General features: G+C 39.5%; 1 protein-coding gene across 14 annotated transcripts; it reads left to right on the top strand.

Moving 5' to 3' along the window:
- The first annotated feature begins 12,849 nt into the window (after nucleotides 1-12,849).
- Nucleotides 12,850-56,932, top strand: ppip5k1a (diphosphoinositol pentakisphosphate kinase 1a). 14 transcript variants are annotated; one of them, XM_084725781.1, is made up of 32 exons: nucleotides 12,850-12,925; nucleotides 19,569-20,108; nucleotides 21,665-21,860; nucleotides 23,059-23,149; nucleotides 23,257-23,342; nucleotides 23,877-24,031; nucleotides 24,577-24,678; nucleotides 25,480-25,641; nucleotides 25,771-25,892; nucleotides 26,009-26,110; nucleotides 27,439-27,525; nucleotides 27,614-27,689; nucleotides 28,814-28,923; nucleotides 29,531-29,616; nucleotides 29,738-29,863; nucleotides 30,905-31,026; nucleotides 31,702-31,884; nucleotides 32,845-32,986; nucleotides 33,230-33,453; nucleotides 34,699-34,826; nucleotides 34,945-35,059; nucleotides 35,173-35,280; nucleotides 37,108-37,236; nucleotides 37,324-37,464; nucleotides 37,819-37,912; nucleotides 39,302-39,427; nucleotides 42,424-42,486; nucleotides 47,605-47,664; nucleotides 48,322-48,501; nucleotides 52,495-52,632; nucleotides 52,720-52,833; nucleotides 54,401-56,932. In XM_084725781.1, exons 2-32 carry the CDS (start codon nucleotides 19,965-19,967, stop codon nucleotides 55,036-55,038), a joined length of 4,350 nt encoding a protein of 1,449 aa, XP_084581907.1. In that variant the 5' UTR covers nucleotides 12,850-12,925; nucleotides 19,569-19,964; the 3' UTR covers nucleotides 55,039-56,932. The 14 variants fall into 14 exon arrangements, with proteins under 14 accessions (XP_084581907.1, XP_084581114.1, XP_084581034.1 ...); XM_084724988.1 differs by lacking the exon at nucleotides 47,605-47,664 and having other exon boundaries at nucleotides 37,108-37,224; XM_084724908.1 differs by lacking the exon at nucleotides 42,424-42,486.
- Nucleotides 56,933-67,033: the final 10,101 nt, after the last annotated feature.

The raw sequence follows: 67,033 nt of genomic DNA, 5'->3' as shown, positions 1-67,033 counted from the left end.
TTTTGCAGCAACACAAATAATTAAGACTTTATCATATGCAGTGTTCCACAGAATTTATAAAGTTTCTCCTCACTCAACAACTATTAAAATTTGTTAGGTGAGTCTGAGGAGATCACCCCAGATGCATGTTAATTCCAGGTGTGAACAGGGCCTCTGTCCTGTCAGTGCAGAAGCAAAGATTTTCTTCAGCAGTAGCTCAGGGGCTGTCTAGTTACCTAGACAGAAATAAGCTAATCAATACCTCAGTACAGAATATGGAGTTTTTCTGCAGGCTTGAAGCTCATATGCATGATTTAGAAGGAAAATTCAGTCAGCTAAGAAGGAAAGAAGAGACTTGCTTGGGGTATTCTTAGATTTAGCAAATGCATTTGGTTCTTTTGCACACATTCTGCTGTGGGAAGCACTTCAAAGTTTCACACACAGTCAAAGGACTAGTGAGGGGAATATTTTCAGGACTTTGAGCTGCAGCTACAGAGTTGGAGATAGGCATTATGGCAGGGTGCACAACGTGTGGGTCCTGACAGTGTATGATGTACGTATTTCAAAGGCAGAGTAGCTGGAGAGAATGATTAGCTCTCAGAAAATGGCTGGGAGTCCCACACTGCCAAGCAAAGAGTATCTACTCTGGGACAGTACAGAACTCAAGGACGCTGGAGCACAAGGTCAGAAAGTGGTGTGAAAAGTTTTCTGATATAACTATACATAACTATTTGTAAGTCTAGTGGAGCTGATAAGTAGAGATGACAGGTACACTAGTGGATGGGTTGTGGCATTAAGGATCCAGTGTCTAAGATTTACTGTAATGTATTGGTAGAATATGGCAGAAATTAAATATAATATTAAAACTGGCTTCACATGATTAGAAATTTGCTCTTGGCTCACTGTGAGTTAGAGTGCAGAGGTGGAAAGTGCAGCGCTATATGTCATGTCCTGGTATACAAACAGCTAAGCTAACTTTAACACTGGATTTAGTCAAGATCATAAATGATATGAGTCACAGATCTCGTAGCACCATCTGACTATTGACAACTGATGTCGAAAAAACTAGAACTTTTGGTGGTGACTTAAGCGGTGCACCAAGTCAAGGGTAGCAGCTCCGTCTATTGAGCATATATGTGTATAATCACCTGAAAATAAATTTGTTGTGTTTTCATTATCTTAGAGTGAGCAAGATATTTACAAAGAGTCTACTTTAGGTTCTCTTATGTCCTTGGAAGGGGAGGGTGAAGTGAGTAGTATTTAGTTGTTTGCAGTCTCCAAGCTCACTGCTAGATACTTCTACATCACTGGTTCTTTAAAATGATACTGCCTGTCAAGCGAGTAGTTTAACCTGGACCGATATACAATAAGGCAGCAGCTAGGTAACACTGACTCACTCACGCTGTACAAAAACAATCCCAGAATATTCTGGATACGAGCAGTGCCACCTTGTGCTGGTGACTTTATTTGCAGCCAGAGTCTGCGTAGTAGTGATCAGGGTCGGAGCTGCGGCATCGAGGACCTGCCCACGCAGCCGGTCAACTCACTCGTGAGCAGAACTCGGCCATCAGTCATGAGGTAAAACCAGGGGCACGTTCAATCTGAAAACCATTTTGCTATGGTTTCTGGACTGAACAGCACACTTCCTCAAAGTGGTGCACAACGGTGTGCGGCGAGTTTTCTTTTGTTTAGTGGGTGTGCCACACGTATTACCAAATTAGCAGCAAAGTGTATCATTGCAGTGCAGTGTGCATACATACACAACAGCAAATGCAGCAGAAATTTCTGTCTAAATATACCTTTTGCGACATTTTGTCGGGGCTGAATGCTGTGCTGTTTTATAGCATCAAATAACCAATTAAAACTGAACTGATCATAAAAAATTACACTTGAACATCAAGAGTTTAACACCTAAAATGACAGAGACCATCTTTGGGAAAAATAGTTTTGTAGTGTACTTTACTTTATGCAACCAGCCACCAGGGGGCGATTGATGTTCTGGCTTCACTTTTGGGGAGCTGTCATGTCGTCCATCTTTATATATGTCAGTGTATCTGCTCTTTGCTTGTGTGAGAATAGGTGTTAAAGGCAGGTTAGAGGTGCATCAGGTCAGAGTTAGAGAACAGTGTCACCTGTCAGAGGTATGAGTAGATTTATAACAGAACAGCCTGATACTGTGCCCCTCTGCAGGGTCTAGTGATAAATCTAAACATAATTTAACATGAATACTGGCCTTCCATAGGAACGTTCACCCAACCTTTCTCTCTGTGTTGTCGCTCCATCACTATGTAAACAATCTAATGAGAGGCTGAAGTGATGCAGGAATGAGGAGAATGCTAAATTTGAGAAGCTGAGGGCTGACTTGTTCTCTGTGGGCCGGCCTCGCTGGATTTAAATCTGAATAGTGTACAGAAACTGAACCACCTGGACCAGACTTCAGAGAGGTGGGGGTGGGGCTGTGGCTGTGCTCAGTGTTCCCATATGGTGAGATTGTGTAAGCAATTGTTGCATTTTCTTCTGACATGTTTAGATTTTTCCACTTTTGGGATATTTGTCCAGAGATTTGGGAACGGGGTGCGTCTACAAACTGGACTATTTATACTGGATGCAGGGTCGGGTGGAGTCTAATGACTAAACTGCACCCAAACCCCACCTCAGCAACCCGTCAGCAAAGCAAAGCACACAATTACCGTCAAGTGTAAGTTATTTGTGTGTGAGACAGTTTGTATTTGTACCTTCATCATGTACAGCGTTGATCCACACAGGTGCAAATGTAGTGACCCACAGTGATGGATCAATGACAGAGTTTCAGTTAAATCCCCGGGGATCGGCAGTCATACCTTATTCATAAGCTCCTTTCACGGTAAAGGCCACTTTCTGAAGAGGACTGCTGTCTGAGAGCTGAGAGACGAGGAGGTAGCTGCGGTAATGAACACTGAAGGTTGTTATCTTCTCTCGCTGTCTCGAGTGAGGAGTCTTTGTTACCACAGTTTCCTTTTGGACACCTGCAGTGTGTGATTTTCTTGATTGTATGAGGAGTTTTCAGAACATCAGTGAAATGTTTGCTGTTTTCCAAACAGGGAAACAGATTTGGTGTTTGTGTTATCCTCACATCTGAGCCTGTTGTTTGTCACAATATATTCATTATAACAGGAAAAGGTCAAAAGTCAGACTACGGGAACACATTTTACAACATGGTGCACAAGAGTGTGGTTGGATAGTAAGGACAAAGTGAGAACCAATCAGGGACAACCTGATAATTAATGAATTGTTACCAAGTAGGATAAATCAAGGATTTTATGGTAGATAATGATGAGTTACTAGATTTTTTCTTAATGATTATTCAGTAATTATTAGTACATAAATATCTGTGAATTGACTGGATGTGTAGTTTTGCAGAGGCAGTAGTGCACGCCTCTGCAAGCTCAGTGTCAAAGTATAGGTTAGTTTTATCTCTAACACTTGGAAAATTAGGTCAACTAGAGTAAACACTGTTATCGGAATACAGATCCCACATCGATGTTTGTTGCTGGACCTGATTTAGTCCTCTTCGTCAATATTTTTGGCACTAGTTAGTTTTATTTTTCAGTTTAACATTATGAGGGTCGATGTGAGAACTGATCGACTGTCAGGTAAAAGTTGTCTGAAAATCCTCAGGCAAGTTTAATTGTGGTTGCAGTCATGCCAGTAGAACAAAGAGTAAAAATCAAAGTGTATCTTCATAAATTTGTGATAAGAAAAAAAGTTTTTTTTTTTTAAAAAGTAACATCTGTTTGAAGTTAGTTAAGCCTCCTGTGGGTTTAATCTTGGAGTCAAGGCAAAGATTAGCTTCATAAACAACTTTTTAGGGTATGATTTTGCTAGCTTATCCAGAGAGTGACGAGACAACCCAAAGTTAACCAACAAAAATGCTCATCAGGTACACAACATTCGTAAAGCGCAGCCCCCAGCTAAAAAAAACATGTTTTTAGGGAGTCCTGCAAATACTGAGCACTTTCTTCATGAGTTATGCAAAACTAGTGACCAGTCATTCATTACTTAATCAATAGTTACTCTTTTTGTGCACCAGGTACAGTGATACATCATACTGAGTAGTTACTAAGTAATCTCTCACTTGCTGTGATTATCTGATTATTTTATATCATTTAATGTGCCCCTGAAAGTAAAGTATCCTCATACAAATATAGTGTTTTTACCAGGTAATTCACAACTAATAGCAAACCAGAGATAGCAGGATATTACCCGATACCTCGGTCATGTTTGTTTAAGGCAGAGCTGGAAGGTGGTTAGCTTAGCATAGCATCGACCCAGTGTCACGCCAAAGTGTTTACAAGAACCGCCAGTTCAACGAGACATTGTCAAATAGTCAATGCTCAAATGTTCTCATCCTGCAGTCAAGTTAGAAATATCACATATGCAATGTCAGGTTAAACTTTTAAAATAAAGCATGCTGAGAAAGGTTTCAGGTAATGGTAGCAGTTTGGTTGGGTCTAGGCACAGTTTGGTTAGGTTTAGTAAAACATTATGGTTTGAGTTAAATTCACAACTTCCTTAAAACAATCAATGTGGACTGTTGGTCTCACACATGAGCCAAACCCCAGACTCCTGTATGAAAGTGCTGTGTTTCAGCCAACCTCTGCCTCCTTCCAACATGCACTTTCCTGCTCTTTATTCTGCTTTTATTCTTTGCTTCCATCATTATTGTCCCCTTCTGCTACACTTTTCAGGCCTGAATGAGGCAAAACGCTTAGATTGAGGACTGAGGTCTGCTACACACTGTGGTGTGAGACAGGGCTGAAAGATCTCCCTCTAAAACCTTATTTTTAAATTTGCCAACTGTCATGCCAACTGTTTCCCACTTCTTCAAGTCCTTTGCTAAGCTCACCATGTTGCGGCTCCACTTCCTTGTTTATCATTCATTCAGAGTGGCATCAATCTTCTCTTTGCTCCCAGCAAACATATTTCACATTTTTAATAAACAGGCAAAACATTCAAAGGCAAAAATACAGTATGAATTCTCATTTTTGTCAGTTCAAAAATGTAAATAAGAGACACGTTTCCAATATTCTATGCAACAGTTAAAGGTTTTCTTTGCTGAAATTCTATGAATAAAAAATATGAACCACTGAGCTTTGGTTGTGTTTTTGAATAAACAGTATCTGACCTGCTTCTCAATAACAGCAGAGTATGAAGAAGCTCACCTGTTGTACTCATTAAATCATTCGACCTGGAAGTGTGTGTGTTTACTGTTCTGTCTGGTGTGTACCTACAGGGATTTTCCAAGCTGATGGATTTCAGGTAACTTCCAGTAAAACTTTTCGGACCTGAGAAGCTTCCTTGCAGTCAGGAAGTCTGTTCTCCGCTGCAGAGAGGATTTTGTTAGAAACCTCTTAGGAGAACATTTGTTGAGAGCAGAGTGTGTTTATTTTTTTCTTCTTGCCACATGAATGGCTGCTGTGTGCAGAACAGAACAGAGTCTGCAGCTTCACCTTGTACAGGAGACCTGAAACAAGCTGCCGACTCCTGCTGCACATGAAACCTTAACAATATAAGACGTCTCCTGTCTGAGTCCAAAAATGATCAGGACAAATCAACAGTTTTCTACAGCTACACAGGTTGTTTATTTTCTAGAGGAGGAGACAAACAAATACTCACATATTTACTTTAACTGAGTAGATCTCAGCCCACAGACACACAAACTTCAAGTGGTAATTAAGAAATTTCCGTTAAAAAAAATGCAAGTAGCCCAACAAAAAGATGAGGAAACTAACCTACAGTTCATAAAGGCCATGCAGGAAATAAAAAATTCAGTTGCATAATACAGAGCATCCTCTCTGCATTCCTGGAATCTAAGAAAAGCATTATTTTTTTTAGCAACATTTGCAACAGCAAAGTTTGACAGTCAATCAACTGATTATTAGGTACAGAGATTCATGACAGGATGAATTGTAATAACTTTGGTGATGAAGTCACTAAAAGTCATATTTATTTTTCTGCTTGCACCATATTGACAAAACATTACATTTATATACAGCTAAATAATGTTGCAAAAGAGAAACTTAAAGGTCTAGTGCAGACCTGGGCCCAGATCTTAGTGTTACTGAGTACAAGATGAGGGTTGAGCAAAGTAAAGGTTAACAAGTAAAGTCAATGTTTTTCTAGCTTTCATGTAAAAAAAGACGAATGAATATGAATAGTGGAAATGTCTTTTTTGCGCAAGTAAATGCAAGTTTTCCCTTAAATCACACTTTGCTCTTTGAGTGAATGCTTGTTTTTTCTTAAATTAAAAAGACAGAGTAAAAAGAAAAGCCACCCTGTTTTTAACTTGACGACCTAGCATTTCTTGTTTTTTCCCTCGTTGCTTCTCTGCCTCATTGGTCTCTAACTGTTGGCTCATGTAATCTATCAGGTGAAAAGCTGAAAGCCCCTGAAAGTACAGTTAGTGTTTCCCTGACCACGCTATGCTTCAGTACATGTCCGTGTGTGTTCATGCATGTCGACTCCTCTCCGTCAGGATGAGAATGAACACTTAAAGACAGCGTGTTCAGTGTGTTTCTGACAGAACACTATTTCCTCTCTGCAGAGAACAGAACGGACTCTCTTCTCACTGAGCAGGGCTGGAAACAGCTGATAACAGACGACGTCCACCGTCAAACAGACCGCTGCCGGCCTGCGTTTACTCGACACCCTGAGTCATTAACCGCCATGTTACTCCCGTAACTGCCTGGGTGTTGTGACACGTGCCTTCACCTCTGAAAGAAGTCTTGTACATGTTTTATATGGCGTTCTGACAGCGCACACACTGAGCTGGGTCGAACAGGACATGTTCACATGTAGTGTTAAAATAACTTCAAGTCACTGTAGCTCCTTGATAAACAGGTTTCTCAGGTAGCTGTTATATTTTACACCCTCTGTAGGCCGTTTTGTTGGTAAAAGCAAAGATTAAACTAAAATAAATACTTTGGTTTTGGTATAACACATGACGTCTAAGGTTGTAAAAATTACAGCAGTCTTTTGCTGTTATAACAGGATATTTTTAAGTTATTACAACATGCAAACTTAATGTGTTATATCAAGCTATTTACTTGTTATAACCAGGGTTGGGAGAGTTACTTTAAAAATGAATTCCATTACAATTACTAATTACTTGTTAAAAATATGTGGTCAGTAACCTAATCCAAGTATCACAATATTAAAGTAATGCAACTTGATTACTTTCTGTTACTTTTGGGTTAGCTCAATAGCAAATATGGTAAAACTGTTTAGCCTAATATAATATTTGAGATTTGTCTGTAGGTTTATTAATTGTTTGTCTGTGTAGCTAACATTAGTGGTTAATCTGTGTAGCCAATGTTAGCGGTTGGCCTGCATAGCTGACAATAGTGGTTGGTCTGTGTAGCCAATGTTAGCGCATCTCAGACAACTTGTGACAACGATGTGTGGGATAAGACATAAGATAAAGCAAATATTTTTTTCAATGTGTCTGACTGTGTCTCTATGAAAGATCAGGAAAACGAATTAATTCTATCAGTCTATCTTTCTTCCAATCCTTGTGCAAGTATTGTCACATATCTGTTGTTAGAAAACTGCACAGCTATGAAACTAATTCAGATGCAATGCAAGATTTATCCTGCTAGGATTAAGTGGACCTTCTTTTTTCATTTAAAAAAAATTGAATTTTCTGTTGCCATTTCCACACTGAGGTGAATAAATCTGAAAACATAATTACTGAGAAGCTCTCTGTCCACAAAAGGAAAACAACAATATTTCTTGTTCTTTCCCTTCTGGTTTGCCAAACAGTGAAAAAGTTATTTTCATCATCTGATAAACAAACAATGATTTCAATGAGACTCAGTGATTTCCAAAAACAGCTGGCCACCGATTTTAGCAAACATTATTTATAAAAGTGTAAATACAGCATTTGTTGAGGACTATTTTCAGCTATAGATTTGTATGAAGGATATGTATGCTCACATTCATCATAATTCATGCTGCTGCAGAGGACTTATAGCCTCAGTACGTGGGGTGCACGCTCTACCAACTGAGCTACCGGGGTGTCCCTAATACGATTAATATGTCTACCAAGGTTGTGGGTCAACAACACCTTCATGATTTTATGATCATGATTTTCACAGACAGGATCTCAAGGTGCAGCCGGGGTGAGGAGAGTGTGGTTCTACTGGCCCTCAGACCGTGACCTTCAGCACACACTGGGGCAGTTTGCAGCCAAGTGTGAAGCAGCCAGAATAAGAGTCAGCACCTCCATGTCTGAGGCCACGGTTCTCTGCCGGAAAACGGTGGATTTCTCCCTCTGGGTGGGGAGCGAGTTGCTGCCCCAAATGAAGAAGTTTAAGTATCTCAGGGTCTTTTTCATGACTGATAGAGCGTAAGATTGACAGGTGGATTAGTGCGGCATCAGCAGTAATGTGGGTATTATACTGCACTGCCGTGGTGATGAGGGAGCTGAGCCAGAGGGCAGAGCTCTCAATTTACCAGTCGATCTACCGTCTGATTCTCAACTGTGCTCATGAGCTCTGGGTAATGATGGAGAGAGTGAGATCACAGATACAAGCTGCAGAAATTAATTTCCTCCATGGGGTGGCTGTGCTCAGTTTTAGAGATAGGGTTAGGAGCTTGGACATCCGGGGGGGGGGCTCGGTGTATGCCTGCTGCTCCTTTGTTGAAGTGGCATGTGATCAGGATGCCTCCTAGACAACTTCCTTTGGAGGTTTTCCCACTGGGAGGAGACCCCAGGGTGGAGGGATTACACACCTCATCTGGCCTGGAAATGCCTCGGGATTCTCCAGGATGAGCTGTAAAGTGTGGTTGGGGAGAGGGACGTCTGGAGTGCCCTGCTTGGATTGCGACTACAACGACCTGACCCCAGATAAGCAGAAGAAAAATGGATGGAATCACCAGACTTATACTTTAATATAAAAAATCCCTGTATTGTTAAACACTGCTGCACATGATAAAGAGAATGATATGAAGCTCTTAGCTGGCCCTTTTGCGGAAATTTCCGCATGCCACACCTTGACCTATGATCTGAGGGTTTTCTCATCCGCATGGTTGCTGTCCACATTAACAGTTGGTCAGTTTAAAGAACAACTCAGTTAACAGCCAGACAGAAGCTGGATAAGTGTATAATACCATTTTACAAACACTGCAGGGGCCGGGAGACCAGAATTACCAGCTTTAGCCGAGCCTGGAACTGCATTCATAATGAGCCTCCTTGTCCTGGTCTGACCTGTTGCTCTAAGTTACAGAGAGTGTAACACCCCCAATTTTGGCAAATGGAAGCCATATGAGGGTGGAGGGCAGCAGAAGGCCTCCTCACAGAGGCTCTTTGTGACCGGAGCTGCAGGTAGCGAAGGAGAAGACAAGGATCATTTAGATAAATCTGACAACCTACACTCTGTTTCAAATGCATAAAAACACCATGTTTGAGTTTTAGTATAAACTAGAAGAGGTCACTCAGTAGTGTGCAGATCCCCACCAGGCAACAGATGGTGAAGCACCTACTGCAATGTCTGCACAATTGCCAGATGCAACCGGTGGAGATTTGCAAAGTTCCTCCAATGTTAACATAATCTCCACACACGTTGTCCTGAGCTGAAACAAGATTTCAAACTGAGGCAGTTGATCACTTATGGCCCATAGTGGCCAGTTACGAAGAGTGAGAGGTCAGCAGTCAATGGTGGTATAAAACAGAGCAGTCAAAATATAGAATTACTGCCTCGCAGTTTTATGTATCAACCAACCAGTTAAGTTACAGTTTACATCCATGTCTGTCCAGACTCATACAATGTATGCTGTGAAGACTTTGAGGGAATTTAATACAGGAGTTGCCACTAAATTGGCCTGTAACTCTGAATTTAAAGTCTGTGTAAAGAAAAAGAGCTATGTAATTCTGAATTCTGGAGTTAGACTATTAAACTGTTGTTCACAATTTCTTTGGGTGGACCTGAAACATTTCTCAATGATGTGCTGGAGCCATGGCCCCCAAACACTACAATAACCCCCACAAACAACTCACAAACGACACTGCCTCCCCCTCCCCTCACCCTCCATGACAGTCGGTTACGAATGTATGTTCAGAGACTCTCTCTGTCCAAATCAACCCAGCAGTTCACTTTAGCTCACCTCAGTTCCAACAAGTCGACACAGAAGAAAAAAAAACTCACCCTGTCACTGTCCTCTGGCTCTGGTGGCTCAAACGAACGCAGACATGTTCAATAAAACTACTGGAAGTACTGGTGTGTGAAGTTAACCTTTGACATTTTGGATCTAAAATGTCATCACCTCATCATTTTATCCTGCTCTAGACATTTGTGTGTGTAATGCCTCTGGCCATAAAACATAAAGGCACAAACATCTTTTTAAAAGGGTTTTCAAGACTTTTTCAATAATTCTAAATCACAGAGGTTCTTTAGCACTCAGTCATGAATGTATGTGAAAGAAATTATGCTGATCGGTCTACAAGCTGTAGATCCAGTGATCAAACACACACTCACACATAGAAGCAAGATCTCCTCAGGGATTATGAGATAATAAGCTTTATATTAAATATATATATATATATATAAATATGCCAAAAAGGGAAAATATATTTTTATTTCCACACTGTCAATATTTGGGGCTTCTCTCCATGTTCTGTTTGATTATAGAGGAACCTTGTTTGCACGCTGTTCACCCTGCTCTTTATAAAACCCTCTTTTCATAGCGGCCCGCTATGACCTCACAAAGTTCACAGTGGCAGCAGCACCATCTGGCCTGGCCTGCACGCAGGTATGTAACGACCAGGGTGGTGCCGTGGTCAGTCAGACTCTGGTCTGCACAGGGAAGCTCAGAGACAAGCTGACGTCAATGTTGGCTCTTACATCAGCAGCAACAGCAGCAGCAGTAGGAGGTCAGTTTGCTCTCTCTATTGAAAGAGGGCAACTTTTGAAAAAATGCTGAGTTTGAGTGGGAGAGCCCACCACAACACTTCCTGTTTTTCAATTTACGCAACACACACAATCACTGAAGTGTTCTAGTGGTTGTAGTTACTATAGTGGCTTTATAGATATAGTAATGTTTGCCCCCAGGGGTTGTGTGGGTGGTACTGTGCCTGATTGTATAAAAGCACTTAGGCTAAGGTTTCCCTGAAATCTTCATCTTTACTTAGGATGCCTTTGGAAGAAAATAGTTGCATAAAATCACCTGAATTTCCTGGGTGATTTCAGGGAAAACCCTTTCATTTATAAGCATTTGCCCATAGCTACTTAAATATTCCCTTGTGTGTTATTATCAGGTTTTTAGCGAACATTGTAAGGGACCCAGAGTCCCTTAAAAGTGAAATAATTTGTGGAACATCACAAAATGACTGAATTTATGGTGTTTGAAGAGGAGGAGGAGATACCAAGACACATTTTTGGACAGAGAAAACACACTGGACACTATGAAACAAGAGAAACTTGTTAGAGAATGTAGATTAAACATTAGTGCAAGCAACTAAAAAGCTTAAAAACAGTTCATTGTTGAGTCTCATCTCCAGGACATGAGTTGGGCTTTGTTTTCTATCAGACATGCAGCCACGCTTTATTCATGCATGCAACAGTTTACCGAGACAATTGTGAGCGAGCACAGACCGACAGACATCAACTGTGTGTAATAAAGCAGATATCTGAAAGTACAAACAGCAAAAGGGGAGAGAAACTACATTTCAAACCACCGAGATTCAGTTAGAAACTACAGAAGTACAGAGAGCTGAACATAAAGAGACTTTTAGAAACGTCTTTCAGTCTGCTCTCCTGGACACACATGAGCTCAATATCACAACACACTCTTGTTTGAGTGGGAGAATAGATGGTCGTCACAGGTTGGCTGTGGTTGGCGAGATGTGACCGCAGCCCACTTGGAGGCGGGACAGGCTCACTCTGGCATCACTCCAGAGTAGGTCCATCTCGGGTCTGGCTCGGTGCAGTTCAGCCCAGTAAAAGTGGTAATGGAGATGCAAATCAGCACAGCATGGTTTGACTCAGCGCAGCCCCATGTCTGTTTGTGTGTCAGTACTGACAGTACTCACCAATGAAGTCAGTTCCCTTTACCGGGTTAGAGTGGCTTACCATAAATAATCAGAATTAAATAAGTTCTCACTCTGCAGCATATTTTGCCCTCTTCAACTTTAGTGATCAAAGTCAAATTCAAATAACAAATGTAAGGAATAAAAAGAGGAAACAGTACCAGGGAATTCTGTTCTCAAGACATGAAAAATGAGATGAAATAAAATGAAAAAACATTAAGTACAGAAACTGTGCAGGGAGATTTGGACATTCAGTAAAAGTAAATTAATATATAGGAAGATAGTAAATAAATAGGCTCAAATTCATCATTATGCAGCATACTTGCTCCTATCTGTGCCACTATGATGAATATGATGACGCCATTTCTGTAAAATAACTGTTCTAACTTTGACCACTAGAGGCCGCTAACGCTCTTCTCCTCATTCCGATGGTTTGTCCAGAAAAGGGAACCCTTGATTTGAGAAACTTTCGCGAGATTTGAAGGATTTGTTTACTGTATGCACGGAATACAGCCATGTTATGTTACATAATGTGACAATACTTTTATTCAAGAGTGGGTTTTGGGACAGAAAAGACGTGGCTTCGGTTAGAAAAAGATCATAGTTTGGGTTAAAATGATCATTCTCGCGAGACCTTCCGCGGGTGTGGGGTTCCTTTCTAGACCGAACCTGTGGTTCCCCCTCCCTGACTTTGGTCGTTTCTTATTGGCTCATACGTTTTTGTTTCACGCCTTTCTCGAAAGCGTTCTCCTTTCCTATTGGTTGTTTTATACTGTGACCATCCGTGCGTCAAACTGAAAAAATAAGATTGGTTTCACATGCAAACTGTCAAGAGTAAAGGAAGCGAGCCGATGGCAGCGATGCAAACCGTCCAGACACACTGTGAGTTCATTATTTAGTCGCTCGCTGGTTATTTAAGTATTAAATACACCTTTCCATTCTCAAGCGTTAACGTTAATAACCGCACAGTCATTAGCTATTTGATTCAGATAACGACAAAATGGCACTGGAAGACTTGTTTACATTGTCAGCCGGGGTATTAGCTGGATGCTAACCTTGGCTAACATTAGCCAAATGTGTTTTGCACTGCTAAAATTAACGAGTACAAACGGCCGTTTCGTCGCCAAACGACATTATTCTCGATGTCAGACTATTGTACCAGGGAATATATATTCGGTTTTCATATTAAAATCACCATTAAATTGTCGTATTATTTTAGTTAACGTTTCAAAATATCTACGTTTTCGTATTCTAACATCCATTTTCTATAGGCTGCAGTTGCACTCAAGGTTAATGAACTTGTTGACGTAAAGTAACGATGTGACGGCAGCATCAGCCATCGATCTGTGCTATTGGTTAACGTTAACCACGCCTGGTTACTGTATGATTATTTTTAGTTCAGTTTAATATCGTGCCTTGTTAAATTCATACAGCTAAATCTGTCAGGCTCCATTCCAGCTGGAACATCAGGTGCAGCTTTAACGTTAATCTTTTTCTGCAGGTTTATTGTTAACTGACGTGTGTTTCTTACAGCCCATTCAGAATATTGTTTGTTTGTCTGTTTATCTCCTTGTTTAATTATTTTCATCAGAAGTCGTGGCGGGAAATGCACTCAGTCACTGTGCTATATTGCTGGCATGGTCACCAGGCTCAAAGCCTGGATTTAAAACATACTGAGGTCATTGGTCCAGGGCAGGCCTGCTATTTAAAATCTTGACTCCTCCTTCTCTTTCCTACAAAATATTTTTACTGGACACCAGATACAATCTTATAATTTGGGTTCATACTTCATTTAATTCAATTAGAGCTGGATCAATTAGATGATTAGTTAATTAGTTGATGACTTAAAATGTGTCATTATTTTTAATCAATATGTGCACAACACTATAGATGAAACAGTATCCAATTTTCTAGGTGTGTATGTACAATATTGAGTTTTTGCCAGTTTTTTCCAACTAATTTTGGCAGATTATTGATGCTGATATATGCATATATTTGTCCCCCTCCTACTTGCAGAGAACATTAAATCTCTTTGGTAGAGGAATTAAGATATTATTATGCCTACCTTTATCTGCTTCGCTATGACCTGCACAAATTCATTATAATCACTGGTATGGATCTTAAGATGGGCATTTAAATTTTGCAAATAGAAACTTTGCTATTTCAGACAATTAAAAAAACACTCCTGAAATAAAAATACTCCTGTTACTTGTGCATAATCAAAACAGCATCTTATTAGCCTATGATAGCAGCAGAAAAGTTAATTTTTGGCTGATACTATATTTGATTTTAAAGCCTTGATTGGCCAGTAACAATTTTCATGTGTCCCTGTACATTAAAATGTTTTGAAAATGTTCAGAAAGTACTGATACACTGAAATAATTTCATTAATTATATTGAAAACAACAAATAGTATTAGCAGCACTATGCACTTTTTGTTTGCATAAACATGTTTTCAGTGATGCAAAACAAACACATGATGCATGCTGCACATACACGACTGCATCTGGCAGACTGTTGCTAACTTTAGTTAATGCTTGACAGTATTTACAGAGAGTTTTTTAGAGTACTGTAACCAAAAAGGGTTTTGATTTTGATTAATTAAAATCTGAACTAGAAATACCAATAGCTGGGAATTTTACCATGATTTATTGTGAAACTGTTAACCTTTTAATTCTCTACCCCTCACTAAAGGAACACTGTAAATTGAAATAAAGAATTGGTAATATGTCACTGTCCACACACCCACTTCACCCTGCAAGTCTGGTTAGGTGCAACCTGGCAATCCAACGGTAACTATTAGGTAGAAAATATTTGAAAGCGTGTCTCTGTAATAAAATTCAAGTAATCAAGGCTGTGACAACCATGACTGAGATGAAAAATAGTTTTATTGAAACAAGCTCTGGCACTGTCTCAGGCTCCACTGCCCAGGCCGGAACAGGTCCTGGCATAATGCTCTGCAGGAGACGTCTGAGCCTGCCCAGCAAGGAGTCCTGAGTCATCCGGTTCAAGGTTGGGTAGAGGTGGGAGTTTGTGAGGCGAGAAAATCAGAAACTGAGGAACAGGGCACGTTTATGAATGGAACGGAAGTGGTGCAATGGGGATTCAGAGGCTCAGGCTCTGATTATATGTTCAAGATGAAGTGAGAGGTCAAAGGGAAGAGAAGAAGCTGGACCCACATGGTGCAAACGTTGCCTTGGCTCTGTCGCATTGTTAAACTTAAGTGAATTTTAGAGCTCAGTTGGTTGTCAACTATTGAATTAATCGCTGACTGTCTTGGCAATTGAATCATCATTTTGATATATTTTTAAGAAAAGAATATTCAAATTCTATGATTTCAGCTTCTCCAGTGTGAATGTTTTCCGGTTGCTGTACTCCTCTATGACAGTAAACTGAATTTCTTTGGGTTGTGGACAAAACAAACATTTCAGGATGTCATCTTGGGCTTTGGGAAACAGTGATCAACATTTTACATCATTGTCTGACATTTTATGGACCAAACAACTACTCATTTAATCAACAGATTAATTAATGGGCCAACCAGTACAGGACTTATCGTTAGTTGCAGTTGTAGTAAACTTATACTTGTGCTTTGGGGTTAGTAGTCATGTATTTTACTACATTGTCATATCAGCTTTTAGAAAAAACAGAATTGTTATACTGTCCAGTTGCATCTCCAACTTTTTTGGGTCTACATCTGCAACTATTAGTCGATTTAATTGATAAATCTGTTGACAGAGAAGGAATTTGCAATTTTTTTGATAGCTGATTAACTGTTAGTCTTTCCTTAAGCAAAAACTTGAGACATTGTCTGGTTACAGCCTCTCAGATTTAAAGATTTTCTGTGTTTTGGACTGTTTGTTGGAAACAAAAACAAGATATTTAGAGGCATCACTTTAGACTCTGGTAAATAGAGGTGGACATTCTCTGCTATTTTTTGACATTTTACTGACTAAACCATTTATCTATTTATCCAGGAAATGGTTAGAAGCTCAGTTATTAATGAAAATCTAATTTAGCTGAAAAGTGAATTTTGATCAAGGTTAAAGGATGTATGATTTTTGAAGATCCCCCATATTTAACATCATGGGTATACAAGGCTTTCAGTCTGATACAGCTGTGTGCAGCATGAAATTGTAGAATGCAAACTGCACCCCGTGTTGCCTAACCCGCCCCCCCCCAAAGCCCCAATAAAAAGTAAAGGGGACATGATGACCTCAGTGTCCCCAGTGGGAGCTGTGGCCTTGCTCGTAGCCTGAGTAAGCAGGTGTAATAGAAGAGATTAACTGTTATGCTCAAGCACTGAAACACTAATCCACTTAGGCATGGAAAGAGTTTATTTTAAATCAATTCGGTGCGAAAGTGGGAGTTAGAATGGATTTCTGTATGTGTGTACCAGGCAGCAGTTAAACATTTATAATGAAGGTTTGTTTAACAGGCACAGACTTGAGTGGAATGAACTTTTTCTGAACTGTTTTCTCATTTATGTTGCTTTAAATGCTTGTGGACTCATCAAGGCATGATTCTTTAGTAATAATTATGTTTCAATGGAAAGATAACAACCTCACAAATAGATTTATAAAATGCAGCTGTTACCATCTAATGCATATCTTTTTCCCTCTTTTAATTGTGTGACATGGTGTTAAAATTTCAATATTATATTGAAAATTAGTCAAAGTGAGCAAAATTGAATCAAAATCAAAGGCAGAATCAATTTATTAAACTGATCACCAACTATTTTGATAACTGATTAATCAATTAGCATAATTCTTTTTAAAGAACAAAAGTCCAAATTCTTTGATTCCAGCTTCTTAAATGTGAATATTTTGAGGTTTCCTCACTGCTTTATGGCAGTAAACTGAATATCTGTGTTAAGGACAAAACAAGACATTTGAGGACATCATCTTGCATTTTTGGAAACACTGATTTTCATTTTTCACAGTTGTCTGACATTTTATAAACCAAACAACTAATCAATCAATCAAGTAAAATAATTGACAGATTAATCATCGGTGAAAATAATCATTAATTGCAGCCCTACTTAAAAGACAACATAGTGTATGTTACTGGCCATACAGAAGAAGAATTTGATCATGTAAATGACAGTTGTCAGGTCATAAAACCAATGATCTGTTGATCTCTACAAATCAGGACTCAACAGTTTAAGAACAGCTTAAGCATCAGTGCTAAAAAAAAAAAAAACCTGACACCCCTATTAGAGATTAATCTGTGTATTATTTTCATCATTAGTCATCAATAAAATATCCAAAAACAAATCATGCCCATTGGAATATCCCAAGGTTTCCAAGTTCACATATTTAATTGCTTGTTTTTTTTCTTACCAACAGTCCCAAAATCCATTTTACAATGACAGAGGACCAAGAAAACCAGAAAGTAGTGAATGTAGCATACACGCTTAACCGTTATTAATGAATCCCAGGAGAATTAGCCGAGTACTGCGTCTTTCAGGTCCCGGGGACCTCACATAAACAAGCAAATCCTGTAGAGAGAACTTGGCCTTTTTGCAGTCTTATTTGTGTTCCCTCAGTTTGAGATCCCCAAGGCTTTGGACAGTAATGTGTTTATTTATTATCTCATTTGGACCCCTTCAAGGCTGCTTATTCTAATAACAGTATTTTCCACTGCAAATAGCCAGTCTTGACCCTTGAGTGACTGTGCCCGATGGTGAAGAGGCTTGTTGTTCAGATGAATGTCTTACAGCGTGCCAGGCAGAGAGTAATAAGTAGTTGTGGTTTGTCTGCAGTATGACATGTGCTCCGCTGCCTGTCCTGTCTCTGTGGCCGGCTAATGTTTAGTGGTGATGGAAATGCAGATCAGAGCTGATGCCCCTGCTGTTTTGCTGCACCAGACTGCAGCGTCAGGGGTAAATGTGTAACAGTAGAGTAAGTGTTAGAGGTAATTATTGCTCAAGCACACGGCCATTTCTGCTTAGAGTGATGGTACGTTGGCTGAGATTTGCAGTGCCACACATGATGTTCTTTTTTTACTCCGCAGTTGAAAGTAAATTACTCCCACAGCTGGCCATAATGAGACTGTCGGACAGAAACAATCAGACATCTTTGAAAAATGAGAAGTGAAATAGATCCTGTTAGTCATTCTTCCTCTTGATTTAATTCAGTCTGGATTTTATGTGTTGAGCCTTTTTGTTAAAATATTCAGTACAAAGGATTTTTACAATTTAAATTATTTTTACACACAAAGCAACATAAACTGGAAACTGCTAAATTTAAAAATGATAGTAGTTACTAAGGATGTAACAATATATTGAATATCACAATATCACAGTAAAAAAGTCTAAATCACAGTATCAGACTGTGACAATATTTACTGTGATATTACAGGGTTATTATTTCCTTATTTGTGTTTTATTATGTTTATTTTAATTTATTATATAAAAGGAGTGATACTCACTGCTGCATTGTTTTTGTTTTGGCAATTTTTTGGACATGAAGAAAACAGCTGCTAAGATTAAGATTTCTTTTAAGATAAAAGAAAAAACAAATGTCATAATTTGTCTTTGTTTTTTAATATTGCAATAAATATTGTATCATTGAATTATTATCATGGTATTATTGTACCTTGAGTTTTTGGTATCATTACATCCTGGGTATTTACAATATTTCACCATACATCTGGTCTTACAAGTTGCACGCTAAATCTGATTAACATTATCCAAAATAGAAACAGTAAAAAAATGATAAGTAGTGTTTGCAAGACACTGCTTTCTTCCTGTTTACCAAAAAAATGCCTGTATGGCTTCAAGGATTTTGATATTAGACGCTTGAAATATTTTTTTCAACAAGGTTGCATTTTGCCCTTCTCGACCAGTTTGATAAAATGCAGGAAAATGTGTGAACAAACATGGATGAGGAATGTTTTGTCATATGGCTCTTGCAGAACTCAGTGAGACTGTGACCTGTGACCAGGGCACAGAATTAGCATCGGCCAAATGCTGGTAAAATATACACATGGCTGGTAGCTTCATTCACCAGCCAAAACTAGCCATTTGGCCATGGACAAAAAAGTTAATTTTGCACCCTGACTGTAGCTTTAAGGCAATGCAAATTAATATTAATCATTACTGTGAAGTAAAATTATATAAATAATAGGGGAATAGGAAAACAATGCACTTGAGTATCTCAATATTATGTTTTGTGATACTGCTTTGATTCTGAAATACATCCAAAGATTCACTGAAGTTGTTTATTTTGTGTTATTTTGTGTTTAAACCGCTGACCACCAGATAGCAGTGTTGTAATCTTTCTTCACTCTTTTTATTGCATAAAAAAGTAAACTTTAATGTTTATATTTTTATGCATATGGTGGTTTGTTCTTTATATTAGGACTGATTGGTATTTTTTAATCTAATTTTAGGACAGCTATCACCTTGTTTTCAGTATCTCAGTGCTGAATCGTAGTCCATGTATCATGTTTGTCATATCTCCAGATTCTTGCCAATACACAGCCCTAATAAACAATGTCTGATGTTTTGTTTCTCTTGTAGGACTGTCAGTTTTGCACACAAATGGAGAAAAGGACTGTCATAAGATAATTGGAGCTGCAGCCTCCAAGTTGCCAAAGACTCTTTGAGAAATCCAACTCAGTCACATGAGATGTGAATTTTCTGAATGAAGAATGAGAAGATTGAGTAACAGCATCATTGCAGAGGACTGAGAAGCACCATCATTTCTCACATAACCTGAGCGCTGCTCATTAAGTCTCATTCTGCTCCTCTTCCTCGCACGTCGTCATCTGCCAGCTCTGCGGTCCAGCCCAGCCCAGGCAGAGTGGACCCGCCCCTCTCCCCAGGCCTCGCGCCCTCCCATCGGCGGCCCGCTCTGGCGGTGTGTTGGTGTACGATGGCGCGGTGGGACGCTGAGGGCTGCCGCGGGGGACTGTGATGTCAGAACCCAACAGCCCGGGCGAGAGCCGGCGTGGCGCTCCCAGATTCTTCGTGGGCTGCGAGGACGATGAGAGCGAGGTCCTGGATGACAGCATGAGGACAGACATGGAGCTATATGAGGACGACGAAGACACAGACTCGGTGGGAGACTTATGTCAAACTATATAACCTCTTTCCTATAATCTGTTCCTTCACTTAGCTGTCACCTCTAGCTGAAGGTAAATTTGGTAGAATACTGTGTCAGAACCATCAGATTACGATCAGTAGAGGGCTTTTGGTCAAAATTGTTCACCTCTGGCAGAGGTGATCAGACCAACTCATCCAGGTACTTTGCTCCTGCGTCATGCTTCTGCCTCTTTTGGTTGAAAACAACTGCTCTAATTTAACTGGTGGACAAAACAAATTTCAAGGTCTTCCACTAGCTTAAATGCAAAAATAAGAAAACCGCATCATTGGAAACCAAATCTTCTGGGCAGTCCGGTGAACAATCATGCTCTGTCTCTGCTAATCAACAATCTGCTTTTCTTTAAAATGAAAGAAATGGGGCTTTTTCCATCAAAGTGGAAGAACTACAGCTAATGCTAACAAACTAGAGTTTAGGGAAATAAATTATACCCTTAAGTCAGTCATGTAAATTTGGAGATGAGACAAAATGTCTTTTAAAGACTATGGTTAGAGTGTACTTAAAGGTAAACTGGTGCTTTTCACTGAATTTCTTAGAAGACAAGACACATTAGCAGTCAATCTCTAGGATTGGTTTGGTTTCCAGTTTTGCCAGTCCGGTCCGATAAACTAGCTTAACTGGTTTAATTTTATGGAAACCAACTGAACTGGCATTTGTCATTATGAAATGTTTAGACAAATTAAAACCAGACAAGAAGCAGCTCCTCTGTCAGTGATATCAAACCTTTAATGACATTCAGTCAGAGGGACAGGAACTCGAAAACACAACAGCAAAATGCAGCTGTTCTGCACAAATACATTAAAAACACTAAAAATATCAACCAGCAGTCTTAAACTACTTAGTCCAGCACTAGGCATGATGGGACATGTGGGTTGTTGCTACCATGAAGCCTGATCATGGTTGATCATCTGTTGTTTGCCTTTTTAAAGTTACTGCATTACATGGTTAGTACAACTCAACACTTCCTGTGTCTCTTTCAAATTAAAAGGCCTCTAGCTTTTCTGTGGACAGAAACCCTTAATTTTTTAATAAGGCTTTTATTGTGAAACATTTGTAGGAACATATTGTGGAAACTCAGAGATTTTCAAAGTTCTCACTTCATCTGTAGACAACATTTCAATATTTTCTTAAGCTGCATGAGGCTGAAGTCTTATTTATGTTATCATTTTGATGTTAAACATGGTTGTGAGAAATAACAACACCATCTGTCACTCAGTTTTTCTGAATGTGGTGCCGCTGCACTTTGATTCATGAGCTCTCATTATGTTCTGTTTGGTAGCTGTTGCGTCACTCCTAGTTATATTACTGCTCCGGTCTGCTATTTGGCTTAATATTAAACTGGTTTGAAATTTTTCACATTGGCCCAACCCTGTCAATCTCAGCTGTTAATAAGTGTAGCGGTTTTTACGCAGTTCTTTGGTTTGAGGTTTATGGGAGATTCATGGAACAAAGTTGCCATTGTCTTTCCTCAGACTGGTCATTGAAATGTTGTTTTCCTCTCTCTCTCGTTCAGCCCCCGGAGCGACAGATCGTGGTGGGGATCTGCTGCATGATGAAGAAGTCCAAGTCAAAGCCAATGACCCAGATCCTGGAGAGGCTGTGCAGGTTTGAGTACATCACCGTGGTCATCTTCCCAGAGGACGTCATCCTCAACGAGCCTGTGGACAAATGGCCTCTGTGTGACTGCCTCATCTCTTTCCACTCAAAGGGTATATCACACAGACGCACATGCATGCACGCACGCACGCATGCACGCACGCACGCACACACACACACACACACACACACACACACACACACACACACACACACAGGCAAACATATACATGCACACAGACAGGTTTTTAATGCGTTTTATATGGATTATGTTTAATGTTTGATTAAAGTTTAAAGCTTGATTTAAAAGCTGCATCATACAAAATCAAATAAATCTACACACACGTACGATTCTGATTGTATCACAGTTTTTAGCCATGGTTCAGATCATTTTTCTGATCAGCAAACAAAAGGATTTGGATGAAATTAATTGAAAAATGTTCTTGGCTCTGATGCAGCAGCCTCTCACTGTCTGTAGTCACCACCATAAAATAATAATAAATGCCAAATAATACTATTGCTGTGCTGCTGTATTTTAGTAGAATACATAGACCTATAATATTTAATTATACAGTATACAGTATATAGCACTTAATACAGCACTGTGACACTAAAGGCTGTGTCATAGACAGACAGAGACACAGCAAGCTGAGCTATGTGTAGCAGATTATCACTGAAGTTAGAATAAATATCGCAATCTTATAATTTATTTCTGTGATGACAAGTCAGCCCAGTTTCCCAGTTACACCACTGAAAATGTTCAAAGCCATGGTTGAGATACTTGATTTCCTCCAGGATTCATTTCAGCTGTAAAGCACAGTAATATCTCATTATCAGTCCAAATATGACAATATTCGGAATTTCATCCAGGTCGTATAAACAGCATTTTCAGTTTGGTTGTTTGGCCTTATTCTGAATGTAGAATGTTTTGATTAAGACATGTGGAATATGACAGTATTATGCCATGGACATGCAAACAGCGCATACAGCACATTTGGAATATTTATCTTTAGTAGGATGTTCCACATGGCCTCTGGCCTGTTTATGGTCAGCTGTATATTTATAACAAACCAGTTAGTCAACAATTTGCAAAGCTGGTGTTGAGATCCATGCACTATAGAAAAGCGCACTCACCTACTTGTGAACGTTATGAAAAACTAAGTGGTAGTTTTTACATTGTTGCATAATCATAAACTATTAGTTTAGTGGAATATTAATTTTCATTATCTACGTGAACAGCTTGTTTTCCTTCTGTTATTAACATCATGTTTTCTATGATTCCATTGACTCGTCTCTCTGCATGTGAACCAGGATTCCCGCTGGATAAGGCAGTGAGCTATGCCAAACTGAGAAACCCTCTGCTCATCAATGACCTGAACATGCAGTACTATATACAGGACAGGTATTCAGCAAACCCTGACAAGATATATATACAGTATTGGTTGAAGTTATTCATCCACTGTAGTTTATTGTATGTATTTATTTGTTGCTTTAATTATTTTCTAACAGGAGAGAGGTGTACCGCATCCTGCAGGAGGAGGGGATAGATCTACCACGCTATGCTGTGCTGAACCGTGACCCAGATAAACCAGATGGTGAGTCTGCCAGCCCATTAGTAATATTCAGTATAGCCTAGTTATTTAGTCATGTATCCTTTTCTCTGCACTGCAGTTAACATCACATGGAGGAAACACAGTAGAAAGCTGACTATGTTCGACTTTTGATTCAATTCTGAAAGTTTTTTGTTCCTCCAGAAATAGCTTTCAGAAAAACAGCCCTGAAGCCCCTGTCCACGCAGCATCCTTGGTTTTATTTCAGCTTGTGGATAAATATAGTATCAAATGTGAAGCAGTCACAAGTGTACCATACTTACATGCTGCGATATGATGGATCTGTCATTCAAAGCCTGTTTTTACACGGTGACACAGAGACCCTGAACTTCTTTGACAGTAATGACTGTTTTTGTAACGACCCATGACCGTCACGTGGTGCGAGTGCAGAGCTGCTTGACAGAGCTCAAGAATAAACACTCAGGGGGCAAGTGTCATCTGTGTGTATTATGAGGGGTAATGAAAGGGGGCTTGAAGGCCCACAGAAACATTTGCTCTGTGTGTATGTGTGTGTTTCAGAGTGTAACCTGGTGGAAGGAGAAGACCATGTGGAGGTGAACGGAGAGATATTCCAGAAGCCTTTTGTTGAGAAGCCCGTCTGCGCCGAGGACCACAACGTCTATATCTACTACCCCACCTCTGCTGGTGGTGGCAGCCAGCGACTCTTCAGAAAGGTCCTTCATTCAGTTTTTGCACAGACAGTGAATAACAGTGATACACTAGTGCATCTTTTCACTCTAATTTATGGTTTTGACTCCTGAGGCTTTGATCTGAATTTGCTTTTAGGCTCAAGCCCTCCTTTTCCCTGTCAGAGCGCACTTGTGTGTCTGAAATAACAGCACTTGTGTTGTACTTACAAAAAATGTTACAGGCCCATGGCATGTCTTGACTTTTTCAGTATACATCTTCCTTTTATCTGTTTAGTAATAATGTCAACTGTTAATCGACCTAACAGTCTAGAACACACCAGGTATTAACTTGCACCACTTAATAGCCTCTCTTGTAATTGTCCATGAGTCTGTTGCTCTGCCAGGGAAAGAACATTATCATAAATCAGGTGCGCTTTGGCCAAAGATGGAGCTGCAGCCTTTAACTCAGACTGTGATGGATGTTATATAAACTATTCAGAGTTCACAGCTGTATCAGGCGGTCGTGTTTTCAGCGTCACAATGTTTTTCACTGACTGTGCTTTTTTTTTTTTTAAAAAAAAAAAAAAAAGATTGGGAGCCGGAGCAGTGTGTACTCACCCGAGAGCAGTGTGAGGAAGACGGGCTCGTACATTTATGAAGAGTTCATGCCCACAGACGGCACCGATGTCAAGGTAGAGTGTCAGCAGAGTATTTACCTTTTATTAAAGATTCTAGGAGAAATCATTGAGAATGACCGTTGTTCACAACGATGCTGAGATTGCACAGTAAAATACAAATATACAAAATCATTTAAAATCATAGATATTTTGTAACTTTATTCCAAAAGTGTCCAAGGGGTATATGAGTATTCACTTTTAAGTTGGAATGCAAGAGATTCCATGAGTCTGCTGCACTAATACTGAAAGCAGTCAATCAATCATGATTAATGATTGATTCAATCATCTACTTTGAATTAATTTAGCAACTACAGCAACATATTTAGTTCTATGTGGCATCGGAGACGTTTTTTGTATTCGCCACCACTCTGATTGGCCTTGTTTGCGTGGCAGTGGTGCCCAAGGGTCATGAGTGTGGTAGTTTTTAGATTAGTCATTAAATTAATATGTATCACAGCTCTTTTAGAATTTGAAGTTCAGTATTTGTCTCATCATTCATCCGTCCATTAAAGTCCATTAAACACAGAGGAAATTAGACTAACTTTAAAATATGCCAGTATTACAATCACTCTGATTTACTTACTGTCTAATTTTCATGCTCATGACTGAATAAAATTTTGAAATATTATTGAGACAAGTTTTTGATATATATTTTAGGGAAATTAATTGTTATATTAAGTGAACAATGAAAAAAGTAATCGTTAGATTAATCATTTTAAAAATAACCGTTAGTTGCAGCCCTAATAATTTTAGTCAGTGCTATCTGTTGAATCAGCTTAAATGATTGGTGGTTGTGGGTGTCTCATGTGACCTCAGGTGTACACTGTGGGGCCAGACTATGCTCATGCTGAGGCTCGGAAGTCCCCCGCTCTGGATGGGAAGGTGGAGAGAGACAGCGAAGGGAAGGAGGTCCGCTACCCCGTCATGCTGTCAGCCATGGAGAAGCTGGTGGCCCGTAAGGTCTGCCTAGCATTCAAGGTGAGCAGGGGCATCATCTTGGTCAAGTCTGGTTTGTTTACTTGTTCCTTTGTTGTTGAGTAGCGTCGCTGGTACTGTTGCATCCTGACATTGATGAATCATATGTGCACTGCTCTCTTCTCATTGCAGCAAACTGTGTGTGGCTTCGATCTTCTACGAGCCAATGGACACTCTTATGTGTGTGATGTCAACGGTTTCAGTTTTGTGAAGAACTCAATGAAGTATTATGACGACTGTGCCAAGATCCTCGGGTACCATGTTCATTTTTCGTCATTCATTGTCGACTGGACCATTTTCTCCTGACGTTGCTTTGTTTAATTTCTCATTCAGATCTGTTGATTGAATTTGTCTCTTCATGTCTCTTCAGGAACATTGTGATGCGTGAGCTCGCCCCTCAGTTTCAGATTCCTTGGTCCATCCCTACAGAAGCAGAGGACATCCCAATTGTTCCCACTACATCAGGGACCATGTGAGTCTTAACAGTAGTCAAACCAGTTTAACAGTTTGTTTACAGTTGAGGTGTGTTCAGTGTACTTAAAATTAAGTTGGGTGGTTCCTTAATCATGATCATGCATATTATCATAATTAAACTAAATGAGCTCACCAGCTGTACCTGCACATTCACAGTCTAGAAAACTTAGACAATGTCTCATACTGTAAATGAGGATAAGCAGTGTAATTAAGTAGACTTTAAATTACTTTATGTGTATTGGTGCTGCAGACATACACTTAATTAACTTGTGTCCAATTGCTTCATTGTGTCTAAATGTTTTTTTGCTTGTTTATTATTTAAATAAAATTTTTAGTCAGACATACACAGGTACAAAAAGTTCACAAGTTGAACTGCCTGTAACCGGTAAGCTGTTTGTACCTGTTGACTTCTGCTGAAGCTGCATGATAGTCAGGGTAACTGCTGTACACATTACAGTCTCCAGGAGCTTGAGTCTAAAATGAAAAGCATTTAAAATAAATTCTTACAAACGCATCACAGAGCTGGTCTTGCAAAATGCACTCCTATTTGTCTTTTTCTCCATTTATTAAGGTTAATACTTTCCAATTAGTACACTTAACCTTGCACAACCTATTAGTAAATATTGTATACAGGGCTCAAAATGAACTTTTTTCAGTTTAAAACAACTGTCCTGAATTCTACTTTTAAGTGTCCCAGAATTTTCAGCCATAATCTGTTTTATAATTGTGCAATCATTATTTAGACACTTTACACACTGCAGATTAGATTACATATCAGATAACATGGACTGAATGACCAATATATGGTTGATGGGGTCTGAGATTGTGAACATACAGACTCATCTTCCCTCATTTCTATCATTACTGCTGCTAGCTTGATGGACAGGCTACACCTTCTCTGAGCTAAAATAGAGAACGAAGATGCAATGAAGTGTAACACTATGTACTTTTAAGAAAGTTACCAGGAATGTAAACATGTATACCATGTATACACATGCAGCATTAATAAGTAACTAACATTACATATCTACCTCAAATGTTAACTTACCTGGTCCCAACATGTGACATGTTGTGGGGCAAGTGAAACTTCAGAGGTGATTCGTATGTTTAGCTATGCAGGTTCCCTGGTGTATGTCAAAATAATACACCTACGTGAGTGACAGAATTGACAGGATTGTCCCAGGGACCATATTTTTGTGTCCCAGGACAACAGGACATCCTTAATCTAAAGCACTAATTCTGTACAGTTGTGAGATTTTTGTTATCAACACCAGAGAAATAATAATTTTACTGTTAACGTTGTTAACTTACACTCACGTTCTTCAGGATGGAACTGCGCTGTGTCATTGCTGTCATCCGACATGGAGACAGAACGCCCAAACAGAAGATGAAGATGGAAGTTCGCAACCCCATGTATGTTCTCTCTGTTACTGCCTTCCTTTTTACTGCAAAGACCTGTTCAAGACTTTTGATTAATTAGAAGTTTCTTTGATTCATCCAGGTTCTTTGATCTATTTGAAAAATACGGAGGATACAAAACAGGGAAATTAAAGCTGAAGAAGCCAAAACAACTGCAGGTAAGTCAGGTTTTATTCACATATCTCCAAAATCAGCCTTTGTGTGAACTGCGGTCAAGTCAAATTTTATTTGCACAGCCCAAAATCACAAATCACAATTTGCCCCAGGGAGCTTTACAATTTATACAGTGTACAATAGCCTCTGTCCTGTAAATCCTCAAAAGAGTAAGGAAAAACTCCCCCAAAAAACTTTTTAATGGGGAAAAAATGGAAGAAACCTCAGAGAGAGCCAAAGAAGACGGATCCTCCTCCCAGGATGGAGAGATGTGGAATATAGATGTCACGTGTACAGAACAGAGCATCAGAAGAAAAATAATATTTAAGGCAGAGTGTCATACATAGAATTTTATATGACAAGAATGCAAGTCTGTGGTAAACAACATCTGGTGTAACCCGTTGGACCCAAGTCATACGATCTCCTCTCCACCATGGAGACTTTTGGCGTTGCCTGTTGGACCTGAGCCACTTGACCTCCCCTCCACCATGGAGACCTGGAAGACAGCAGGCCACACAGGCAAGGGAAAAGAGAGGGGGGAAGAGAAACAGCTTGGAGGCATGTGGGAGCAGAAAACAAAACAGAAGGTTAGAGAGATGCAGTGATTGTTTGAAAAGTTACACTTATATTCTCATCGGTAGGACAAATAAAGAATAGTTTTTGAGTAAAAAGATTCATTGAGACTAAGACAGATGAGATGCCTGAACTAATCAGAGAATAAGCACTAGTTAAAAGTTAAGGCGTACGGATGAGTTTTAAGTTTGGATTTAAAGGTCTCAACGGAGTCAGCTTGTCTGATATCAGCAGGGAAGTTAATCCAGATCAGTGAGGCATGGTAGGAAAAAGGCCCTGCTGCCGGCTGAGTTTTTGATTATGTGGACACACAGGAGCCCAGTAATTCTGAGAGCAAAGAGCACTGGATGGGACATGTGAATTAATTAGATAAGATGGGATGGAGTGAACCCATTTACAATTTTGTAAGTCATCAGAAGCACCTTAAAGTCTGATCTGACATCAACAGGAAGCCAATGAAGTGAAGCTAAGATTGGTGTAATACAATATATATAATAATTTATAATATATAATTGCTGTAAGATCTCTGACAGCTTGTCACTCTGAACTTCAACAGGAGGTGCTGGACATCACACGGCAGTTGCTTGCAGAACTAGGACAGCACAATGACTGCGAGATAGAAGAGAAGAAGTCCAAACTGGAGCAGCTGAAGACTGTTTTGGAAATGTGAGTCACAAGTAAACTGGGTCACTTTATTAACCACTAGTCCCTGGTCTCATACTCATTTCTAGGTCACTTGAGCAGATTGTGTTGAACCACCTCAGACTGCAGGAAGGATTTACAGAATTTTGATTCGTGCTGGTTGTTGGAAGCATTGCAGTAACTCCAATGTATGCTTTAGTGTACTGTAAAATTCGAGTAACTTGGTATTAGTTCAGTAAGTAAGATAGCCTTAGTTTATGAAGCTAAACCTCCTGTTTAATATCGTAAAAGTGGTTCTAACAGTGTTACCTAAGTTTATCTTTGGCTTCCTTCTGTGTTTATGATAAATTAGTTTTTCAAAGGTCACCATCTGCCAAACACAACTCCAGTATTTATCTTCACAGCTGAGGGATAATGTTTTCATAAGGGATTACTAGGATTGAACTGCATATCCTGTTCTTGTTTTTGCAGTATTCAACACCACGTTGTTAATGTTCATCATTATCATTAGTGATGGCAGTCGCTCTAGTTTGTTATCAGAGGTGGAGGAAGGTATACAGTCACGTTTATCAAACACAAATGACTTTGGCTTTTAATGATTCCAGATTTGTTTTATTTTTTGCAAATCAAGGTATGGCCACTTCTCTGGGATCAACAGGAAAGTGCAACTAACGTACTTGCCCCATGGGCAGCCCAAAACCTCAAGTGAGGAAGAAGGTAGGAACATATTAAGGCACTTTTTCAACCTCCTACTAAAAATAGTATGTTTACAATCTCAAGCTGGCCAAAAACAACCCTGAAGTGACCGCTAACTGCAGTGCTCTGGATTTGGTTTCAGACACACGTAAGGAAGGTCCGTCTCTGCTGCTGGTGCTGAAGTGGGGAGGAGAGCTGACTCCTGCTGGCAGGGTACAGGCAGAGGAGCTGGGGAGGGCCTTCCGCTGTATGTACCCTGGAGGGCAAGGTGAGAAACACAGCAGGGTTTATCTAATGCAAAAAAGCATCATATAGTTTGTAATTCTTTGCTCTTGCTGCCACCTGCGCTTTCAGGATAATATCAGTCTTAATTTTGTCATGGTACCCACCTAGTGATGAAAAAACTTTAAATATATCTTATCGGTGTTGGTTAAGAAGGTGTTAAAAAGTTAAAGCAGTAGCAACAGATATATTCAAACTGCTCTTAAGCACAGAAAGAGCTGCAAACCACCGTCATCATTGCTGTTGTTGCTACAGTCAGAGGCTGTGGACTCATGTTAAAGTGACATTGAATCGATTGTTGTGCCTTCACACTGAGATACCGCTGATCCGTATCTCAGCAGATTGAGAGGCTGGAAGAGCGCCATGAAGAGTGGATCAAAAATACCATTTTACACCATGTGTGTTTCAGCTATGACATACAGTAGAAGATACACATAAACAAATATTGTATTAATAGCTTGTTAGTACATGCAGTCTATACAAACACTCACACTAAAGCATCAATGTAATGCATAAAATCTGTGGTTTTATTTGTTTATTTATGTAATAAAACTATTTTGGTTATTTGGTTCCCTAAAATAGGTTTGTATGTTAAATGCTGTGCTGCTCAGATAACAGATTGTCTCTGTTTTTCTGTCTCACCCTTTTGTCTTTTCTCTGCTCTTCTCATTACTTACTTACATTACATAATGTGTGGTTTAACACTTCCAGGACAGTAGGTGTGCACATATTATACATGTAAGAATTGAGTCTTGGAGAGAAATAAGATACTGCAGTGCAGATTTAAACGTTTTTTAAAAAATTACTGTGCATTTCCTTTCTAAGATATAAAGGTTTTTTTTGACTTTCTAGTAGAGATATTGAGATGCACAAAGATATAAACAAAGAAAACCGTAACAGGTAAAATACCACATTAAAGCTAGGCAAATAATCTCAGGCAGCTGGGGTGCAAAGAGTATCAGTGACATTTCATACCAGCGAGGTCTGTGTAATCGCTAATGTTGTTGTTGGGACTGTGTTTTTGCAGGAGACTATGCTGGCTTTCCAGGCTGTGGGTTACTGCGGCTACACAGCACCTACAGACACGACCTGAAGATATATGCCTCTGATGAAGGCAGGGTGCAGATGACGGCTGCAGCCTTCGCTAAGGTTTGCAGTTTTTTAAGAGCACCATAGAAGACAGAAATGTCTTTTTGATTGGATTAGTGGCGACACAGAAAAATATGCAGTTGAAAACTTTGAACTTTGTGAGATTCATCAATAAGCAGTTAGTTTTTTTCATTTACTGGAGCTAAATCTTTATCTTTACAGAAAAGTCAACAGCTGTGAAATCAGTAGAAAATACTGTGGAAAAACAAACTAGAATCAACGTCTTAGTTGAAAAGAAAGAAAAGAGTGCCACCTACAGAATGTCTAATGACAGAAAAGTGAGGAGAGAAAGAACATAACTGTCCCAAAGCTAGTGCCTTTCAGAGATGAACAGCTTCTTAAATGAGAAAGAACTACTGTGATGTCCAGTACTGTCAGCTGTTTATATGTAATAACTGTGAAACTAAACTGTCACCATATTACTTGGTAAAATGTGTTTGATACAGCATATTTACTGTAGAAATGACTGTCAGTGTCAACAACATCAGTCATGTCACAAACTGTTGAAGATTTTGTGTCCTTAGTCCTGTGAAAACGGCTCAAACAGGCAGTAGTGCTCACAGTGACAAATTATCTAATTATCACTTTGGATCAAAGATGTTGCCAGAACAAGTGACAGATGACCACTTAATTCTGTTTTTGTGTGTGTGTGTGTGTGTCTGTGCGCGTGTACAGGGTTTACTGGCTCTGGAGGGTGAGCTGACACCCATCCTGGTGCAGATGGTGAAGAGTGCCAACATGAACGGACTGCTGGACAATGACAGCGACTCCCTGAGCAGCTGCCAGCACCGAGTCAAGGCCCGACTGCACGAGATCCTGCAGAAGGACAGGGACTTCACTGACGAGGACTTTGACAGGGTGATTAACTATGATGAACACTTATAGCTGAACATTCATCTGTTCTGTGACAGCCTGAGGAGAGACGGCTTTCAGAAACACTGCTGTACATTGATAGACTTGTGTGCACCTGCTGTGCAGCCAGCAGTTTGTACACAGGAAGCACATGTGAAATCTTGAGTCATGTGTCATGACCTTTTAAGCAGCAGGCTTTTCAAGAGTTTGGCTGCAGTAGTTAAGATCAGCTGCAGTGCAAGCACAATTTGTAGGTTAACTTGAACTGTGAGATCAGGTCTGGGAGCCATGGATTGAGATTTGCTTTTGTAAGAGGTGGTTCAAAGTTTACCTACAACAGACCAAGAAACAAAACAGCTGTTTATGCTGCTAGTTCTTGGAATAGCCAGCACTGAACCAGAACACAACCCCAGTAGATGATTACAAATGTGTTTCTTTTGATTAAATTGTGCTGATGGAAACGTGGCCATTGAGGCACTCATACCTTGACTGTTACTTAAGTTTTGTGGTTATACTTGAAGCATGTGTGTTTGTATGCATGTTCAGAATCTTACCATTAGAATCACTCCAGCTTCTCCTCCCATACATACATTTTTTTAAACGTCTATTGTTTCCCACAGTAATTGTATGACTGCGACTTTGATATGTAGAGACAAGGGGTCACCATTTAACCTAAGAAATGACTGGGACCTAATTGTCTTTGACCATATCTCCTTTGATCATTCAGAGGATTACTAACTTGTCATAATGAAAGCAGAAAGGATTGTATTTTCTGAGCTAACTGTTTGCAGATTAATTATATTTCTTCATTTTGCCCTCTTAAATCAAATGACAAAGTTTCGTCACAGTTTAGCAGTCTTGGGCTTTTTATCTCTTTGTAATATGAAAGTAGTCATTATCCATTTGTTCTGTGCAATTAGTTTTATAATGAAAGTGCTTTGTGCTTTTTCTTTGTACGTCTGATAGCTGGCTCCGACCTGTAGTGCCTCCTTGGTGAATTCAATGAAGATAGTCCAGAACCCAGTGGCCACATGTGACCAAGTCTACGCCCTCATTCAGAGCCTCACCTCACAGATCCGCAAAAGGATGGAGGACCCCAAGTCAGCTGGTGAGCAAAGTCCTCTGTCAGCTTTAGAAAAGTTTACAGTTTTTATACTTAATTGTATTTACTGTTTTCCATGGCAAGTAGAAGGTAGGATGACGCCAACCCTATTCATTAGATGAATACAATTTCATGTGTGGCACTCAAAGCATTGAAAAGTGACATTTGAAAAACTCAACAGCATTAAATCAATGTTATCAGTAATCCATGCTGTAAAAATCTTAAATGAATCCTGTCATCCCACACCAGATCTGCAGCTGTACCACAGTGAGACACTGGAGCTGATGCTACAGCGCTGGTCCAAACTCGAGAGAGACTTCCGCATGAAGAATGGCCGCTACGACATCAGTAAAATACCGGACATTTACGACTGCGTGAAGTACGATGTCATCCACAACGCCACTCTGGGCCTGGAGGACACGCTGGAGCTGTTCAGACTGTCTCGAGCGTTGGCTGACATCGTCATCCCACAGGTGAGGAAGAGGAGGAGGGAGCTGGAAGGTGGAGACAACAGCGTTGCTACATTTGTAGTACAACTTTTTCTTGAGCTTTTTGTGTTTAAGCATAGTTCATTTTCTGATTGAAATTCAAGATGAACTTAGAGAACTACAGGAAAAGCTCAGCTGCTCAATTTAGAAATGAGCTCGCATTAATTATAGACGAACTGTGTAGAAGCTTTATTTATCTAATCTAAGGAACAACCATCATAATAAAATGTTCACTTATTTCTCTTCAAAACATTACAAGTTATGGAATTAATATCATCTGAAAAATACAGACTTTTCTTATCATTTTAGGAAAGTTTAAGTAATTTTAAGTAAACATCTGTGTTATAAGTTGAAACCAACCACATTAATTTTGACCCCCATTAAAAAAAATAAATAAATAATCCCATTCACATGTCAGTATATTTAAATAATATTTGTCTTTCAATACAAAGACCCCTGTCAAAATAAAGGTTGAATGAATCTAATTGAAATTTAGATTTGTGAAATGTAATGGTGTTTAATAGAACTATGAATACCACGTGCCACAGGCAGTTATAGCACATGATTTGGCTCATGTTATGCTCAAGGCATTCTGGCATGTGACAGATGGAGCAGAGTGCCTCTGCCCCCCCAATGGTGTGTGATACTATGAATTAGGGCCCATAGCAAACATGAACGCAATCAGTAATAAATAGTTACATCTATTAAAACCGACTAGCTGAAACCGGGTGCTTTTGACACATATGTGACTAATACATCAGCATTTTTTAGAAGCAGTAATAGCATTAAAACAGAAGCAGAAAACAATGCGTCGAAGTCATTAGGAAAAAAAACTGACCGACAGTGTCACAATGTAACTGAGACAAAATGTGTCTCTGAAGACTGTGGTTAACCCAGTCAGTAAGATTTAGGTTAAAGGAAAAAAAACAAGATATGTATGAAAACATAATAATGATGCTGAAATAAAAATAATATTTATTACTGATAAAAGCTTGGAAATTATAAGTGCTGATACATTTGAACGGTTCTCTTATACTCTTTCTCTATACTCTTGTTCTCTTGCTGATTTAACATCATTTTGTATAATGTTTTCTCTAGCATTAACTTGTGATTAAGACTTGACAAATAATTCATTTTATACTGTAAAAAAACCTTAACACACAAAAGTTGTGAGAGGTATTACCCCATCAGAGGATATATTTGTAGCACATTGTTCTGTGTTTTTTGTAGGAGTATGGCATAAATAAAGTGGAGAAATTGGACATAGCATACGCCTACTGCCTCCCACTGGTTAGAAAGATCCAGCTTGACCTGCAGAGGACCCATGAGGACGAGTCGGTCAACAAACTGCACCCTCTGTGAGTCCCACGAGTAAATTTAATTTAATACAAGGCTGCTCAGATGGAAAGACATGATGCCATGTGTTTGTACTGAGAACATATTGGAGCATGTAGAACAGCGCCGTCTTGTTCACAGGTATTCCAGAGGAGTGATGTCTCCTGGGCGCCATGTCAGGACACGTTTATATTTCACCAGTGAGAGTCACGTCCACTCCCTGCTCAGCATTTTCCGCTACGGAGGCTTGCTCGATGTAAGCAACCAAACATCAGTTCTACAGATCGTTGACTGTTTCTCAGCTGGGAGTAAAAGTTGAAACTTGAGGTTTTCTGTTTGTATTCGTGTGTGTCTGTTTGTTTGGGACAGGAGGAGAAGGACCAGCAGTGGAAGCGTGCCATGGATTACCTCAGTGCCGTCTCTGAACTCAACTACATGACTCAGATTGTCATCATGCTGTATGAGGACAACAATAAGGTAGTTCATGTATTTTAGTTGTGTAGTTCCACCTTGGCACATGGCCTCCATGAAGTTGTGTCATCCTGGTAGCGCCTGTCTGTCCTTCTGTTTGTGTTTAAATTAGTTCTGACATGAGTGCTTCAATGCTTCTACCATTGTCATGATAATTGACTTCCACATAAGTATTGTTTGTTTGTTTTACTGTTTATTTATTTTACTTTAATTGAGCCAGGATGTCTCACTGAGATTCAAAACCGCTTTTACATGAGAGACCTGTTCAAGGTAGCAGCCAGTTGCAACATACTAAAATGAAACAAATACAACATATTAAAAACAAAAATCCACAATAAAATACCAACAGCCATTCAAACATAGCAGCTTCTCAAGAACAACAAATACTTGTCTCCGTCACCGCATATTTTATGGCGCCCTTAAATTTATCAGTGGATCCAAGGGTATCTAACTGAAGGTCTTTTTGTAGATTGTGCCCATGGTGCATTGTAGAAAAATGCAGTTTTCACTAGATCAGTTAAAACCTGGGGAAAAATGAAAAAGCAACCACAAGGAAAGGCATTGTTTGAAGAGGAGGAGGAATTTTTTTGTTTGCTGCTCTAAAAAAGGGACAAAATACTGAAGCGTGAGAAAGCAATAAAAGCAATAAAAATAGCATTTGATTAGTCTCAAAATTAATTTAAGTCACATAGACAATATCCCCAAGCAAAAAAAAAAAAAACAGGAGTCATTCCTGCTTCAAAAACCCCCAAAATTATATTCAGGACAGTCCTAGCATAAAAACATTTGGATATGTTACTGTTACTGTAGAAACTACATCACTTAACGTAACCGTCATTCTTACCCAGCAAGTTCCCTCTGTAGAGATTAATAGAGATTTTGAAGCACCTGCTGCATACAAGAGCCTGCTATTAGTATTAAACCCCAAAATATTTATGATAGCAACCTAAATGTGTCCAGATGACCAATAATTAGAAACTGAAAGTACCAGAATTTGTCATGCAATGCTTGTTTTGATTTGTACCTTCTGTATTTATTCTTCTTACCATTTCTGATTTAACCCATAACCCATAATTTTGCCAATTCAATTTGTATTTTATTCAGCTTCTTGTATGGCTGCTTGTGTTGAAGAAATTCAAAATATTTTGTTTTATCATAAAAATTAGCTCAAAGTAATACTCAAACAGAAGAACTTGAGTCTCAAGTCAAATGTCTTTAGGGTGTGATGGGTGTTGATCCAAGAAATTACAGAATAGTACATGATGTCAACACTGACAAATGAGTATTTAACACTTTTAATGTTGCACAGCAGTAGAAAAAAATGACTGGTTCTAGCTTTAGGCTGTAGAGAAATGCTGAGAAAAGCCAAGGGCTGAAGTGAGTCTGTTTCTTCTGCCACTGAATTATTTTCGTCATCATCGGTTATTTTCTCAATTAGTTGATTAGTTGTTTGGTCATAAATTGTCAGGAAATGGTGAAAAATATTGATCAGTGTTTCCCAAAGTCAAAGGGTCATCAAATGTCTTGTTTTGTCCTCAACCCAAAGATATTCAGTTTTCTGTGAAAGAGGAGTAAAGAAACTAGAAAACATTCACCTTTAAGAAGCTGAAATCCAAGGATTAAAAAAAAAAATTCTTAAGAAAAACACTCTTTATCAAAATAGTTGGCGATTAATTTAGTAATCGATTAATTGTTGCAGCTCTACTGCTGTGCAACATTGAATGTGTTAAATACTTATTTGTGAGTGCTGAAGATACCAGAAAATATATCATTCATCTTAGACTTAATATCAGAGATAGTTTGATCATGACATCTCTGTTGTTCTGCCTACAGGACCTCTCCTCAGAGGAACGCTTCCACGTAGAGCTCCACTTCAGCCCGGGTGTCAAAGGCGTTGAGGAGGAGGAGAACGCACCAACCGGCTTCGGCTTCAGACCCGCTTCTGCAGAGGTAGCACGACAGGTAGAATCACATCCGTGCACTTTCACCACATGTTTTTGTTTTGCAGAGGGCAGCGTGTATATTCTCTCCTCTCCTCTGCTCACTCAGAACGGGCAGAAACAGACGGACCCCGGCAGCCTGGAGGACCTATCACGAGATGAGACTGACCGCGCCGTGCCACTGTCCGAACCAATCACCATTCAGAGACGGTCCCCGCTCATACGCAATCATAAGACGGGATCCATGGAGGTGATTAATCCAACTTGTCCTACAAAGAGTTACAGTTTTGTCCATAAAAACACTGTCAAACATCAAATCACTCACCTTTTCCCTCCTGCAGAGATGGTGTATTTCTGTAGTTAGTTACATAATCAGTGTGTTTTCTAGACCCACAGCTTCTGGCCGTGGTTTTAGTCTCTCGTCTTTTCGAAGGTCATATTTCACCCTGCAGACTAGCAGCCAGCAATGAAAGCTGATGCATAATATCAAGTACACTTAAGCTACCCTGCTACCACTGTCTGAGGGTGCTCTGTGTGTGTGTGTGTGTGTGTGTGTGTGTGTGTGTGTGTGTGTGTGTGTGTGTGTGTGTGTGTTTTCCACCAGGTTCTGTCAGAGACATCATCCTCCAAAGTAGGCAGTTATCGCCTCTTCTCACTCTGCTCACGTCAATCCCCTGAGATGAAACAAAGTGGATTAGGTAGGTGTCATAATGCCCTGTTTCCATGGCAACTGTGTGTATAGATGACAGTGTGAAATTGCTCAGAGTGGGAGGGATCATTACAAGACTTTTTGATCAGTAATGGAAATCATACACTGTGAGGGCTGTTTCTTTTCGCTGTGTGTGGAAATGCATGCAGGCAGCTTGTTTCTCCTGATGAAGATATATACGTGTCATATACATGTCGTCTACGTGTTTGTTTGTGAAGAAAAATTCTCTCCAAATACAAGGGACTGGCTAATGATTATATGGTGGCTGCATTTTCTGCCTGGTTTGGGATCTAAATCAGTCTTCAAAAGTATTTTACATCTGAAGATACTCCAGCTTTAGTAACTGTAATTTGAAATTCAAAGACTTGACTCAGTGGTCCAGTTTCCAGGACAGAAATGATACGCCATTTTGAAATTTGTTCTGCTTCCAACACTTAATCTTCTTTCTCTGAAACATGTGCCCAGTGTTTTAAAACAATAAACAGTTGTTTAACATCAAGAAGTTAGAAGTTTCCACTCTAAATGTGATGAAAATCATGAAATATTTGTACCAGTGGCATGTTCATATACTCTACTGAGGTGTTTTAAGCGCTAACCTTTTCATAGCTCCATACAGATTAATATTTCACTGCCTCCTCTTTCCATCGCAGTAAGCGTCAGATCCTATAATCCTGGGAGAATGACTGACTCTGCAGGTGTTTAGCTCTAATGTAGTGGCTGTTTAAAGAAAAATCCACCCCTGGTTGCATTTCTGTGTCAGTTTTTTGTTGTTTGGTGGTTAGTTTTTCTCATCACCGTCATGGGAACAGATATTATTGGTGCTGTCTCTGCAGTCTAAAACATCAGAGATAAGCAGCCAGTTTTGGTTGTAGTGTCTCAGAATTAAAGAGCAGCCACTTCTTTTTGCAGCTGCATTTCGCATTTTGTGCTGTTTTTCAGCAGTCATACAGGAAGAAATCTTTCAGAGAAAAATTCTGTTGCTTTTCCCTCCTGTTTTCTCTTTCTATGCTACTCCTTTGTACTTTTTGTTTGGATATATGCTGAAACAAAATCACACTCAGTGCACTGAATTTGTCACAAATTGGGAAGAAAAACTGTGAAAGGATTTCAGGGTGGATTTTTCCTTTTAGCCACAAAGCCTGGCTTAACTTTAAAAACTGTCTCCAGCCTCACACGAGGAGCACAAAGACGGGGAGAGATTTTGGTTTAGGATGCATGGTCTCCTCTGGGTCATTATCTGCCTGTCTGTCTCTATTTTCCTGTCTCTTTTTCTCTGTTTCCCTGTCTTTTTCTCTCTCTTTCTCTGTCCCTCTCTGGATAGTTGTTTGAGTAACAGCATGATATGTAGTGGTAACTAACCCCCCCGCCCCCCTCGCAGGCTCTCAGTGCGCCGGGCTCTTCAGCACCACTGTCCTAGGTGGGTCCTCTAGCGCCCCTAACCTGCAGGACTACGCACGCGCACATCGCAAAAAATTCTCCACCGGCAGTCTGTCCTACAAAGACGGTATGTGTTTGAGACCGCGCTCCTTCACTAACCTGCACAGGGCAACAGCAGATCAGTGTCTTACACATTTCCTCTTAGTCCTGAAATGTAGTATAATGTAAGTTTGACACCCTGAGCGATGCCCTGTGGGGAAAATGGGGCATATATATTAGGTAGGCATATACATGGTAGATAGGTGTAGTATTGTATGAGTATTAATTACAGTAGTTAGAAAAAATGCAAATAGCAGCACTAGAGCTTAGATTGGAAGATTTCAGTATGTGCTCTATTATAGTAAATATCATGTATGCCCATACATGTATTTTATTTTTAGTAGTAGTTTTTAGTAATTTATGTAGTTTTAGACTCCATATTCATTCTAGCCACCAAACCACTGGATTTTTCCATCTTTTTCTTTCTCCACACCACTTTGAGTAAAATTGGTGTATTTCTTTTCTTTTTAACAGTTTGTATACATGCTGCCTCAGGCCCAATTAAAACTTTTAAACACAATTTAGGCTTAAAACTTTGTGTGAAGGCCACAAACAAGAAATGTGGCACATGTAACAATAGTCAGTAGTCAGGCTCATTTATAGTTGAGTTACATAAACGTTGGTCTATGATTATGTTCTTTTTTTCAACTGCAGTATTATTTGTGCAGTGGAGATCACATTCATCGTTTTTAGACATGTCAGCGCTGAGTGTTTGGAGAGTTTGTTAGTTTGAGATGTTACTGGGAGCTTGATATTTTTTCATTCCGAGCGGCATACAAAATGATTATCTTTATTTATTTTTTTTATTTAGAGCAACTGCATGTATGAAGCAACTGTTCATCAGTATGTGTCTGTTAACTGCCCCTCATTCCCAAAATCACAATCTTCCCATGTTTTTTTTTTTTTTTTTTTTTTTTTTTTTTTTGCATGGTCCAAGGCTACACTGACTTCCTATTACAGTGTCAGTTTTTCCCATCATTACAGTGAAATCTAAATACTGAAGATAAACTTGCATACATCATAATAAAGCAATACAAGCAGCACCAACTGGCTACTGACATAAGAAACGTTTGTGCTTGAAGCGGAACATGATAATCTGATGTCTCAAACTCAGTGACTACGTTTACATGCACAAAATATTATGTTTTTCCCCCCTTATTCTGAAAAAAGACAGTAGTTCTCCTATGCTGTTTAGGGGGCTAATGGAAATGAATATTTCAGTAATGTTCCTGTTTACGTGCGGCAGCCGATTATGGAAAAGTGGCTTGAGCCATTTTTCTTCTTCACAGCCTCCCCGTTTCATTCGCTCAACCACAATCTTGAAAAGTTTGACGTTGGAATATTTGCTCATGTCCAAAAACCTGTTGATATTGAGTCTTTCATAATATTTTAAAGTAGGTGTGTTTCTCCTTCCAAGCTTGCAAACTGTTGACTTGTTGATAGGTCTGGACGATATCGCTGAAAAACCTGCCGCGATAGTGAAGTTTCATATCGATAGATATAGATGATTATTGATCATGTAGGTTTTGTTTGACGACATGTTGTCGACATGTTGTAAAATATCTATCCCTGACGTTCTGTATATATGTCCAAAGAATGCACCTAAAATCTGAATAATAACAGCTTATCCCATTTCTTGATCGAAAAAATGCTGCTTTTGGAATAAGTCCTAATAATAATATTATAAACGGAAAACAGGGTGGAACAGGTCCATAAGAAGTCTTAAATTGTCTTTATTTCACATTTACTAATTCAAAACTGAAATGCTCTTTTGGAAGGTCTTAAATATTTATTTATTTAATAATTTACTGGACTAAAGGTATCCTATTAGTCATTTCATTGCAAAATTGACTTTATAATATAGTTGTAGCTTTAAAATTTATGTATGATATTAAATTTAATCTGCTGATATGTAGACACTGTTTACATGATGCATCAGAATATTGTCATATTCGAAATAATAGTGGAAAATTAGTGTGCATGTGAACATAGTGATTGTGACTCAGTAGCAGAAGTCATACAGCAATTTTACATTCTCATCATCCACTTCTTTTTTGCACATTTTTCTGAAAGTATCAGCCCTGTGCTGATGCAGTTTGAAAGCCGGGGCTGTAACTGTGCACAGATATTATTCAAACAACTTTTTGAATAATATTATATGTGAACTTAAATTGTAAACGGACAATATTATATCAGTGATCCAGCATGACCACTCTGCCCTCAATGTGTAGCTGACATTGATGTCTGTTGTCATGTCGTCCAGTAGGTGTCACTGTGGTATTATTGTAAAGACGCTACAGTCTCCTCTCAGCTGCCATCCTCCTGGTTGTCTCACATGTAGCTTCGCTGTTGGTCTTTGTCATCCATCTTGTTACACCTCATTTTCAAGAGTCAAAGGAAGCATTCTAGTCTTGATGCAGTCGAATACGCACAAATTGTGCTCTTTCAGTGCATGCTCCTCCGTGAGTGTAGTGTTGGTGCCATTTGGACAAAAATTTCCAGGATTTAATCCTGGTCAGGTTCACCAGTTGATATTTTTCATTGTTGTCTCAGTACATGACAGAGAGGCTGAACGGATCTTAACTCTTTACTGGGATTGTTGTTTATCTTTTTCATGGTTAGACCTCAGGAAGAGGAAAGGAAAGCACGAATTAGACCTGAATATTGGGCTTGTTTTTCGAGGTTTTATATTTCTTGGTGTGAACTCTTCACCTCCTCAGTTAAAACATTTCATTTCACTTTGTCATCAGAAGATGTTCCATCCATGTGTTGCCCCACAGCCATCTTCAAACATCTTCAGACTTCAAACATCAGATATCTCTGTTTTAACAGTAACTTCAGTCAGGGCTCCTTCATAAGGTGGAACAGATAATTCTGACTCTGATTTTTATACAGTAGGTGTTGGTTGACTTTTGCACTACTGCGTCCACATTAGAGAAGAACAGGGACATGATAAAACATGATATACAAGTTACTGTGGCTCAAAGTAACACTAGTGATTTTTTTTTTTTTTTATTTCCTCAGAGTTGTTGTCTATGCCGGCAGTAAAACGATTTTCTGTGTCGTTTGCAAAGCATCCGACTAATGGTACGTCTGCTTCTTTCAAGTATTTTTCCACTTCACCTCCCTTTGTCTTGCATGTCTTCAAACTTTTGTTTTTTGACCTTGGGTTTTTTTTTCCACATGGCCCTCCAGCATTCCAGGTTTCCGTTATTTTTTTTCTAATTATTTAATTACTTATTTTTTGTTTGTTTACCCATATGCTTTGGACTCTTACTTTTCTAACACTACCTGACATTCTCTTTCTAACCAGGGTTCCCACTGGTCACTGAATTTGTGAAATATGAAGAAATCACAGGACAGGGAATGTCAGCAAACTTTTACAAAGGCCTCATCGTGTGGCAGAAAATATAGACATCTTCACACTGATTATACCTGTAAAAAATACCAGATACAGGCAGGGATTAATGGGAATAATTTCTTATAATAATAAGAATTTTAATGTCTTATTAGACTTCTCTTGTAACTGCTGGATAATAAACATAAGAGCATCTTAATAAACTGATTCATACTATACTGCTTTTACAGTAGAAGCATTCACTGCAAAATCTACAAAATCTCTGTCTGTTGCTACAGGATTCTGTTTGTCTTTTTCTGATAAATTTCATTAGGGTAATTTAGTGTCTGGCACTTCCTAATTTCCACTATTTTCAAGTGGCAGTCTCTAAGATTTTAGTCCTGGTGGCAGCAAAAATGCCGGTTAATACTGTCGGTCACAGAATTTTCAGGGCAGCAAAACAAAACTTTTGTCATTTGAATAAAGAAGTCAGGCAGTAATTAGCCTTTGTTCATCTCTTATGATTTTACACTACGCATGGGGTGAATCTGGAAACTGCAGGGCACAGTGAAATGAGCTGGTTACCTCTCTGAGAGATGGCTCACTGTAGCTGCTCCTGACTGTTCCATTACTTCCTGCAATATTTCAAACTGATCCGCTGTCGAAAAATGCTGAAAATGATCGTTGTCTTGTTTTGTAGGTGTAACAGTAGCAGTCAGTGCTGTCTCTCACTGACAAACACATCACATGTCCTGTGACTGCTTCTTAATAAAACTCACTAGTCAGTCAGCACTGTCAGTGTGACTGTGTTTTTCTGAGTCGCCACCCAGTTCAGTCATACTGCAAACATATAAATATTGCAGTACTTTCATCAGTGGGACATAGGCTCAATCACCATTGTGTTACCTCATTCAGCAACATATAGTGACTTAAAAGACAAAAAATTTTGATATTAAAACTTCAAATCAGTCTCGGCACTGATTTTCCCTTTGAGTTTCTGACATAAGCCTGGATCGATGAGTCTCTGCAGTATTTTGATTTCGTAAACATCATGTATATGAGAAACTTGCTTCCCTTAAGGGATTATAAAAATCAAATTTTCACAGCTAGAATCCTCCTGGGTAAGGTCAGTTTATTGGGCATGTACAGTAATATGCATGATGCTGTTGTGTTCAACAGCAGCTGCTTCTTAAATATAATCTAACAGACAGCCCCTCATAAATGTTAAAAATGTTTTGCAGATTAAATGGCTAATTAACCAAAACAACACAACAGACATTTAGTCATACAGCACAATAGGTAGGGGAAAATGATGATCCATAAATTGTATATCCAGGCTGAATTTGACTTCATTTTAGCACAGTTTATTATCTCCTAGTCCTTCATAACTATTGTGATAGTGGCTGCCATGGTTAAATGGTAAAAAAAAAAAAAAAATAGCTGAATCAGTAGCGAGATTTCAGACACTTATTAATCATCATAATTTTACTTCATCACTGTCAGCTGTAGAGTCAGACAACAGTTATTTTCTCATCTTTAAAATGCAGGATTGTTAGAAAGCAGTGTCCATGTTCCATCGTTGAATGGTATAGTGGATTACTTTACACCCTCAGATTTCAGACACTCAAATATAGTGATAGTTGCAGTAAACAGGGAGTCAGTTCTGAAGTAATTTTTCTGGGCTTTGTGTCTCCTTTTCATGTTTGCGGTTAGTGCATGGAGGGAAAACTCTTACAGTTTAAAGAACAACTTTATTGTCAGACCAGCACATTCTGGTTTGCGTCCTCCCTTTTACTGCTGGTGTTTTTCTGTTTACTATTATAGCAGATGTCAGCTACCTGTTTCGTTACCGGGCCATTTCTGAAGGTCAATGTCAATGATTTTTATATCAGCTCAGATTTATTAAAGGGCCATTTTAATTTAGTGTTGTACTTCACTGAAGTTTGTGGACTTGCAAGAGACAAAGAAGGTTCACAGTTGAAGCAGCAGAGGTTGAGATGTCCTCACTTTTATTCCCTGGTATCAGCCGATCAGCTTGGATCCAACACTTTCGGTTAATGTTGGTCTCCAAGCTGAGAAAGTCCTGAGCCACAGAAGACTTTTGACAACTGTTTCTAGAGTAGAGGCTTTCTGTGACTGATAAACCAACTTACAAAAGATCACCTAAGATCAGTTCCCCTTTATTTTAGAAAACTGACTAACAAGTGAATCATATAGGGCTGTACCGAATAGTTAGAAGCTTCTTTTATAATGTTGACATTCAAATTCTTAATCATTATTCGTCCTCTCCACTGCATGTTTGACTGGAGGCGGGGCTCAGCTCAGACACACACACACACACACACACACACACACACACACACACACACAGAGCAGACACTGTAGCACAGAGAAGTAGAAAAGCAATATTTCTGCTTTGTCTGCAATTGTTGTTTTAAAAAGCCATAGCATGATTGCTACAAGGAGTTTTTAACTGGTTATGAAACCAGTTAACACAAGTTGACATTTGAGGACATCGATGTGGATGTTGAAAAGCAGTGATCAACATTTTTCACCATTTTCTGGACTAAATGACTAACTGATCAATTGAGAAAATAATAGCTAGAATAATCGATGATGAGAACAATCATTGGCTGCAGCCCTACATACATATGATCTACATAAACAAATAAGACCATCTGTGATAAAATTGGCTGTTTTTATGTAGTTATTTTTAATGCCTGCTACTGGGTCAGATTCTCCTTGAAATCAGTAGAAATGAGTAGTGAGTAGCACGTTAGTCAATTAAAAAGAAGCAAGAGAAGATGTTTATGTTATGTTTTGTGTTACGTTATATCTTGTGGTTATTAGGGTGGAAACACTACCGCTTTTGTCGATACGGGGCTCCAAAATCAAAAAAATAGTTCCTTTTAGTAGCTCTCAGCTAACAGCAAAGTGTTGTCAAGATATTGTTTTTATAGAAACAAAATTCACATGCAGTGTATTATTCTCTTGTTTTTGTTCTCATAAGCACTTCATCCCAGTGCTCCCCAGCATCCGCCAGCCCTTGTCTACCAGAGAAAAACTCAAAGCCTACAGGGACATGAACTCTTTGCTCAATTGATTACATTGGAAAATGTGACCAGACATTCAAAGCTTCATTCAAAAACATCAGTAGAAGCTTCCAGTGTAAAAATAATCACATTCGGTGCAGCCCTAAATCCTTGGTTGTCTCTGTTTTGAACTGTAATCGCAACCAGTCATCATTCATTTTTTAAACTTAAAATCTTTATCCGTTCTGCACAGTTTCCATGTTTAAAAAGCAACATAACAAAGCAAACAGTCTTATGATGGAATTTCGTACTGAACAAAGGGTGGGAACCCTGTTTAACATCCTGCATACAGTTTGTAAATTGATCACCATTACCCAGTAATTCAGTATATTTTTTTTTCCCAGTGGATAGATGTGTGTGAGAGTGTGTGTGCGCTTGTGTGCATGTGAACACAGTAATTACATAAGATACACACCTGTTGCCATCATTGTAGAGGATGTGAATTGAGCTCATTGTTAAAACGCCACCAACAGCACATGAATGTTTAACCCTTCCTCTGACCTCAGCTCCATGACTCTCCCTCAGCAATGCTTACTTTTTTATATGTTTCTTCTTTTTTTTTTTAACAAAGCCTCCTGTATTATGTGGATTAAAGGATGAATACGGTTCAATCACAGCTGACAGAAGCAGGATCAGCTCTCGTTGACTAACAGGGGAAGGGTTAAAGCATCGTTCATCTCATCTCCTGTGTCTGTTCTTAAAAAAAAAAAAAAAAACATTGGTCAGTTTTGTTTTGATCCATAAGCTCATATGCTTGTCAATGTCTTCAGTGCACAGATTTGGTTGTCCAGTGTGTTCAAGACTTGAAAAAGGGCAAATATTCAAATATTCTTGAAGAAGTGTCTGTGGCGATGACTGAATGTCTCCACTTTTATGATTATGAGATATTTATGTTGTGAAATACTCATCTGGATGATCAGCCGTTTTTATTGCCATTTCACTCAGAACTTTTGGTCAGTCGGGATTTTGTAAATTTTTTCATATTTCTGTTTTTGGGTTGAATAGCCAGGTTGGATTGCTTTGTATGGGTATGAGTTTTCTATCTCTTTGGTGGTTTAACTGTTTGTGGCTCGGTGCCAAGTTTCTGTGAGAGTCAACCAGAGCAGTAGCATGTGAACATGACAGTCCATCTTTTAGGAAATTGAAATTACCCCACAAAACGTCACTTCCTGTTAAAGGGATGGTTCAGAGTATTTGCAGTGGGGTTGTCTGAGATTCAAATCCATAGTCAGTATTTTACCTACAGTAAGGCAAGGCAAGGCAATTTTATTTATATAGCACCATTCATACACAAGGCAATTCAAGGTGCTTTAAAGAACTTGAAAATGCATTAAAATAGAAACATTAAAAGAACATTAAAATTGTGTAGATGTAGTAGATGGAGGCCGGCACGCCCTCAGTTTGGAGAAGCAGCAGGAGTACTGGTGTAGGAAACTAAGCAATGTACTGCTGTGTACAGGGTCAACAGCAAAATGGGTTTTAGCCGTGGACCATTTTTAAGTGGCTAAAGTACATTTTGTTGCTGTTGCCTGTCCACAGCAGTACAGCTTAACTTCTTACACTGGTACTCCTGCTGCTTCTACAAACTGGAGTCATGTCGACCACCACCTCCTGTACATAATACACTGACTATGGATAAGTACCTCATGCAACGGCAGTGCAAAAAAAAGTCTGAATACTCCCTTTATGAAAACAGACATACCGTGTAAATACACTGAACATAACTTTGACATAACATATTTCTAGTTTTTCTCTGATATATATTATTCACCACAGGAACACAAGATGACACATCCACCATAGCAGTGGTTCCACCTGTCTGGTGCACTGCACAAGGTATGACGGCCCCCGGTGATGCAGTTTTATGTTGGCGCCAAAAGTCCAGCTGCAGCTTTGTGTCAACAGTGTCATTTGACGGCATCAGTTGTCCATATTGTTTGTTAATGTGGACACTAAAAATGTATCTGCACATGTACTGTAACAGTTTCTACAGAGGTGGCTGTTACTGCTTCCTGTAAATGTCTTGTGACACACTTGCTCCTTCGTGGGTTTCTCCTGAATTGGATATATTTTCAGAAATATTCAGATTTTTAAAGTAGAACTGAGACGCTGCAGAGGAGCAACATGATGCTTCTGTTTTCTTGTTCTGAGCCTTGCTGACGTGCTGGGTGATTTTCAGAAAGTTGCTTGAGATGATTTGCTGCTTCTCTTGATCTTTGGCTGTTTGGCGGCCAGGAGAAACTGGTGGCTGCCTCCTATGTTTCCAGCATGACCTTCATACACACACTCCACCTTTTCACCCTCCTATCTCCTCTCTCTCTGTATCCTCCCTTGCTCTCCAAACTCTTATTTCCCTTCTCATTTGTATCGTACTTTAGCTCCTTCTCCCTCTTCCTTCCTCCTGGCTCATATCCTATCGTTTCATGTCTTTTGTGCTACTCCTCCTCCTCCTCCACTGCTCTGTCCCTCCTCGCTCTCCCTCTTCTTCTTCAGAGCCCCTGGAGGAGCACCATGTGGCCCAGTTGTTGAGGCGTTTCTCCACCGACCTCAGCCTGGGCCGCCACCTCTCTCTGGACAGGGCGCTGGCCCACCACCTCCACCAGTGCTCCTACCACCTCCGACTCTTCCGAAACTGGCTCATCTCCGGCCAAGATCCCCTAGAGTACCTCTACGGTCAGCCCCTGGCCCCGCCCTCCATTACCCCCAGCCTCACACCCTGTTCAACCACTGCTCACGGTTTAGTTGGGACTGTGCTTGTTTTGTGGTTGACTCTCATGCTTGGCCTCTTGATGTTTCTGCATGCTTGCCTGTTTCTGTGGTTATGCAGATTGCAAGCTGGAGTGGTGTGGGCTGTTTGAGATTTTTGGGCCATTTTTGCCACTCCTATCCTCCCCCTCTGCAGTGGTGTCAGTAGCTTTTACACGTTTTCTAATAACTGTAAATCCTCAGAGTTTCTAAGTTTATTATTTTTATTTCTTTATTTTTCGAAGGATCAGACATTCTTAAACCTTATGAAATAAATTTTAAGCCACTTTTTTGTAATGTAACTGTAGGGGTAGGTATTCTTAATTGCAATGGATAAATGTTACCAGTGGAAAACACTGAGCTAAGCTAACATTAGCTGGACACCTATAACAACAGTATTTATTTTTTTTTTTTCTGGTTTCCTGATTATTTTGGGGTTTACTGAGGCAACTTCACTGTAATGATAGAGAGTATCCCAACCTTGTAAAGCATTTTGTTGCGTAACATTTGCTAAATTGAGGCTATTTTTACAAGACTCACACAGTTTGTGCTATTCAATTCATTTGTGCTGCTTGGCAACGACTGAGTAGCTTAACTGAGAATAACGCTAGACTAATAATTTAAGACAAATGCATAAGGAGATGGGAAGACTTTCAACTCGCATGCTGTAAAAATAAGGGAAAATCCTCAGCATAATTTTAAAGAGCCCAAGTTGACATCTTCAGATGTCTAGTTTTGTCCAACCAAGTTAACTCAACAATATTGAGTTAACTATCATAAAACAGTGAATATTCATTAATTGTAATTTTGCTTAAAAATAACTTGATTGAGATATCGAGTAATTGTTTCCCTGTGTCCAATTTGCCAAAGATAATTTCAATATCAAAAATTGAGAATTAGAGACGCCTATCTCCTGACTTAATTTCTGTGGTGTTTTGAAAACTTTTTTACACAACAAACCGTGATTTTAATGCATTATAAAGTGCAGGATTCAAATAAACAACATGACATTCTGAAGCAAAAGTCTAAAGTCTGCAAAAACTAAAACGACAGCAGGCAGCCAGTGTGATGACTGGCAGACGAGTCAGTGATACTCTCTGATACTACTTCAAACACACATTTTAGCAGTATTTGATACTTTTCAGATTCTAATTTCAGACTTTGTGTTCTTCTTGTCTGACCTACTTTCTTTTCTTCTCTCACTCACTGTTAAAAAGAACACGTACACTCCCCAAAACTCCATACTACGAAGAGCTCATTAACAACAGCTTGTGCACTGTGAATTTAAAAGAAGCAATTCTATCTAATGCACCAAGGCAAGACAAACTGGATTCACTCTTGCAGATATGCACACAGTAAAACAGCAACACACCTCATTTCCATTTTTAGTGTTACTCCACTCAGTTTAAGATTGAGGCCACCTAGATGTAAAAAATTACGCTATATTTATCTTGGCAGGAGATGAAATCATCACAGCAGCAACAAACAAGGGGGTACAATAATTAGTTTACAAAGCGACATGGCAGCACATTATTCACTCTTACCAACACTGAGTGATGTTTCGATCACGAGGCCAACTTCTGGCACATGGAGGGCTGGACATCAGACCTGGACATGTTGGAGTAAGACTGAAATGTCACTATAACCGATGCTACAAATCTGTCTGGAGTCAAAAGTCATCTTCAAATGCTTGGTCATATTCTTGGTCTTGTATGATCATTCTTTGATCATTTTTGCTCAAACTTTACTAATTTTACACTGTATTTAATTTAAATCCTGCTGCGTGTGTTTGGACAATATAGAGTGCTGCTGGAATGAGTCCTAATACACTTAGATGATGTAGCATATTTGCACTTCTGGTTCCTTTGCCTAGATGTTTTTGAATGGGTTTTTGGTTAGATGCCTCAAAAAAGGGTCTGTGGTTCACACAAGTTTAAGAGATTTTCATGTTTTGTTCTATAACATAAAATACATCAGTAAATGGGTGAATTTTTTAAGCTTTTATGTGTCTTGAAAAAGATGGTGGCTAACAAGCGGCTACATGAGACTACAGAGGCCGTCAGGGACTAGAGCTGTCCCAAAATTTGAGCATTATTTCAAACAAATGGCGGAGAAAGTTCATATTCAAACTAAAATTGTTTCTGAGAATTCAAAATTGACAATCTATAAGAACGACAGATCGTTTAAAGTAGTTTGACTTGTGATCCAGCAAAAACTGCTCTAAAATTTCACTATCAGTGCACGTTTTAGATGCCCCATTGACCTATCAGGAACCTAAACTAATAATGTTGTTTGCTACAAAAATGAGGGATGCTAGCAAGAAAATACATTCCAACTGAAAAATCATGATACCAAAGCACTTTTGTGTGGAAGTATTTTGGGTTGTATGCCGTAGTTGCAAAGTAACTCAGCAAAAGTGGCTGCAAATCTGTGGACTCACCTGCCAGCAGTGTAGCAGGTATACAAGTGAACAAACATTCAGATTCATTGTAATGATTTGTGTTTCATTGAAGATTCGCTTAAATGTGATTTGGGGCAAAAGTGACAGCCCTTTCAGGGACTTTGAATGTCATCACGCCTAATACTAGTCATAAAATGTTGGTGACATCGAAGTCGTATGACTGTGTGAATTTTGGTAATTGCATTTACGTCTCAATATTTATAAAATTTATTTTGTGAGATTGTCTTCCTGAACAAAACCTGAAAATATCATGAACTTTTGTTTATTTTCTGCACTAATCCAAAATCCATTGGCTTCTTGTCGAGGGAACCAGAGGGAAGCTAACTTCCAGGTTAGCCTACAAACATCTGTCATCCCTGCGCCACTCTGTTAAACACAGAGAAATCTGTTGTATTGTTTCACATGAAGCGAGAACATGTTTACATTCCTTAAATCACTGGTATCAGTACAGAAACTCTCAGTTATACCCAGAGGATTCAGTAGAACAGAAATAGAAACATGTACATGATCAGCACATTCCTCCACCAACTGTACATAAATCAACATATTGCACGTAGCATCATATTGACAACATGACATATGAATATTTACATGTTTAGGTGACACAGAAACAGATTGCTGCTGCTGACAAAGCAGCACCGTCTCAGCATCAAGCTGTCTCAGTTAAAGATTAAAGATTTTTTTATACGACCTCTTCACAGATGATCTATCATCACCAGCCTGAACCTCAATGTTTCATACTGACACAGAAACCTGATGTTATTAATCCACATCACATTTAGCTCTGTGCATTTGAAATCAGCTGCTCTGTGTTGAATTAGATTTGAATGCCTTGAATCCTACCTGACTTTAACCAGCATGTGATTCCTGCTTGTACTCACACTCTGTGCAGGTGAGCAGAGCAAAAACATCTGACTCTGAGGCTTTTAGATGATCGAGGCGAGCTGTGGTCTGACGCTTTGTGATTGTGAGCTGCTCTGGTGAAATGGTTGTGAACTAACAGTGGATGACCTGCCTTGGATAACGTGTGTTGGACCTGAGCTGCAGTCTGGACAGGTTTGACCAGCTTTTGTTAGAGCTGCAGCTTCTGTGTGTTGGAACTGACCAGAAAGAGGCCGGCGTTATGTATTTTTTGAGATCTGCTTGCTTTTGCAAATGCAGCGAGACATTTGAGATGTGTAGACTTGTTGCCGTTTGATATGGTGTCATGTTGTCTTGGCGTCCAGCATGGTGTTTTTTTTTTGCAACTTGCCTGTGTGGAAATGAAGCGGAGAGGCCGGCAGGAGTTCACAGCAGGTTAGGACCCGTTCAGGAACAGGAGCACCGTGTTGAGGTGTAGCGTATGGGTGGCATTGGGGCGGTGGAGACAGCTGAAGTGGTTCTGCCTGCTCTTCTTCTGACTGCCTGGTCTAACTGAGGGCTGATGTGCTTGCGGGCATCGTTTCTCTCCTTTGCTGCAGGCTTTGAAGGCTGCTCCATGGTGCCCTCCATCTATCCCCTGGAAACGCTGCACAACTCGCTGTCGCTAAAACAGGTCAACGAGTTCCTCGCCGGCGTGTGCGAGAGCGCAGGGGATCCGCACACGAGGACTACCAGAGGTTAGAAACAAACACATCCATGTTGTTATTATTATTATAATCATCATCATTTAACTTGACCTGATGTTGTTTTTTTTATCCCTGCAGCTCTGTCAGCCATGTTTGACACACACAACCAGCCGTCAGTGGACTCGTACATCCCTCAGAGAGTCCTCTCATCCTCCATCTCCCTCAGATCTCGTTCTGACAGACCTCCTTGGTGTGAGTATCGCAGCATCTCCTTGTTCGCACCAAGATTTGACATTTCTGGGTTGGCCTCCCTCGGCTGGCTCACTTTCAGATGTCTGCAGATTATTTATGGAATACAAGTGGTCCATTACAGCCTCGCACTTTACTCTCTGTTATCTTTCTGTCTGTCATTTTTTCAGACTCATTGCTCTGCTGAACTCAGTGAACCGACACACAGCACTTTTCTTGCAAATCAGTGTAGCTGTTTGGCTAAATGAATCATAACAGTTAAGTTAAAGCTCTGATCAGGATTTTTGGGTTCAACTCCTGATTGCTAGAAGCAGCATCTGCTGATACCGATCACAGGTCTAATTGAACTTTATACTCTGTAACTTTATTTATTTATCCAAGTATTGTTAACAACATTATATGTTAAGTATAAACAGGACACCATTTTTAAATTATTTCTAAAATTGTTTAGCAGAGTGCTTTTTTTGCTCATAAACATTCATTTATTAGATAACACATGGTACACAGTAACAAGTAGTTTTTTGTAGCAAAAATAAACAGATAATACATTAAAACAACCTAAAATTATCTTAAGCAGGGAAAGAAAGAATTATTTTGCTCCCTTTAAATTTTAGGGTTTATTTCATCACCAACGGTTCAAAGCAGAGGAATTAATAGGAATTTGTAGGAATTAATCATCCATCTACCGACAATTGTCATTTTAACTCACAAACAAATGCATTAATAAATTACTGGTAAGTTCACTTTCTGAGTTTTATGAGCAGCATCTTTATTTGTTTAAAATCTGCCATGGTGTCATTGGAATTTTGTGGGCACAGATTCTGTGAGGGCTCGCTCGTAATTAAAAGTGGTGTAGCAAAAGAACAAGAAAGTAAAGATAGATGTAGGACTATCTATTTAAACAAAGAAAAATAGAAACTTTCCCATTTGAAACAAACTTCATGGCCATTCAAGTCTAGATTTCCAAGTTTACGAGATGCACCTGAATGCACCATAAAGTCAGCAATACATACTCTTGGTATAGTTTTTTATTACATAATAATTTTTGTGCAAAAAACTAAACAACAAAAATTCAAGGTATGATGATACCATGATAAAAAGTTCATGATACAATATTTATATTAAAAACAGAAAAAATTATGACTTGAAAAAAATGTTCTTTATGACATAAATATATAAATCTGCACAATAAACACAAAAAAAATTGGTGTGTACAGCATTTTTGGCTTGTATAAAATTTGTCTTTCCTTTTAATTTAAAGTGTTTCTGCTCTCTGCAGTGCTCTCTGTCTTTGGCAGTGAATGTTTGAATGATGTATGTACAACTGCAAAAACAAAATGCAGCTTTCTGCATTCTTTTTATAAAATAATAGTAAAATGGTTAACCATGTAACATCACCGTAGATATGATCACAGTCAGATACAGTATCAAGACTTTTCTATTGCATTATATTGATATATTGTTACATCCCTGGAGACCACAGCAAAATGGATTTTAGTCACCTATTCATTGGTGGCCAGTTAATCAGGGCCCCCTTAATGTAGTTCTTTTTTCTTTTCTGTCCCTGCAGACAGCAGCGGTCCATCCAGCACAGTGTCCAGCGCTGGACCGTCCTCTCCCACTACAGCTGACACCTCCCCACGCTTCAGCTTCAGTGATAAGATCTCCCTCACCCCTCAGAGCAGCGAGGAAACTCACTCCTCTCAAAACATTGCCTCTCAGCTGGGGCCTGCAGCCGGATCACAAGGCCTCGACCCGGCATGCCCTGCTGGCTCAAACCCCGGTGAAGTTCCCCTGACTCCAAATAACTCCCCAGAGGATGATGTTGAGCTCTGTGCTGCTGCTTGTGAGCAGCCTGATGATGCTGAATGCTCACCGGAAGTGCTGGAGGATTCTCCTGTGTCAACGGACGCTGCCAGCTGTGCAATATCAGATCCTGGGCTGAGACTGCCCTGCTCTGGGTTAGCTGAGCTTGCTCTGGGTCGGATGGAGGGTTACTGCCTCCCCGGCTCTCTGCCGGTGCTGCTGGAGCTCAGAGAGAGCAGCAGCGAGGCGGGCTCCAGCTCCCAGACACCTCAGTCTCCCGAGGGACCCGACGAGTTCTTCGACACTCAGGAGTCAATGGAGCTGTGGATGGACAGTCCAGAAAGCCTCCCCCGTCCTGAGACGCCTCTGGAGGTCGGAGCCACTCATACAGCGGAGCCGTAGGGCGCAGAGACCTCCAGAAAACAGGCCTCAGATTTGTCAAACTACTGTGGTTACATTTGTAACTTGACAAGCATCATCGTCATTATCAGTCATGAGCAGTGAGGCATTGTACTGAGCTCCTCCAGCCTGATGACTGAGTGCTGAGTAATAATGAACGGGCAGCTGATCCTCACACTGGCCTCTGCATTGGAGAATCACATGACGATGCCCCACGTGCTGTTCATTGCCTTTAAAGCACACTGGTGACCGACCAGTGTCACCACTGAGCCTCCTCTGACAGTCCACTGGTTCAGTTCATCTGTCTGTAAAGATGTAGGAAGCCACTTGTTGTAAGGTGATGCTTTATCATCAAGTTTAAACTCAACAGCTCTCTGTTACTCTCGCTTATAAGCTGTTGCACAAGCCCTTTCCTTAAAGCTGCATTGATCGATTTTTGGCCACTAGGGGGCAGAAACGCTCAGAGAATTATAGCCGTTATCAGCTTATAAAGCTGTTGGAGCTAAGACTGAACAAAATCACCCTCGCATTGTAGTCATGTTAGTGTCCACATGATGAATGTAACTTCAATATTAACTCTACTTTTAGCTCTGGCTCTTCTGAGAAGAATATCTGGCATTTCAGCTGGTTGCTAACATGGTCGTCTGCCATTTGTGCTGGGCAGGTACAGGTGTACGCTGTACAGTGGATTTATCAGCTGTTGATGAGAAGATTGACTCTTAAAGGTTCAGATTATTTGAAGTGTGGTTGTGTGAAGGACTCATCTAAAGTCAGTGACCTACAGTAGATGGAGACTGACACACTTCCATGCTTGTAGAAGCTGTAGGAGCAGCAGTGTAGGAAGCCAACCAACGTACTTCTACAGACATCATCAACAGCAAAACATGCAACTAAAAAAAAACCAATACAGTGATACAATACCAGTATTAAACAAAACGATACTCACTACCACTTTTGATACCACAGCAAAAAGAAAAACGTTCTAGGCAGCCAAAATAGATTTTAGATTTTTTTTTTTCTTAATTAACATCACTCACACAGTGCTGGTACAGAAAAAAGTCACTGAATGTTGTTTGGTTTTGCTGCAAGCCAAATTTGAGGCTGGACAGTGAAGACAGAACATTTTTCTAATAGCTTCTTTACTTTTGATACTATCAAATGTTTTGATTTGTTTAGTTTTTAACACGTGGTGTTCAAAAAGCCTTGATACTTTGATTCTTTTGACAGTTTTACTGTATTTAGAATAGTTTTGCCGCTTTACTTTGCCACCAGACTGTCCTTTCTGAGAGAAACCACCGTTATATCATTCTTTCCGAAGTCACCAGACTCGTTTGACCTCGCAGAACACGGGATTTGCTGATCTACTGCTGCCTTAGTTATTTAGTTTGTTTGTGTCATTGTGTGACTGAATCCAAACTAACCCTTTAACACACCATGGTCACACAATGACAAGCAAACTAACCGATCAAGGCAGTGTTAAACCAGTCTTTTTTTCCTGTCAGAAAAGGCTGTCTGATGATGAGGTTAAGTGGTGAAAATAGTATAAATATAGTTTACACACAACTGATAAAGATTTTTTTTTTAGGCGTCTAAAATAAATTTCACCCTGTCAACAGCAGTGCATTACTCAGCTTCTGACACTGGTACTCCTGCTGCTTCTACAAACTAATGGCGTGTCGACCGCCATCTTCTGAAGATAATACACTGACTGTGTATAAATACCTCACACAAACACACTTCAAATAATCTGAACTATCCATTTAACCAAACAGGAAATGTGCTGTGAAACTAAACAATGAGCAAAAACAGGCCAAAAGAAAAAGCATTTTCACATTTCATGTGTTCAGTTGATTCATTGTGACCATAAAAATATTGATTAATGGAGCTTTAAATTGTGTAAAGTCTGTCTGGTGTGTCTTTCCTTCAGCCCTTTACTCTTGAACAGCTGCAGTAGTGAAGTTTTAGCCTTTGCATTAATTGCTTTCATATCATCCATCACATCCAGGTGTCAGTGCACATGTCCTGACATTGAGACAGATGTGCTTTATCATCGCTATTGAAGCACAAGCTTTTCTTTTTGCTTTGTTTATTACAGGTTACAGACTTATAGACTCGTTATTTTCATGAGAAACAGAGAAAATGAATCTGTGGCTCTTCTGCTCTTCATCAGACGCCAGCGTCTGTCCTGTGCAGAGCTTCTGTGGCTCTACGTTTAAAACCTGCATCTGTGATTTTAAAAAGACGCAAAACAAAATCTGAATGACAGCAGCTGAATCTTCATTATTGCCAGTAAGATATAATAAGTGTTTAATCTGCAGGTCAAACCGTGTGTGCACTGCTTACTGCCAAAGTCCTTAAGCCTCATTGAAGATTTAATATAATCAGTAGGAATTGATAGAGAGAGAAAATAATATTTATTTTGAAATTGCATCTTGAAAAGAAAGAAAATGTCTGGTATTTTTGATACCTGCATCAGATATTTAATTGTACCATAGCTATTGTATATTTTTTGTAAAATCACCTCATGATGTGGGAAAATCCAAAAGCTAATCTCTCATTTTATCACTGAACAAACAGGAGGGGCATTTTACATTTAATGTGCTTTTATTGTGGCACAGTCATGTAGCAGGTGTGTGTGTGTCTGTGTGTGTGGTAGGGGGTACACACATGCTCAAGAAGCGATTCAGGTAGACGAGAACGCTGATGTGCAATTCTGTGTTTAATCAGTGGGATTTCATGTTACATTATGTTGTACTGTAGAGGTGAAAAACACAACTGTGAGTTACCTGCCATCCCGTCTGTGTGTGTGTGTAGATCATCACGCTGTTTGGCTTTTTGTGCAGCAGGTGTTTGGTCAATTCACTCAAATTACAAAAAATTACCTTTACTGGTTAATTTCTTGGTTTATTTGTCCAGGTTTTGAGATATCTGACTGACATTCCTGTCTGTATTTGTTGTGCTAAAAACATCTAAAATTGTTTCCCAGTCACTCCGGATCATTCAGAACTCATTGGGCCCTTTTCCAACAACATGGAACTGGCCCTGTTCCGGTTCAGGAACCTAATTTTTGAACCTTTCTGAGTATTCCACCAAAACTGAATTGGTTTGTAACCTGTAAAGTGTGAAACGCTTTCTGTTGATGACATCCTTGATTACAATGGTTCCACTTAAAACCGGTGGAAATGAGGGCTGGTTCACTTGATAAAACCAAGGTTCCAAGGATCTGGAACGGAACTGGTTCAAGAACTAGAGCTTATTTGGTGAAAAAGGGTCCAATGTGAAGGTTTTTCTTTGGACCTGCTGTACTGTACTTGAAGAGTACACAGACTGTAAATAAAAGTAGACGATGCATCTCCGTCCCGCCCTGCAAAAATGAATCCAAAATATCCCGGATACAAGCGCTGCCATCTTGTGCTGGTGACATCATTTGGAGCCAGAGTCTGTGCAGTAGTGATCAGGGTGGAGCCACGGTATCAAGGTATTAAGGCAGAAATCTCAGAAACAGATGTGTCAAAACCTGGACAAATAAAACCAAAACCATCCCCGTTGCTAAAATACCACTAGGAGTGAGAAAAGCATTGTTGTGATTTGTGTGAACTGACCCTTTAAAATCTGTTCTGAGATCCACCTTTTAATCATCGAGGATGACTCGTCTGTAATCCAATAAAGGTTTCCCTGCGCAGCTTCTGAATGCTTCATGAACTGAAATGTTATTTCAACCTGTCAGATAATAAGCTTTTTGGTTTAGATGCACAATGTGTGTTTTCCTCAAATCTGTGCCGACTGTACGGAGCCGAACGGCTCCACAGCTCCACATGTACACAAATGTTTCCTGTCTGTTGTTCTGGAATAATCTTCTGTGTGAAGTTAATCGTTTTGGTTTTAGAAACATGCACAATTATACTGTATTACTTCCAACGATGTTACAGAATATATTGGAATGTAAATTCCATTTGTGGGCCTACTTTGTTGTTTGGTTTAGTATTATGGTTTCTGTACTGTAAAATAAACCAACGATTAAATAAAATCAAGTTTAAAAACAAGTTTAAACTTCTCATAAACTATTGAAAACATTGGTGTAACCTTTAAGTATCTATAATTATGAATGTAGTGTTCAACTTCTTTGTTCTGCACTGAACCGATTAAGATGATTTGTCTTGTTTGATGAGTGAACTTAAAACTTTTTGTTGCTCAGCCCTGACTGTGAAAACACATAATCAAAATATACCTTTTTCATTGCAGCCATATTGATGTTAAACAGTAAACTCAGGTGTTACAGTGATACTAATTAAAGTCTCGTTCCATTTAGTGCAGCAGAGTCTTTCGAGTGAGTCAACATGCATCACAGCAGCACCCTGACTGTTTGACCTGAACAGAATGGGATGTTTATTAGTATCATTGGCAACACATGTATTTACCCTACAAAATGGCAGCTGTGAAATAGATCATACCCTCATTGGTGTGATGTCACTCAGGTGGGCGGGGCAAGCCTCAAACAGGAAGTTGACCCTGCTTTAGCTAGTTTTCATAAGGTCATACAAATGTCATAGCAAATATGTTAAACAAACCTTTGAGAGAAATCTGAATATGACACGACTACAAAATCAGTTAAAACAGTATTAATATTACGCTTCTGTTTTTGGAAATCAGTTGTTTTTATTTTAGGCGCTTGGGGACAGAGGTAACAGGTTCTGCTAATGAAGGAAATTATCAGGCTTGCAGATGAGAACCCTTGTGTACGCTTTAGATGAACGGTTCCCAACCTCTAATTGTCTGTGGACCCCTAATTAATCAACCACAACCAGCAGCTGTTAATGGCAGCAGGACAAGCCAGCTGGCAAAAAAAACAAGTTTACCCTAATACACCAACCAAGCCAAACACTAAGTTTAGCCCCTGACCTCTTACCCAGTCCCTAAATTATCTTAGTCTGTTGCAGAGGTGAATGGCACCAGTGAGGCAGAGCAGAGGGACAGAATAAACAAACAAGGAAGAAATACAATAAAGTGTAGCGAGGACCAGATGAAGGGAGACATTGGAGAGTACAGGGAGTTTGCATACTTTTTCTTTTAGTATATACTGCAAAGTACATACACCTGACATACTACATCCTGATAACATTGCGCCTTGAACTGTGACCCTCTTGCTCATACACTCATCACAAAGGATTGTGGGTCAGAACAGCCAGGCTTGCATACTGCAAAATGTGACCAGATGTAACATACTGTGTGCTGGGACGTCCTAAATCTTTTTCTGGCATACTAAATGGTATGGTAGTAAGGGTATTGGAACGCACAGAAAGTTCCTGAATGTTCCAAAATCAACTCTGCAGAGGCGAGTGAAGGGATTTGTAGAGGGCATGTGAAATGATATGAAAGTATGAATTAAATTGTGTGATAAATGTTCACACAAGTATAAATGAACAATAACGTTGTGCCCCAATCACCCAAAGGTCCTGTCCTAATGACCTAAATGTTTCAACAACAGCAACAACAACAAAAAGAAAGTTGTTTGGTCAGTTTATATAAAAGGGTATGCCACGCCTCCTCGGATTAAGATAAACTTTCCTCCTCAAATAGGAAGGTAACATCCTCAGGGTTACAGATGTGGTGCAACTGTGCCCTGATTCTGTTGGCTGTATTTTATCAAACTGCCCCTGTCAGCCTTAATTCACCCAATACTTTGATTCTACTGTGTTCAAAAACAGGAAAGACATTTTTCCTAGCCAGTCATTTGTATAATCTCTCCAAGCAGATAAGACAAACTGACTGAAGGTAGATAAAATGAAAGATGTGGATTACCACATGGTCACTGAAAAACACCTAGATTGCCTTGAATATGGAAGATTGATAATAACAGTTTGAGTATATAGGATGTTTTTTTTTTCCTTTTTAAATTCACCAGTCAGAAATTTGAACCACAGGAAAAGTCAGGTTTTCATAACAACTTCCAATCAGAAAAAATCTGGAAAGTGTTTTACACAGGATGTGAACATCTGAACATCACATCCTTCAGGGTTCTTACCAGTGCTGTTTGAGAAGAGCTTGGATTTTTAAAGTGCTTGACATTGTAATTACATTCTTAACAAATAAGTGTCTGACTGAATAGTTCGCTTTTTAGATAAAGAAATAAAATAAGTGGGAGAGAGCTTAATTGCTTTTGCATTTCACACAAAATGAAGACAACGTTCCTCGAGCTTCGCTTGCCTCTGTGTGTGTGAGGCTGTGTTTACTGTGATCTGTCGGGGTTTTGTGATGTGTGCCCTTTTGACACGAGTTCCTGATGGAACAATGAGTGGGAGGCGAACAGAAGACAACATGTCAGGAGTTTGCCATTTCAATTAGTGTCAGCTTGACAATGAAAAAGATGTTATTAAAATTGAAGTTATTTATCGAGCGATTGTTCTGTATTGGCTCAGCCAGGTTTAAAGGTTTTCCTTCAGCTCGCTGCTGTTTTGTCACAAAAATTAATTTTGATTGTTTATAGCACAGTAACATCTGTGTTATGTTCCTCAGTGGTGGTCCAGGGGATGAGGGGAATAACAATAATTAAAAGTCACCCAGAGAAAAAGAAAGCAAACGCACAAACAAGGTTCTTTTATTAACAAATTTAAGGTAAAAAGTAAAGAATGAATTCTTAAAACAGCAAACGAATATTAACTAAAAAAAACACACTAAGGGAGACACTAACTAAACACACCAATAATCACCCTTCCACCAAAAAGGAGGAATGTTACCTCTGCTGAGGAGGCTGAGACACAAAAAGACAAAAACACAAAAACAGCGTCTCTCTGAAAAAGGAGTAAGGTGACCGAACCCAGGACACGGCAGCATCACAGGAACCACACACAGTCTAACCTGACTGCACACAAGCAGACTAACGCCTGCCAAATCGCCCTCTGGCCCTGCCCTGCTCCACGCTCTCTGCTTTTAAAGGGCTAGTTCACCCAAAAATGAAAATCCAGTCACTATCTACTCGTGTTTAAAGGGTGAGTTCCACATGAAAACTGAGTGGCAGAATCTCCCAAACAGTTTAAGTGAATGGTGACCAATTTTCAGACAGAAAAACATAAAATGGCTCCATAATGCTCATTTGGTGTAATGCAAGTCATCTAAAGCCCCAGCGTGCCATTCACCTGCGTGCACACACCATCATATGAACGTGGCTCCAAGCTAAGGATCTACAGTGAAGATTCAGGCTAAAAACATGGTAAAAGAAATGACTTTCAAGTCAACTTGGCATGTTGGGACTTTAGGAGACTTGGATTACAGCGGACAAGCAGTATGGAGGCTTTTTGTGTTTTTTCAGCTGTTTTTTACATTTGAAAACTGACCACCATTCACTTCCATTGTTTGGGAAATTCTGCAACACGGTTTTCCTATGAAACTCCAGCAGTGTTTTGTGGACTAAAAAACTAAGTTCGACCATCAATCAGCATAAGGGTGAGTAGGTAATCATTGAATTTTCATTTTTGGATGAAATGCCCTTCAAGCTCCAGGCCTGATTACTGATTGACTGCATCTGCTGCAAATCACTGCAGCTGCAAAAAGGGAAGGTGCAGTACCTGGACACAGGAGCAGCAGGAAACTCACGTAACAATCTGCTTTATTGTGATGAAGCAAAATCATAATTTTGCACGTAAATATTTAACTTACCACAGCTGTAAGGTGCTGGGAAAGCTTGAAAATGCACCTTAAAGGTCCAGTGTGTCAGATTTAGGGGGATTTATTGGCAGAATATGTCAGAAATAGAATTATAATATTCATAAGTATGTTTTCATTTGACTATAATAACCTGAAAATAAGAATTGCTGTGTTTTCTGTACCTTAGAATGAGCCCTTTACATATACAGAGGGAGCAGGTCCTCTTCAATGGAAAATACCATGTTGCACTGTCGTGTTTCTACAGTAGCACAGAACAGAAATTCTGACTCTGGTTACAGCCTTTGATTTCCTACAAATTTCATTGCCACCATTGTTTCTCCTTCATGCTAGAAAGAGGAGACTGAGACAAGTGTTATTTAGTTGGTTTTAATCACCACTAAATGCCACTAAATCCTACACACTGCCCCTTTAAACGTACTTGAAAAGTGCTTAAATTTGACTTTGGAAAAGGTGCAGGAACCCTCATCCATATGTGATAGTTGAATGTGTCCTTCTGCCCCCGTGGTCATTAATGTGATGCTGTAACAGCCTCCACTCTTCTGGCTTCAGTGTTTCCAGCTGATGTTAAACTTACCTGCAGGGATTTGCTCCCATTCAGCCACAAGAGCATCAGTGAGGTCAAACACGATCAGGTCTGGCTCTCAGTCTGTTTTCAAGTTGATCCCAGAAGTGTTGGATGAGGTTGAGTTCAGGCCTTTGTGCAGACCAGTGTCTAACTATTCATGCAGTATCACTATATGCTGCATCATTGGGATTTTATCTTAACTAGAACTAAAGAAGTCGAGTCCAAACCATAAAAATCAGCCCCGGACTGAAACTCCTCTCCACTATGAGAGCAGACGTTTATTTCTGCCAGATAATAAAAGTCAGCAGCTAAATCACCTCTGAACTCAGACAGTGTTACTCTGTGGAGTAAATCTGTAGAAGGTAGCTGTGAGTCAGCAGCATTATCACAGTGTGTGCGCTGTCACTGTGAAGGTCGCCGCTGTGCACCGACACTGATGTTCAGGCTGAGCTGAGGAGGAGGGCAATATTTTATGAGAATGTAAAATCTGAATCTGCAATGTCAACGGGAGTTATTTCAGTCTTCAAGCAGTGGAGGAGAACTTGATGGCCTCCCAAAATAGAAATACTACTGTGAGAGCAGCACTTGATCAGGGCTGCATATTGAATGTCGGGTTTTTAGGGGTGTTTTTTTGTTGGTAATGTCCAAAATGTGCAGATTATCAAACTGTCAGGTATTGATATTTGGTATCAAATGGCTGCTCAGATTTGTAATAATGTTAGAGATGCACAATATTCGATTTTTGTCAATAATCTGATATTTTCAAACTCATTTTGGCCGATTGCAGATACCGATATGTGCACATATTTTTTTCACCGAATTGCTGATAATTGACAAAAAATACAAAACTTTTCAAAGTGGACACATTTACTTTGTGAAAATAAGAAAAACTACTCCTGACAGGTTTTTTGCTGGTGCCAGTTTCTCTTTGTTCTGCATAAACTGGTTGCTAAGATCAGGATGACGGCTCTTAACATGGGAAGTTTGTAGTGTTGAAGGAACGTGATTTGCTGCAACTAACGATTATTTTCGTAGTTGATTGTTCAGTTGATTATTTGGTCAATTTTCTCGATTAATCAATTAATAGTTGCTTGTTTTAAAATGTCAGAAAATGGTGAAAAATGTCAGTCAGTACTTGAAATTTTTTGTACAGTTCTTGATTTTAAATTATGAAGCATTGAAAAAAAAGTGTCTCTGTGGAAATCAGTACCTGTATTGAACATGACACCCACACCCTGTTGTTCCTTCTGTTCTCCACCCTGGTCATGTGACCCAGGAGGTGATGTCATTGCAGCCTCCATTCAGCCGTCTGTCACAGCCGTGATTGTCCTCCAGCTTCCAGTCTGCTCCTTCCTCCAACACAGTATCAGCCTCACAAAGACCAAACAGTGTCTGCTCTTCAAACTGACAACAAAAACACGGAGTCGATGCTCCACCACTCACTGCCGTCTCTGTTCAGCTCGTTTTGCATGACAAACAGCTCACATGAGCACCACAGGGCCTGGACGCGTCCAGCCTGCAGATCTTTGGACTCTAAGACGGTTGAAAAGGGGTTTAACAGAGTCAGAACAAAGCTCACAGTGTTCCTGTGTCTGGGCCGCTCTGTGGGGTTCAACCCCCACCGAATTACATCATCCTCACACTCTGAGGCAGTGAAGAAGGAAAACTCGTGTCTGTAAGGCCCAGATCAATGTTTTGGAAGATAAATCTGACATCACACCAGATCAATAAGATCAGGGGATATGTTTCCTCTGAAAAAAATCAGAAAAAGATGAAGTGACTGGCTCCAGTGATGGTGACGTCATTCTGTTGGACAGAGTCCTAAAAAGATCACTTTGGTTCTACTTTTTCTGTAACACCAGGGTGAGTTTGATATTTTGGTGTCTTATTGAAACATCTCAGTAACTGTGGGATGCCATCAGATGTGGTACAGATATGCACGGTGTCCAGAGGATGACTTCTCCTCAAACGCTACCAGCAAGTCAGAGTTTCTACTCACCCAGAGAAAAATCTGCACTACAGAAATGTTTTCATGTTCACGGTAGTTTTGAGTAAAATATCTTCATAACTATTTGATGAATTAGCATAATTTTGTGCAGACATTCATGTCCTCCTCAGGATGAATTATAATCACTTTGGTAATCCTTTGTCTTTTTATCTAGCTCCATCAGCAGGTGGTCACATTTTCAATTTGTCCAGTATTGTGGTTAATGACTACATACTTGCTACACTAATTAAATTCCCATTAGCCTCAGCTGTTCTCTGTGTTTGTGATAATTAGGACATCTTGGAATGTTACAGTAAAATGTTAAACTAAGATGGTCAACATAGTGAACATAAACCCTTTTTATAGTCATAGAAGGAAAAGCACAGCTGTAATTAATAACTTTATTGATGGCTGCATCCCATTTAGGTTGGCCAGCTCCAGGAATGGATGCAATGCAAGAAATTTGAACATGGTGCCACCGCTCAGCCTTGCTTCCATTTTTTCCCTGTGGCTTTTAATGGAATTGTATCATAATTACAGAGACACTACTACACATATTCAATGGGACGTCAGTAGTGAACCTGCAAGCTAGAAGTTTTTTGGCGTATGCGCTAGGGGAACGATTCTTATTGGTCTGCACAGGTGGCACCTTTAGGTCTGGTATAAACCTCTTGTAATAGATCTATGGTTCCAGCCATGTTCACACAATGCACAGAATGCTAAGTCCTGCTAAATATGACAGTGACAGTGAGAATGTTACAATGATGATGTTAGCATTTAGCACTGATGTGCCTTAGTACAACCTCACAGAGCTGGCATGAAACATCACTCTTCGGGCAAATTCAGAATAAAAGAAGTGGACGTCATCAGTTGTGGTTGTGGTCCACTGTTCTGAAGTACCCACTCGACTTTGGCATTATGGTTGTCACCATTTTAGGGTTTCTTCAGAGCTGGAACAAACCATATTTGGCTGAAAGGTTGGAGCTGGGTAGTGGCAACAGTAAGTTACCAGGTACCGCTAGCGCTAACTAGGTTAGCAAGGTGAACCCATTATTCAAGTTCACTGTGACATAAATTGGGATGCTAATTTTGTCTAGGAAAAACACAGCCTTGAGACAAAAGTGCTGAACAGAAAAAATTAAATGAAATTAACATTTTTAAGCAACCAACATGTTACAGTTAACTAACTAAAAACGCTATGAAAAGGTAAAAGTTCTGAGACGAAAAGGACAACACCTAAAAACAAATGTAGACAGTGCCTACATCACTACACCTTTACCCTGATTGACAGTCACCATGGTAGCAAACTGTCAATCATAAGGTAGCCCCGCCCTAAAGCGTACCCTGTTTTATCCATTATTTTACTCTAATGGGACCAAAATTTACAAAATGAACATCATGCTGTATTGAAAATAGTGATTGGGATCATAAACTCGGAAACTGAGAAGCAGGCTCATTTTCTCATTAGCTTACATACAATCTGACTTATTTTTGCAACCAGTGTAGTCGCCCCCTGCTGGCAATTACAAAAAAAGCAAGGTTTAAGTAAGTTCAGTAAAATTAAAACTTAAAATTTTCAGTAGCTTACAGAAGGAAAACATTTATGTGAGACAATGATACAAAAAGAAAAGAAGAGGGAGACATTTTTCTTCAGTAAATGATGTTTTTATTGGTCTTCACCACACTTTTTCCCTTTTAACAATAAATCTGTTTTCTATTTTTACCTTTTTTTTAAGCATTTAAAGAGAGATAAAGAGAATATTGCACTTAAAACAAGAGATGAA

The sequence above is a fragment of the Lutjanus erythropterus genome, chromosome 1 (genome assembly GCF_056507025.1).
Source record: "Lutjanus erythropterus isolate fLutEry1 chromosome 1, fLutEry1.hap2, whole genome shotgun sequence".
Taxonomy (NCBI): domain Eukaryota; kingdom Metazoa; phylum Chordata; class Actinopteri; order Lutjaniformes; family Lutjanidae; genus Lutjanus; species Lutjanus erythropterus.
The sequence above is the reverse complement of the archived record's forward strand: the minus strand, read 5'-3'. Positions and strand labels throughout refer to the sequence as shown.

Excerpts from the sequence above, each read along its gene's own strand:
- ppip5k1a (XM_084725781.1), top strand. The coding sequence starts at position 19,965 with ATGTCAGAACCCAACAGCCCGGGCGAGAGCCGGCGTGGCGCTCCCAGA. Across the intron at positions 20,109-21,664 it reads ACGACGAAGACACAGACTCG|CCCCCGGAGCGACAGATCGT; the intron begins GTGGGAGACTTA and ends TCTCTCGTTCAG. Across the intron at positions 26,111-27,438 it reads CCCACTACATCAGGGACCAT|GATGGAACTGCGCTGTGTCA; the intron begins GTGAGTCTTAAC and ends CACGTTCTTCAG.